Source organism: Miscanthus floridulus, chromosome 10 (genome assembly GCF_019320115.1).
Source record: "Miscanthus floridulus cultivar M001 chromosome 10, ASM1932011v1, whole genome shotgun sequence".
Lineage (NCBI taxonomy): Eukaryota > Viridiplantae > Streptophyta > Magnoliopsida > Poales > Poaceae > Miscanthus > Miscanthus floridulus.
In genome coordinates, this window is record NC_089589.1 from 17,062,497 (window position 1) to 17,134,585 (window position 72,089).

Below are 72,089 nucleotides of genomic sequence, written 5' to 3' on the forward strand. Positions count from 1 at the left end.
GCCAGGGTGGCGGCGGCGGATACCCGCTCTACGACTCTAGGGACTACCTGTTCCTCGATGTCGGCTTCTGCTGCGTCCGAGAACGGCCGCCCCGACGTGTCCTACACCAAGTGGCGCTAGCAGCCAGTCGCGCTGCCATCTCCCCAGGTTCGTTTTCATTGCTTCGATTTGCTACTATCTTCTTCCTTGCTTCAGTCGTTCCATGTCCGCCATCTCTAGATTCTAGAGATTGGTTTGCTAAGCTTGTCAGAGCAGGAAGAAGCGTGTGTGGGCATACTACTATCTCCATGCATTTTCTTTTTGTTGAATCTTGAACCAGTCTAAATTTGGTGCTGCTACTTCAAACTTTCAACACTGGGCATTGGTGCAACAATGAGAAACAATTAGGGGGCATGCGCAGTCAGCAGCCGGACGTCCACGATTCAAGCGCTGTGTAAGCCAGTGGCACAAGAGGAACATCAAACTCTTGCATGGTGCTCAGACCTAAGGTCAGTTTGGACTTTTTCATGCAGCAGTTTAACACCGTTAGTGATGAAAATGGACAGAATGGCTCGTGTGATAAAAAAGTTTTAGCAGTGCACTATGCCAGATTTGGACATCACTGCCGGCCTCATCATTGTCGAATTTGTGAGAACCGGCAGTGATGTAGCTTCACTGCCGGTTATGAGCTTGAAAATGAGAAAATAATTGGGGCTAGGCTAAAACCGGCAGTGAAGCACCACATCACTGCTGGTTTGTGGCTTGAACCGGCAGTGTTTTGGTGGCCACTTATCACTGCTGGTTCAAGCCACAAACCGACAGTGATTGGGCTCTATCACTGTCGATTCTAGCTAATAATCGACGGTGATAAGCCTATAGCACAAAAAGGCTACAGCCGTCCTCTTCTTCCTCCTCTCTTCCATCCTGAGAACAGAGGCGCGCGTTTGGGCCCTTCCCTCCATTGTTGCGGCTGCTCTTCACCATGAAGCTAGCGCTTGGATTTTGAAGAATGGCTTGATCTTTTTGCTTTAAGGTTAGTAACAAACATCCACTCCTTTGATTTTGTTGCTTAATTAGCTTCGTTTTGATGGCTACATTGCTTGATTCTCATTCTAGTTCTTTCTCCATTCTAGAGAGCACTTTTCCAATTGGACATTTGTGCAAGGCTCAAATTATGGTGAATCCATCATCCGAAAAGGTTGGTGTCTATGAACACATTTAAATTCCTAGCTAATTATTCCATGGTGGTCCAAGATCATCATTGTTAGTATGTGATGCTATAATTAGTTTTTAGAAGTAGAGTAGAATAATTGTTCTTTAATATTGTGCAATAATTATTTTTTACTACGATTTTCAATTTACAGGGCCTGGGGCTACCAATTTCAATTTTCCAATAATTAGTGTACAATAATGTTTTCAAAAATGGTACTTTCGAGCTACAATTGTTGTTCATGAAGCTCGATTTCTTATTAATTCTTTGTAATTACTGTCTTAGTATTTTTTTGAATTACTGTCTTAGTATTTTTTTGTGCAGAGATGGATCGAGAGTGGATGCATCTGTCCTGAACGGACAAGCGGTACATGCATGGCGTCAGCCACTTTATCACCGATGCCAAAGCCCATGCGGGGAATGGGAACCCTGTCTTCTGCCCATGCAAAGATTGCAAGAATCAAAGGAACTTTCGTCAAATTTAGTCTATACGATCGCACTTGATTACCAGGGAGTTCATGCCAAACTATACGATATGGATTATGCATGGCGATGTTGGTGTGAATGTTCTACAGGAAAACGATGATGATGTGGACATGCCTAATGTAGCCAACCACGATGCTGACGAGAAACCCAGGTGTCAACACAGAACCTATGGCCACAGTTAATAATGTGTTTAGAAACACGCTAGCTGACAACACCGAGGATAACGATGGCATTTCTCAGCTGCTACGTAATGTAGAGACCGGATATCTTAGTGAAAGACAGCTGAGAAAGCCTAGAGAAAATGAGACAAGATGGCAAAACACCATTGTATAGGAATTGTCCAATGAGCAAACTGGAAGCCAACATCATGCTGCTAGAGTTCAAATCGATAAATGGATTGAGCGATAAAGGCTTCGATCAGTTGTTAGGTATAATAAGGAAAATGCTCCTAGAAAAAAATGAGTTGCCCTGAAAAGACATACTTGGCCAAGCAAATGAATCTACCCCATCGGCCTCGAGGTTGAAAAAAATCCACATGTGTTCTAATGATTACATATTGTACCGTGGAGAAAAATACAAAGACTTGGACAAGTGCCCCAAGTGTGAAGATCCACAGTACAAGGAAGGGCCATTAGATGAGGGTACCAAGACCAGAGGAGGTTCCCATAAAGGTCATTTGGTATTTCCCTATAGCTCCCCGGGTGCATAGGCTATTTGCATGTGCAAAGTCAGCCAATCTATTGCGCTGGTATGGCGAAGAGCGTAAGAAAGATACAATGATGAGGCACCCCGCCGATGGACATGACTAGGAGGACTATCAATACTATGTTCTATAAGGACATCGGATGGAGAGGTAAGGCACCTTTGGTTTGCTTTGAGCACAGATGGGATGAATCCTTTCGACTAGGTTAGAAGCAATCATAGCACCTGACCAGTGACGCTCTGTATATACAACCTTCCACCTTGGGTCTGTATGAAGTGGTCGTACATCTAGATGCCACTACTGATCCAAAGGCCAAGACAACCTAGGAATGACATCGATGTGTTTCTGGAACCAGTGATCGATAAACTAGTGGAGATGTTTGAAAAGGGCGTGCTAGGATGTTTGGGACGAGTACAAAAAGGAACATGTCACGATCAAGGGAGTACTTATCGCTACAATCACTGACCTGTCAGGTCGAGGTTCATTGTCCGGAGAGAAGACAAAAGGCTATACTGGATGTGTCAAGTGCTTGGATGACACCGATGCGGTAAATCTACCAAATAACTCTAAGATAGTTTATATGGGACACCAGTAGGTTCCTATCTAAGGATCACCCTTATTGCAGGAACAGAAAAGATTTCAATGGTACTATTGAGAAACTCTTAGCTCTAAAATATTGAGACTGGGCCTGCGATACTTCGAGAACTCAACAAACTAGAGGTTGTCCTTGGGAAGGGGGACAATGTAGTAGCAGCGCCTGATGGGAGCGTTTGGAAGAAAAAATCAGTTTTCTAGAAACTACCTTACTGGCCATTTCTGAGTGTACAGCCACTGTCTTGATCCCATGCACATCACTAAAAACGTGTGCGCTAACACTCTTAACACCTTGATGGACACTGAGGGGACATCAAAGGATTCACTAGCCACACGCCTTGGACATGCAACACTTGGGAATCAGGAAGGAGCTGTATCTCGTGGAGCTAGAGAATGGCTAGTTCGAACTTTTGGAGACATCAAAGGATTCACTAGCCACACGCCTGGACATTGAAAAGGAAGAAAAGCGTGCGCTTATTTCTTTCTTCAATGAACTCGAAGTCCCGATGGGCTACTATGTGAACCCAAAGAGGCTTGTGAACATGAGAGAACTCAAGTTCAACTATGGCCCTATGAAGGGCCCATGACTGTCATGTCATTATGACTTAGCTGCTCCCTGTTGCCTTGCGTGGTATCCTCCCCCCAAAGATCCGTGCCCCAATCACTAAAACTTTGCTTGTTCTTCAACGCGATCTCAAAAAAGGTCATTGATGTGTCCATGCTAGAGCAACTATAGCGGGACATAGCCGAAACTCTCAGTTAGGCATGAGATGCATTTCCTGCTGACTTACTTTGATATCTCATTGCATTTGCTCATTCATCTTGTTGACCAAATTAGAGCCCTTGGCCCAATGTACCTGCATCAGATATTCCCTTTCGAAAGATTGGTGAAAGTTTTCAGGAGGTATGTTAGGAACAAATTCAGGCCAGAAGGGGGCATGGTTGAAGGATGGTCAATGGAGGAGGCCATTGAGTTCTGCACATATTATCTAGACATCAAAAGGGTCGGAGTTCCTAGAATCTCATCACGTGGGAAGACTACGTGGCAAAGGAACGATCGGGGAGAAATCTATTATAGTAGACGACCCTGCTTTTTTAGACAGGACATAGTTCGCTTGTTCTCTAGCAAGCTGAGGGTGTGATGCCATACATTGACGAGCATAGGGCAATCGTAGCAAACTCTATATCCTGAGCAGGTCACTAGGCTTGGCTGGATAAAAAACATAAGGAGGAATTTGTCAACTGGTTGTGACGTTCGCTTGCTTGGAATAAAGTTAGGTAATCAACTGGATGCCTTAGCCAAGGGACCTTCGAGTACATATCTTAAGTACCAAGGGTATGAGATCAATGGATTCATATTTTACACAAAAAAGCAAGATGGAAAGAGCACATACCAAAATTATGGTGTTCATTTTGATGCTCACGACAAAAATGGACAACGTGCAGGCGACATACTATGGTTTCATAGGAGGAGATATGGGAGCTAGCCTACGGTCCATTGAAGGTAGCTCTTTTTCACTACTAGTAGGTCCGGCTCGAGGAAATCAACACTGACAGCGAAGGGTTCACTACCGTTGATCTCACTAAGACCGCATACGGAGACTGACTCCCTTCGTCCTTGCAAGAGATGTTATGCAAGTCTTTCATGTAAGGGACAACAAGACAAAAGGAAGGCTAAAAGTAGTCCTAGAAGAGAAAAGGAAGATTGTCGGTGTCGATGGAGTGACTGGACTGAAGAAGACTACAGGGGCTATCAGGAAATCCCTCCATTCAGGAGCGAACGTACCCCTACCTATCCTTCAAGAGGGTGATAAACCTGCTTACGTATGGCTTGATCATAATGAGGCCCTCATTGTTGATGCACCTAAAGATAGTTAGATTATTGTTAACTATGTAATTATTATGTAGACGTTGTATCAGTAATTCGCACTGAATATCTAATTTATATTTTGTGCGCATCTCTATAATTTAATTATTGACTATGTAATCAAATATTAAGATGATGTTCATAAATACTATTATTTGATAATTATAGACCATTAATTAATTATCATAGAATTAAATAATCAAGACATAAATTTTTGTGTTATTTTAGAATATAAACTAACTGCATTATTTCTATTAATAAATAAATAAAGAAAAGCAAACTAACCGAACTTCCTATCCTAGCTCAGTAGTTAAGGCCGTGCACTCTGTACTCCGAGACCCGCGCTCGAATCCTAGGTAGGCCAAACTTTTTTGATTTTGCATTTATTATTTAGTAGTGCATTACGACGGGATAAAAAAAGAACAACTAATTTTAACGTAATCCCTATTCTAGCGTAGTGGTTAAGGCTCCAAACTAAGAACCTCGAGACCTGGGTTCGAATCCTTGGGTTCGAATCTAAGCCTCGGGAAATTTTTTAAAATTTTTATAAAAAGGCTACGAGACAATGATTTTTTTATATTTTTTTACTAAAAGGCTGCGATGGCGACAGGGCCCTTCACTACCGATTTTGGTTTTAAGACCGGCAGTGATAGCGCTGCGATGGCAGGCTCCAAACCGATAGTCATTTTTTTATATTTTTTAACTAAAAGGCTGCGATGGCGACAGGGCCCTTCACTGCCTGGTTTTGATTTCAAAACCGGCAGTGATAGGTTCTATCACAGTCGGTTGCTCGAACCGACACAGAAGGCCCCATTCACTATTGATTTTTAAACTAAAATTGATAGTGATATGTAGATGCTCCTCACATGCCAACTGTGCTCCCATGACCACAATAGTTAGGAACACTGCTCCCACCTTCTCCGACAACTTTAGTTCAGAAATAAAAATATACCACGACTGCTAGCCCCTATAAAATGGTCCTCGGTCAGGAGCTAGCCTCTTCATGCATGTTGGTTTCAGCCAGGCCTTATCAGCCATGATACAATGTTTTCCTCTTACAACAAAGCACATATATCGTTATGCAGTCGTAGTCCACCAAAATGGTGCACACATGAGGTACTAGAAAAATGCTACTGAAAGATAGAGCAACGCCGAAGATTGGAGATGCCACGAGGTTTACAGAGCCATCCGCTACGGTGCGCTCTGGACTGTATGTCCAAAGAGACCTGGTGTGCTCTGGGCAATTTCTTGTCCCGGAAGCGGCATTAGTTCATCGGTGCGGTGTCCGAGCTAAATCCGATGTGCTCTGGACTGTACCGAGAAAAAGGCCATGTACAGCAGAGGCATGGATTCATTCGATGCCACCTTGTCATCTCCAACCGATATAGCTCATAGACCACCTCCGGTGCAGTTGTTTGACCCTAGTTGGTGCTAGAAGAATGCTACTGAGGTGGTTACATTATAATGTGTTGATACACATTGATGGTAGCATTGACCTGTACGCAAATAGGTCTTTGTTATCGTATATGGAAATTTTAGTGTAAGGTCCTTATTATCGTATATGTAACTTATTTCTAATATTTTTAGTAATTTTTTGATGTATTTCATTACTATCTAAATAAATATATCATTGTTGTTAAAACTTTCCCACTATAGTATCTAAATAAATATATTCTTTACATATAGTGCACCTTCACTAGTCGGTTCTATTTAGAAACCGGCAGTGATAGTCACCTTCACTGTCGGTTCTATTTAAAAACTGACAGTAATAGTAACTTTCACTGTCGGTTCTATTTAAAAACCGGTAGTGATGTCCATACCCCCTATATAAAACAAACCACCTGGCCACATACATCGATCCCACCCACCCACGAACTCTCACAGTCTCATTTCTCGTGTTTCACTCTCACTTCTCAAGACATCCACTCTCTCTCTATACGTGATTTGGTCATGGCTCCTGCATTTTTCAAGGGTATTGATATGTTGTCTTCTCCAATATTCTATCTATATTCATTTGATCTATATTTATATTCATGTTTCTTTGCATTCTACATTTATATATATTCTTATTCCATGCATTTGATCTATATTTAATTATGTTGCCACATTTTACTTGGAAGAATTTTTTGTGCATATATTTTATGTTCATATTTTTTTGCATTTTATCGATCAGGTGGTATGAACAACAGACCTCTCCCCACCATAAGAACCAGGTTTCCACCCTGGCGATGAGTCATTCGCTCCTAACGTGGCCATTCCACGGTTCCCTGTTCTAGCTATTGTATGAAATATTTTCCAATATCTTTTATTTTTTGATGCTAACAAATAAGTGTAATTAGTTTAATATCATTGTTGCATGCATATATGTCATAGACTATATCCCTAATAGATTGGCTGCGAATAACACTTAGCTGGTTCTTTATCTCGGACATCGTTGAGAATACGACATCTAATGCAAGTGGTCAGCTATGGACGTGTGAACTTAGTTTTTCCATCCCTGTGAGGGGTTCAAATCATCAGAACCATATCCACGGGACGGGAAGACAGAGCCCGGACGTGATAAGCGCCCAATTAAGTGTCATGCGCATATGTTTAGATGCACTTCGACATATTTGCTATGATGTGCCTGATTTCTCACACTTCAAGGCACTTGCTTTGAATGCTGGTGATATCCCCATCCTGCAAGCAAGCGAATGGTTTGCGAGCTACAACCATACGGATGTGGTAAAATGGTCACTTATACCTGAGTCGTGGTTATTTGTTGTTTATTATTGTAATAACATTCTCTAATTTTTTTTCTTTTTCTTCCGTATGCAGATTGCGCTCCAGGACCTTACCTATGCTGCAAGTGGCTTGTTGGCCGTTCTAGACCAAGCTAGGGAGCAACTTGGGTACGATTCAGTGTAACATTTGTTGGGCAACTAGAAATATACATTCCGGTGTCATATTGGCCTCAAAATTATTCTCAGGCTTGCATGTGCCACGTGTGAAGGAAAACACCAAGTTTGGGATTTTTCAGGAGATGGTTTTGCTACTTTCTGAGGTTTAATTGAATTTCCGCGCGACGACACCTATTAATTATAGGTTGAACTGAGTCTACCCACGAAAAGATCTAGAATGGTGCCAAAATTTTATACAGGCTCTAATGTGCCCTAGGGATAAGAATTTTGTGGAGGTAGATGAAAAAAATCTATTGGGTCCAAGATGAAATTCACCCTCTTTTGTCTCATTCAGCATAGAGAAAAATATAATAAATAAAAAATGATTAGAAAAACCTTAGATCCTGTGTGGGGTCTTAATTTGGGTGTACATGCTTGCCAAAAAAAGTTCAAGTCATTTCGACATAGGCGGAGTATACATGCTTCACAGAGGTACATATGCCTTTTCATCGAACTATGACTATACACATAGGTTATCAAGGTTTTCTGTAGTTCATAGGCATTCCAGGTGTCGTATTGGTCTCAAAATTATTCTCAGGCTTGCACGTGCCATGTGTGAAGGAAACACCTAAGTTTGGAATTTTTCGGAGATGATTTGCTACTTTCTGAGGTTTAATTGAATTTCTGCGCGACGACACCTATTAATTATAGGTTGAACTGAGTCTACCCACAAAAAGATCCGGAATGGTGCCAAACTTTTACACAGGCTCTAATGTGCCCTAGGGATAAGAATTTTATGGAGGTGGATAAAAAATTTATTGGGTCCAAGATGAAATTCACCCTCTTTTGTCTCATTCGTCACTGAGAAAAATATAATAAATAAATAAAAATGATCAGAAAAACCTCAGATCCTGTGTGGTGTCTTAATTTAGGTGTACATGCTTGCCAAAAAATTCAAGCCATTTTGACATAGGCGGAGTATACATGCTTCACAGAGGTACATGTGCCCTTTCATCGAACCATGGCTATACACATAGGTTATTAAGGTTTCTGTGGTTCATACGCATTCCGGTGTCGTATTAGTCTCAAACTTTTTCTTAGGCTTGCACGTGCCACGTGTGAAGGAAACACCTAGTTTGGGATTTTTCGGAGATGGTTTGCTACTTTATGAGGTTTAATTGAATTTCCGCCCGACGAACACCGATTAATTATAGGTTGAACTGAGTCTACCCACGAAAAGATCCGGAATGGTGCCAAACTTTTACATAGGCTCTAATATGCCCTAGGGATAAGAATTTTATGGAGGTGGATGAAAAAATCTATTGGGTCCAAGATGAAATTCACCCTATTTTGTCTCATTCAGCACATAAAAAATATAATAAATAAAAAAATAATTAGAAAAACCTAAGATCCTGTGTGGGGTCTTAATTTGGGTGTACAAGCTTGCCAAAAAAATTCAAGTCATTTCGACATAGGAATACATATGCTTCTATTTATTCAGTATATAAAAAAATTTAATATATATAAACATCACTGTCGGTTTCAAAAAACTGGCAGCGATGAGAAGAAACCAACAGTGATGCTAGTTATCACTGTCGGTTTATTTTGAAAACTGTCAGTGATATATAAAAAATTAAAAAAAATTATGCCAGCCCTCGTTTTCGAGCTCGGGTCTCAGGCTACAGAGTTCAGAGACTTAACCGCTGCGCTAGTATAGGATGTGTGCCAAGGTTTATTTATTTTTCTTTTTGACCTTTAGGCCGCTTAATAAATTATAAAATTAAACCAAAAAAATTGGGCCGCCTAGGATTCGAACAAGGGTCTCGGGGGCTAAGTTGCGGGGTCTTAACCGTTGAGCCAGTAGGAGGTATTCGAAAGAATTGGAAAATATAACTTACTTATGCCGCAACTGCTACACGGCTATCACTGCTGGTTTAAAGAATAGCACGGAAGTGATATTTCTTCATTACTGTCGGTTTAGACTTACAACCGGCAGTGATGCGCCATTTCTCGAACACGGGTCTCGGGACTAAGTTGAGGGGTCTTAACCGTTGAGCCAGTCGGAGGAATTCGAAAGAAAATGAAAAGTTGTCCTACTTAACACCTAACTGCTACACCCCATCACTGCCGGTTTGGGGAATGACCCGGCAGTGATGTACCCCCATCACTGTCGGTTTATAATTAGAACCGGCAGTGATGAGCTACTGGTATAAAAGCTAGGCACGGGTTGAAATTATCCAAATTAATTTCAACCCCGCGCCAACCGTTCCTAGCCCCGCGCTCTTCTTCATCGACTGTCGACGTCCGTGCATCGCCCCACACCGGAGCACCCATCCACCGCCCCCGCGCCGCCATTCCTAGCCCCACGCTCCTCTTCTTCGACACCTAACGCTCGTGCACTGCCCCACGCCGGAGCACTCCCCACGCCGTCCACTGCCCCACGCCGGAGCACCGCGCCATCTGTACCCTCATTCCTCGTCCACGATGCCTGCCATGCCCCTCCTCCTCCACGCCTGCACTCCCACTACCGAGGCCTTCAGAAGTGCATGGACAGCTGCTTTCCCACCCCCACGGTGAGTGCGTGGCTCACTGCCCGCTATGTGTTTGATGAAATGCCCCACGGTGTTGTTGCTTACTTGAATCAGTAGAGGTGTTACTGTGAATCAGTAGAGGTGTTGCTACTTGAATTAGTATGTATGGTTTATATGGAGATGTGGTTATATCAGAATCCATGGTTCAAAGTTTTTTAGGGAACAAAAGGACCATTGTCAAAGGAAAAGTTATTTTTTGTCCAATAGTTTTTAGCAAGTAAGCAGCCGGCCTAATTCTGGTGCATGTACATTTATGATTTATGATTCATTAGGTTGTTGTTTTCCCAGTAGCAGACGATTCTAATTCGATTGAGTTACATGCTAGTTACTCCTTGGTTTAGCTATCCTTATATGTACATGATGTTACATAAACCAGTTAGTTTTCCTTAAAGAGATTATGCTACCTACTGATTTGTTGAGGACCTAGTAATCATGGCCCTAAACTATTTAAGAACCATTGGTGTTATTTGCATGTTGTCGCAACAAGTTACTCCCTCGAGTCACAGATAAGTGACCTTTTGCACTGTGTGCAGTCTAAGTATTTAAACATTGATCATCAACACCTCTTGACATAATTAGATTGAATATGTGACAATGATATGAGCATATCTATCTCGAATAGTAGTTGCATAATGTTATGATATTTCTGTACTTTGTAATTATTGCAAGCAATGGAAACTAGCAGTCAAAGGTACACGTTAATGACTGTGGATGTCTTATTTGTGACGGTAGGGAGTGTTCTGTTTGTGCAAGAGTTAGATAAGAATTTCTGCTCTTGCTTAAGCAATGATGGATTCTTGTCAAATGTGTATAGGTATAATTGCTATAGGTAGAGTGTCATTTGATTTTGATGGAATGTATAGCATGCTTAAAAAAAGGCATCTATAGATGTTTGTTCCAGAAAAAAAGTTAAAAACAACTTTTAAAATTGGCTCAGCAGCATCAGCAAGTATGATTACTAAACCACATTGATCTCCGAATAATAAACAATCCCATTATTGAGGTAATTTTTTATCATATCAAGGATAAAGAACATTAAATAGATTTAGTTTGGCCATATAACTTGAATAATAACTCTTGTTTAGCGAGTTACCATTACCACTTACCATATGCCTAATTTAATTAAATGTATAGGCAACCATGGCATGGTATGTAGTGCATGTTGGTCGCATGCCTGGGATTTATCGAACCTAGGGAAGATTGATATGCTCAAGTCAATCGCTACCCTGGTAATTTGCACAAAAAATACAACACAGAAGCTGAAGCTTTGAGGGCCTACTATAGTCATCTGGCCTACCTTGCAAACCATGGGCAACCGGCCTACTATGGTCCAATGAATGCAAACCATGGCCATCCGCTGGCACCGGAGATTGAAGAGAAGCCACCCACCGGAGATGTGAAGATTAGGAGAATTGCTCCTTGGTCTTGGAAAGATGTCATTCTTTTATTTATGGCTATGGTCATTGCTTTTCTTATTTGAAAGTTGATGTAGGCTTAGTTTCGTAGAACAGTAGGTGGACTTTGTTGTATGTGGTCAATCAAACAATGAATTTGTTCTAGGTGAACATATACTATTATTTGACTTTGTTGTATGTGGACTTATTATTAGACTTTGCATTAAACATATTATATATATAATATGAACATATGCTATTAGTAGTTGTTCGCAGCCAAAACTAACCACGATCGTGTCACAGCCATGACTCGTCGTCGCCTGTTACCCCGTCGTCGAAGAACAGATCGGCAACAAGAAGCGGCTGATATCGCTGGGACAGAAGAGCCGCATGATCCGACAAACGGTGACGGTGTCAATCTGGACGGTGAGAATGAGTAGCCATGGACCCCATCCGGCCTGCTCGATCTGGGTCAAAATGACCAAGATGGCCAGGTAACTTTGGTATCATGTGACTATGTAGCCACACATGCTAATCAATTGAGAGGGTCATAGCTTACTTGGTGTCTCCAGCAGGCGCCTCCACCGGCCGAGGAGCTAGAGGGTTCGGGTAGCAGGAAGGCCAGATCCAAGCCAGGCGTGTCAAAGATTCCTGTTGGTAGGAATGCACACTGGCATATCACTGAGTTCGATGAATTCGAGGATCCACTCTCACCGTCTATAGCTTTGACCAAATACAAGACTATCCTCGGGTTACTTGTAAGGGACTTCATCCCAATTAGGTACAGGAAGTGGATTAGGAAAGATGATGACCCATGGAGGGTTCCCAAAAGTGAGAAGGATTACATATGGGATATCAAGATCCTAGAGTATTTCACTTTCCCAATGGAGTATGACAAGGAATTAGTCAAAAAAAAGCAAAAGAAATCATGGGGACATGCTTCAAGAATTTCAAGGGGACATTGTACAAGAATTTTAGTCCTCCAAAATAAAGAGCCAGATTTCGATGGTGGATAGTTTAGCAAGTAGAAGGACTTCTGGTAGGATTTCAAGGAATATAGGTTATCCGAGGAGTACTTAGCACTGAGCAGGAAGAATAAGGAGAACTCACAGAAAGCGACGAATCCTCAACATCTCGGCTCTCGTGGCTATGCCAAAAAGATGCCAGAATTTGAAGCAAAACTTCAAAAGATGGATCGCCTTGCTGAGGAAGGTGTTCAGGTTGAGACCGCCGATTGGGAGTCCAGATCGGTAATATACTGTATGGGGAGGAATGTACGGCACGCCGAGGATGGGAGCTTTAGCTCTACAAATCAACCCATGAGCGAACTCATCTAGTGGATCTCCCAAGTAACTGAGGAGGTGAGGCAAGGGACTCACACTTCTAATAGGGAGAAAGACGTGCTCACCCAAGCGCTCGGAACCAAGGAGCACCCTGGTCGCACTAGAGGAACCGGTGTTGTTCCTTGGAAACTAGCATTCCTCCAAGAATCTAACACTTTCCGGAAGCCGCTCGAGGGGTAGAGCGGATCAGGAGGCAGAGTATTTGAGGCAACTAAAAGAGATGGAAGATAGAATGGAAGCATGGATTGAGGTGACTGTTGAAGCGGGAGTCGAGTAAATTTTGTTGTCCAAGAGGTCAGGAGTACCACAAAACCCTACTCCTACTGCCTTTAGCCCATAGTTTAGGGGTCACAGCAGCTGCGGATCGACCCCACTCGACGAAGAAGAGGCAAATGTGCCTCATCCGGTGGACGGCATCACTGAACCCGTCAATGTCAAGTTGTACACCCGTCAGGAATGGATAAAGGACAAGGTGGCGCTCGGCCAGGCCTGGCCTAGCAGGAGATGGGACACTTAATGGCCACCCAATTCCACAGGGGTACGCTCAGCATCACCATTGATAGAATACTTGATAAGAAGTATAACAAGATACCCATTAAGTACCCCGCAATGGAAGACAGGCCAAAACTTGGTCAAAACAAGGGCTCTCAAGTGGCCTGGGCACAAGCGCTTCATTAAGCTTGACCATCAATTGTCCTCTGATGATGAGGACGACTGCGAGTCTTCGCCCACCCGCGATGATCACTCACCATCTCCAAACAGAGATCACTCCCCTCCTCATCTGGAGCCATCACCCCCGAGAAGACAGAGGTCTCCTTCTATTCCTCCTCGTCCGACTCCATCTTCATCAGCCTTGAGAAAAGAGAAGACTCCTCCTCCTCCATCTTCATCAGCACCGGGAAAACAGAATTCTCGTCGTCATCCTCCTCCTCCTCCTCCACCTCAGCCCAAAACAAGATCAAGGACATCCTCGCAGTCGCAGAAAAGGTCCTTGGATTCGGTCACTAATGCTCCCAAAGTGGACCAACAAAAAAGAAAAAGGCCGTTCAGTGGCAGCGTTACCACCTTGATGAAAGAAAAATTTACAGCACACATCTCGAAGGAAGATTGTGTTAGTTTCTTCAATCTCTGTGCCTCACTACCTCCGTTTTCAGTTGAAGTCCGAATTCGAAAGGCAAACACAGAATCAATACACTACAACAAGAGCCGAAGAAATACACAATAAAGATTTATGGAACATACAGAGGTTAGCCGAAGACAACCCTGATTTAACCATGGAAGAGGCCGCGAATATCTATTATGATGTACAAGGGATGGCAACACCGGCAATGAAGTATGAAAGGGGAAATCTTTTGGTTCCCGATCATGAGTATAAAAATTTGACAACATATATGCGCCAGTTACATGAATATTACATGGCTCAAGCAACAGAGACGGACGACTTTGGTTTTGAGGTTATTATCCTGTTCGCCACATATTTTCCATTATCCTGAAGAAGAGAAGTTCGATGTCGAGTGGGAGTGCTTGTTCCAGCTGTACCAGAAATGCTCTCTCGATACACAAATGTTGACTGCTGTAGACTATGTAAGTACCCTACATGTATGATATTACAATTAACTACTCTCTCGAGGCACAAATTGTTAACTTTTGAGCACTTCCCATGATTTTATATAGGTGTATAGCAAAATTTTGCATTATAAAAAGCAAATGGGATAACATAGGCTTCTTGGACCCCTTACTGAGTCAATGAGAGGACATGTCTAGGCCTCCATGGATGTGACGTGGAAGACCTGAAACAAAGATTGATTGCTATTTTTGATGAATTCATGATGAAGAACAAAACACACATACTTCTAGCCTACAACTGCAAGTATGTGTTCTCGGCTTTTAATTTTATGCTTCTTTTTTTGTTAAGATTATTCGATAATTAGGATTCTGTGATTACAGCAACCATTTCGTCTTCATTTGTGTTAATCTTGCCAAAAATCTAATCGAGGTGTGGGACTCAAAGAAAAAACCATTTCATCATCTGGATGCACTGGTGGCAGTGCTGAATTAGTAAGCGATCCTAATAACAATATTATTTTCTAATCGCACATACCGCTTTCTAATGTTTCTCCTTTTAATGTTGCTCAGTGTCCGAAGAACACATATCGGTGGGTCAGTCGGTCCCATTCAAGATTGTCGAAATGGAGGGGAAGTATCTAAAATAGCCGGTGGGAAACAATGAATGCGGGTTTTATGTAATGAGGGCAATGCTTCGCTATATCGGCGGGAAATCAGAAGAAGCCGATAAGTTGGTGTGTATAATCCCCATTTCATTTATGTCTAGTTAATAATTCAACAAAATGATTTATTGATTCCTCTTTGGATATCATCTTTTTTGAATGACAGCTGCAAGAAATATAACCACGAAAAGCTGTTAGACATGGAGATCGTCGCACTGTAATCAGAGCTGGACAAAATTCATCTTAGCTGAGGTATTAGAAAAAGATGGAGTATTTTCCATTGCACAATCCATAAAGTACAAGGGCCAGTATGGCCTAGAGCGGCTCGCTAGATTATTGTAAGAAGTCCGAGAAGCATTACACAATCTGTGAAGTCCGAGAATATTTCTTTTTTGTTTTGAGTTATCGAGATCTTGATAATAACATTTGAATTATAACCGTAACATTTATAATGTTTAATATTGATGGACCTATCGTCTACATAGCGTATATAAAGTGAAACCTGATTCCACAAAAAAATATAAATTAAAATAAATTACAAAACAATAAAATTCGAATGTGACATCACTGCCGGTTAACAACAAACCGGTAGTGTTGTCGCAAACATCACTGCCGGTTAGCAACAAACTGGCAGTGATGGCACTGCCGGTTGGAGCCACAAACCAGCAGCGTCGGCTTAGCCATCACTGCCGGTTCTTGTCACAAACCGACAGTGATTCTTACGACAACATTGCCGGTTGAAACACAAACCGACAGTGTTTGTGGAACTCATCACTGCCGGTTCTTGGCATAAACTGGCAGTGATTCTTACGATAACACTATCGGTTGAAAGACAAACCGACAGTGTTTATGGAAACTGAACTCTACCGGGTAGGTCTTATGAACTAGCAGTGTTAGTGGAACTAAACTCTGCCGGTTGTGTAAAGAACCGGCAGTGAAGTTGAAGAACACTGCCAGGTTTGTAGGAACCGACAGTGATAGCTAACCCTCATCACTACCGGTATGGTTGTGCTGGTTCAAAATCCTGGCAGTGATGGGGTGTTTTGAATCCGGCAGTGAAGTGCTTATTCTAACGTAGTGGTGGCATCTGGGTGTGCTCGAACTTTTTAGTGTCATGTAGGCAAGGGCCATCTTTTGTAATGGCACACGAACAAAACTGTTGGATATATTATGGGCTTGGCTCGTATAATATTTAATAAATCAAATAAAACTCTATGGTCCATAACATTAAGCGTTATATGGTTTAATACCATACGTGATTTTGACTGAACGTTGACACAGCTTATTTGTTTGAAAATGATCCATCTTAATTGAGAAGCTGAGAAAAGGACACGGGAGTGCCACACGCGCGCGTGCGCCGCTGGCCGGGCCTGGGTAGGGCCGGGCCGTGGGCAGCGGGCCGAGGCCGAGAGTGTGGGGTAGGCAGGTAGGCGAGCGGCGAGCGGACGGGCTGGCGTGGCTAGGTTTTGCCACTTATTCCACATAATTACAGGAGTTTCTCTTCTTTATGGTGGAGGCGAGTTGATTGCACCCGACACCAGTCTCTTCGTGTCTCCATCTCCTGAGTTCCTTCGCTGGCCTTCTCCCTCCCCACCACAGGCATAAGTTAGAAGTTCTCCAGTCAGTCCATATCTCTTCTCTTCGCTTCCAAGAGACCACATCTCAGCCGCTCTTTGGCTTTCCCCGTCCTGTACCTCTACGCGCACAGAGCAACGGGAGAGCAGGTGCCTCCAGAACCCTCGTTCGGCACGGGGTGTGCGGCGATTAGGTTTTTGGGGAGAGATTCTGCGACTGACTCATCCACATCGCAGATGTCTTCTTCCTAGGTGATCGCTCATGGAACAGCAATGGTGTCTTCTTCCTAGTGACCGTTCAGTGGGACTACACTGCGAACACCTTCCTATATCGACTGTGGTCCACTGACTTCGAGCAACGCACTATGTCTGGTGCGAATGGAGCCTCTGATGCCCTCGGCATGGGACTCTCCACTGGGTAAACTCTTAACTTTCTGATTACTTGTACTGTGTGTACTTACTGTATCGATCGGTATGTCATACTTGCATGCTGTAGCATTTGATAGTGTTATACACATGCACATATATGTTGTCACGAACCTGCTGATGTTTTATTTCTGGATTAAATTGACCATGAAAATGCCTAATTTTCTAACAATCCAAAAACCTAATGTTAGGCAATTTTCTATCAGTGGTTTTGCTACTGCTTTGAAGCTGAATAATTTTGATGGCAAGAGTTTCATGATATGGCGTGCCAAGATGGTGTTGTGGTTGACTGCTATGAACTGCTAATCACGCCAACAGGGGAAGCCTGAATAATTTACTCCTGAGGAGGAGCAAAAGTTCTAGGCTACCGATAACCTGTTTTGAGGTACCTGTGATTAGTGCACTTCATAGTAAGTATGAGAAAAACTACATATCTTGCACATCAGGCAAAGAGTTATGGATGCTCTTGAGGCAAAGTTTGGAGTTTCTGATGCTAGTAGTGAGGTGTACCTTATGGAGTAGCTGTATGACTACAAAATGGTTGAAAACCATTCTGTAGTGGAATAGGCTCATGAGATACAGGCGCTAGCAAGGGAACTAGAACATTTTCCATGTCTGTTGCCCAACAATGTTTGTGGCTGACGGTATAATCGCTAAGCTGCCACCTTCTTAGAGGGATTTTGCTACTTCTTTAAAACATAAGAGACAAGAGTTTAGTGTGGCTGAGCTTATTTGATCTCTTGATGTTGAGGAGAGGGTGAGATCAAAAGACAACCGTAGAAAAGGAGTTGAGTCTTCCGCTGCCAATATGGTGCAGAAGAAAAACTCATTTGCATCCATATTAAAAAGAAGAAGAACATGCAAGAGAACAACAATACAAAGCCTAAGCAAACTGACTCAGTTTAATAAGAAAAACAATAAGAAAGGTGGATGTTGCTTTGTTTGCAGGAGTGATGAGCATTGGGCAAGTGCGTGTCCCAGACCGCAAATATAAGCAAAAAAAGAAATCAACAAATGTGGTGATTAGCGAGACTAGAGGAGGAACATCTGGGTATGGTAATTCTTTACCTTTTGTTCTTTTAGTTTGTCTTTCACCTGAATGGTGGATGGATAGCGGTGCTAATATTCATGTGTGTGCTGATGTTTCTTTGTTTACTTCCTATCAGGCCGGCGGGACTAGAGCCTTGCTGATGAGAAACTGGTTCGCATGCGCGTGTTCTTGGTGTTAGTACGGTTCGTTCTGAAGTTTACTTCGGGAAAGACTGTGCTATTAAAGAACGTGCAAGCATGTCTCCTCCATCAAGAAGAATCTTGTTAGCGGTTCTCAAATGTGTCGCGATGGCTTTAAAATTGTGCTTGAGTCCAATAAGTGTGTTGTGTCGAGACATGGACCATTTGTTGGAAAATGTTATGATTGTGGAGGCTTGTTCCGCTTATCTTTGCTTGATGATGTGTGTAATAAAGTAGTGAACAATATTAATGTTTTGGATAAGTCGAATATATGGCATTCATGACTTTTGTCACATTAATTTTGGCTGTCTCACGTGGCTTGCAAATCTGAATTTAATCCCAAAATTTAACTTAGTCAAAGATTCTAAGTGTCAGATGTGTGTGCAATCGAAGCAACCAGCGCAAGCCTCACAAGGCTGCTGAGGCGAGGAACTTGGCACCATTAGAACTCGTTCATTCTGATTTATGCGAAATGAATGGTGAATTGACTAAAGGCGGTAAACGATACTTCATGACATTTATAGATGATTGTACTAGATTTGCTACGTGTATTTATTGAAAACTAAAGATCAAGCATTGCATTGTTTTAAAGTCTATAAAGCTAAGGTAGAAAATCAACTTGAGAAGAAAATCAAACGTTTGTGGTCCGATCGTGGGGGAGAATATCTCTCAAATAAATTTTCTGAGTTTTGCGCGGTGCATGGAATTATTCATGAGAGGATGCCACCATACTCACCTACAGTCCAATGGGATTGTAAAGAGAAAGAACCGCACTCTAACTGATTTGGTTAATGCCATGTTAGAGACTACGGGACTATCTAAGGAATGGTGGGGTGAGGCTATATTGACAGCGTGTCATATCCTGAATAGGGTGCCCACAAAGAACAAAGAAATTACACCATTCGAGGAATGGGAGAAGAAGAGATTAAATCTCTCTTATCTGCGAACTTGGGGTTGTTTGGCAAAGGTGAATGTGCCAATAAACAAAAAGCTGAAAGCTTGGACCAAAGACTGTTGATTGTGTTTTTCTTGGTTATGCTATTCACAGCATGGGTTATAGATTTTTAATTATAAATTCTAGTATTCCTGAGATGGTTGTTGATACAATCATGGAATCTAGAGACGCCACATTTTTTGAGAATAAATTTCCCATGAAAAATACACCTAGCATGACTGGTCATGAATTTATAATTCCCCAAGAGCATGAAAATTTTACTCCAATAGAACAAATTGAGAAACCCTATATGCAACATCCTGAGGAGGATGACACTATAGTCACTAGGAAAAGTAAGAGACAGAGGACTGTAAAGTCTTTTGGTGATGACTATATTGTGTACCTTGTGGATGACACACCAACGACCATTGAAGAGGCATATTCCTCTCCTGATGCTGACTTATGAAAGGAAGCAGTACGGAGTGAGATAGATTCTATTATGTCAAATGGAACATAGGAAATAGTTGATCGTGCTTATGGGTGCAAGCCCATAGGGTGCAAATGGGTGTTCAAGAAAAAACTTAGGCCTGATGGTACTATCGAGAGGTACAAGGCAAGACTTGTGGCCAAGGGTTATACTCAAAAGGAAGGTGATGATTTCTTTGATACTTATTCACCGGTTGCCCGATTGACTACAATTTGAGTTTTGCTTTCTCTAGGCAGCCTCTTATGGTCTTATCGTTCATCAAATGGACGTTAAGACAGCTTTCATAAACAGAGAGTTAGAGGAGGAAGATCTATATGGATCAGCCAGATGGGTTTGTAGCAAATGGTCAAAAAGGCAAGGTGTGTAAATTATTAAAGTCATTATATAGCCTAAAGCAAGCTCCTAAGCAGTCGGCATGAGAAGTTCGATAGAACTCTAACATCTGCTGGCTTTTGTTGTGAATGAAGCTGACAAATGTGTGTACTATCGGTATGGTGGGGGTGAAGGAGTTATTTTGTGCTTATATGTTGATGACATACTGATCTTTGGATCCAGCCTCAAAGTGATTGAGGAGGTGAAGAAATTTTTATCTAATAATTTTGAAATGAAAGATTTGGGAGAGGTTGATGTTATTCTTAATATTCAAGCTTCATAGAGAAGGTGATGGTGGGGTAACTCTGTTACAATCCCACTATGTGGAAAAGGTGCTGAGTCGCTTTGGGTTTAGTGATTGTGAACCTGCTCCTACACCTTATGACCCTAGTGTGATATTGAGGAAAAATCGAAGAATAGCAAGGGATCAATTGAGATATTCCCTAGATCATTGGTTCGCTCATGTATCTTGCTAGTGCAACAAGGCCTGACATCTCATTTGTTGTGTGCAAGCTGAGCCAGTTTGTGTCAAACCCGAGAGTTGATCACTGACATGCTCTTGAGAGAGTGATGCGCTATCTAAAAGACACTATGAGCTATGGTATTCATTATACCGGACATCCGAAGGTGCTGGAAGGCTGTTGTGATGCCAACTGGATCTCTGATGCTGATGAGCTTTATGCCACTAGTGGATATGTGTTTTCGCTTCGAGGATGGTGCTGTTTCCTAGAAGTCTTGCAAGCAGATTATCTTAACGAAGTCTACAATGGAAGCATAACTCACAGCATTAGACACCGCTGGCTCTGAGGCCGAGTGGCTTCGTGATCTCCTTATGGATTCATTGGTTGTTGAAAAACCCATACCGGCTATTTCTATGAACTGCGATAACCAGACTGTGATTATGAAGGTTAACAGTTCTAAGGATAATATGAAGTCCACAAGGACATGTTAAGAGACGACTAAAATCTGTCAGAAAATTGAAAAACTCCGGAGTAATAACGTTGGACTATGTTCATACAGTCTAATAATCTGGTAGATCAATTCACTAAGGGTCTGTCACTGCAATATGATAGAAAGTGCATCGAGAGAGATGGGTTTGAGACCCACATAAATTTACTATAGTGATAACCTATTCTATGTGATCGGAGATCCCATGAAGTAGGATGGTGAAACAAGCTAGTAGTAAATTATGAGGAAAGATTCCTTAGTAAGACTCATTTCTGATGCATATCTTTCCTTTTTGTAAGGCAGGTTGGTTTTTACCTTAATATGTTCCAAGTGGCTTGCTAAAGCAAAGATGTGTCCTACAGAACATCTTTTGAGAAACACACCTATATGAGTCAGACTGCTGGTCACAGTCTATGAGATTTAGGGTGATCTCTAATACTCATGAAAGGCACTAGAGTATGACTTATATGCTTCAAATAGAGAGGATGCCTTTTGCAGCCTAGTATCGGCTAAGGACTTTAGTGACATTCACCTCACACAAAACTATCAATTCAAGGCTTAGTCCATAATTCATTTGTGACTGCGTGAAACTATTGCTCAAGATGGATGTTCAACTTAACAGTCTCCATCGAAACACTAGTATATAAAAGAAATGTGATTCTGAGACTACTTTGTTACAAACCCTAGAGTTTGGTGGGGATTGATTGGATATATTATGGGCTTGGCCCGTATAATATTTAATAAATCAAATAAAACTCTATGGTCCGTAACATTAAGTGTTGTATGGTTTATATCGTATGAGATTTTGATTGAACGTTGACTCAAGCTTATTTGTTTGGAAATTATCCATCTTAATTGAGAAGCTGAGAAAAGGACACAAGAGTGCCACACGTGCGTGCGCGCCGCCACCGCCACCGCCAGCCGAGCCGGGCCATGGGCTGTGGGCCGTGGCCGTGGCAGGCGGGCGGCGAGCGAGCGGACGGGCGGGCGTGGCCAGGTTTTGCCACTTATTTCACATAATTACAGGAGTTTCTCTTCTTTATGGTGGAGGCGAGTTGATTGCGCCCGTTACCGTCTCTTCGTGTCTCCATCTCCTGAGTTCCTCCGCTGGCCTTCTTTCTCCCCGTCGCAGACATAAGTTAGAAGTTCTTCGTCAGTCCATCTCTCTTTTCTTTGCTTCCGAGAGACCACATCTCAGCCGCCCTTTGGCTTTTCCCGTCCCATACCTTTGCGCGCACGGAGCAACGGGAGAGCAGGTGCCTCCGGAACCCTCGTCCGCCTGCGAACCTTGCACAGGGTGTGCGGCGATTAGGTTTTTGGGGAGCCATTCCGCAACTGCTCATCCACATCGCAGACGTCTTCTTCCTGGTGATCGCTCGCGGAACAGCAAGGTGTCTTCTTCCTAGTGACCGTTCGTGGGACTGCACTACGAACACCTTTTCTGCATCGACTGTGGTCCACGACTTCGAGCAACGCACTATGTCTGGTGCGAATGGAGCCTCTGATACCCTCGGCATGGGACCCTCCGCTGGGTACACTCTTAACTTTCTGATTACTGTACTGTGTGTACTTACTGTATCGATCGGTTGTCATAATGCATGCTGTAGCATTTGTTAGTGTTATACACATACACATATATGTTGTCACGAACCTGCTGATGTTTTATTTCTGGATTTAATTGACCATGAAAATGCCTAATTTTCTAATAAAAACCCTCAACCTCGACTATAACTTTTTCATGGAACTACTAGCACTGTAGTGGTTGTATTGGTCGTGCTCTCAATGTGACGATATTTTTCTATGTGAGGCTGTGGTTGTATTGGTCGTGCTCTCAATGTGACGATATTTTTTCAATGTGAAAACGAAAGGTAGATGACCCAGCTTGGTGTGTCACCATCTTATAGCAGATAACAGTTGGCAGGCTGTGGTTGTATTAGTCGTGCTCTCAATGTGACGATATTTTTCTATGTGAAAACGAAAGGTAGATGACCTAGCTTGGTGTGTCACCATCTTATAGCAGCAGTTGGCAGGCTGTGGTTGTATTGGTCGTGCTCTCAATGTGACGATATTTTTCAATGTGAAAACGAAAGGTAAATGACCCAGCTTTGTGTGTCACCATCTTATAGCAGATAGCAGTTGGTAGGCTGTGGTTGTATTGGTCCTGCTCTTAATGTGATGATATTTTTCTACGTGAAAACGAAAGGTAGATGACTCAGCTTGGCTTATAGCAGATAGCAGTTGGCAGGCTGGTAGCGCTTCTGTCTTGCTACACAGTGTTGGCCGTCATCCACCTTCTTCCTCCGTCACCGAGTTTCCCTGTTTTTTTTTCTTATTTTTTTTCTTCTGACTGCAACAGAGATTTTTTGGTTTATTTGCCCCTGGCCCTTGCAGTGCTAGAGATGGCACAATAAAATTCCTGCATCTTCCCTAAATTTCTTACTTGGGGAAATGGAGGCTGCAGTAAGTTCCACCATGGGGGCCATGGGCCCTGTTCTCAGGAAGCTCGATCTGCTGCTAGCTTCCGAATCTCGGCTGCGGAAGACGGTGAAGGACGGAATCGGACTCCTCAAGCAAGATCTAGAGGAAGTATGCTCCGCCCTCGTGGATCTATCGATGCTGGAAACTCCCAGCCTCAGGGCCAAGTGCTGGATGGAGGAGGCGCGAGAACTGTCTTACCATATAGAAGACTTTGTCGACGACTTGATGCTGATCCGCACAGACGCCGGTGCCAAGATAAGCAGCCATAGGGTTGGTCGCGTGAAGATTGCTCTGCTTCCCGCGCCGCCGAGGCGCAGCACAAGGGTCGCCAAGATTGCCCAATTGAGGGATCTACTGTGGCAGGCTAGCGAGCGGCTCGAAAGGTACCAGCTTGACGCTTGTTGCTCGAGCCCGAAGCATATGAATATGATCACACAGCACTGCCGGGCTCCGGCGTTGAATGGAGATGCGGCCAATCTTGTGGGAATCGACGACTCCAGGACCAAACTGATTGAAATGCTTACTGGGGAAGCAGAGCAGCAGCTGAAAGTGGTATCCATTGTCGGACCTGCAGGTGTTGGCAAGACCACTCTTGCGAAAGAAATTTTCCGTGAACTTAGAGGCCAATTTGAGTTGCGGGCATTTGTACATGCTTCGCGAAAGATTGACATGAGAAGGCTTCTTGGGAGCATTCTCTCCCAAGTTCAGCCGCACCACCAACTACCCTCTGTTGCTAGTTCTGTGCAGAGCCTCATTGACATTATTCAGGAACAACTCCAATGATAAGAGGTATTTTGTCTGCCCCTTTTTTTTAACCTTTCTTAGGCGTCAAAGTTATTATAATAGCTTAGTGGACTTATTACTTGATAGTAATATAGTATTATAAGTAGGTTAACAGTTTTGCAAGAGGAAGCCTCTTGTATTGTATCTCAGATCGTACAATCCCAAATACTTGTGGTTTGACTCTACCAGAAGCATGTTGATCAATTTAAAATGGTGTTACTAACTACCTTATTTACAACTGCAACGACTATTATGTGAAATTTTACAGCGGTTACTAGTTTTACTACCTACAGTCTAAGATGCAGAACTACCTTTTCGGGAACACATACCCACACCCTACACTATGTGTAATCTAAGGTGTAGAGCTTAATTTTTTTATTCCTACTAGTCCAACTTGTGCCTCTGTAGTCTGCATGGGTTATTAGTTGTAAGATATAAGTCTTATAGATTCATGGATGAATGTGAGTTGACATAGCAAACTTGTATAGCTCTCTCTCGTTTATTCAAATTCTAACACCATACTTAGAGCATCTCCATGAGTTTCAAAAAAAAAAAAAACAATTGGTAATCAATGAGTTTTCCAAGTGGAAAAAAAAGTTAGGAGCACATTTTGTTGGGTTCCTCCAACCGTTTCCAAAAAGTCGCGCAGAAGGCAATTTTGCATCAGAAATCCCGGACTATTTTCAAATCATTCCAACCCCTTTTATACTTTCCTTCTCTCCTGTACATATGCATTGGAACCCTATTCTTACTCTTATTCTTCCCCTCATCCTTCCACCTCCATATTGGCCGATCGATACGTGCACGTATATTTCCGCACGATTGGATTGATTTTCCCAAGTGCGGAAAGATTGGGAGTTGAGATAGGGAGTTGTTGGAGAGTGTTTTTATCCAATCTTGCCAAAAAAAAAAAGATTGGGAGTAGGTTTTAGAAACTCTTGGAGATGCTCTTATATAGATACTTTATTATCTTCGTCTGGTTGTTATAGACTTTTACCTGATAAAGCGTACTTGTTATATTAATTTTTTCACAGGTACTTCATTGTAATTGATGATTTATGGGAAGAAACAGCATGGGACATTGTAAGAGGTGCTTTTCCGGAGGGCAATAATTGCAGTAGAATTGTAGCAACTACAGAAAACATGAATGTAGCTCTTAAGTGTTGCAGTTATATGGCAGATAATATTTTGAAGATGAAACCTCTTGGCATTCAAGACTCTGGATACTTATTCTTCAATCGAGTTTTTGGCTCTGAACAACAATGCCCTGATGAACTGAAAGAAGTTTCATATGGTATCATTAGAAAATGTTGTGGTCTTCCACTGTCCCTCATCCATGTAGCTGGTCTTTTAGCAAGCATAGACTACTCAGAGCTGTGGTACCATATACATGGTCGTTTATGCTCCATTCTTAATAGAAGTAATACAGTTGAAGCGATCCAGAAAAAAATACTAAACCTTAGTTACAATAGTCTTCCTTGTTGTTTGAAGACATGCCTGCTGTATTTCAATATGTACCCAGAGGGTTACATAATGTGGAAGGTTCATCTGGTGAAGCAATGGATAGCTGAAGGTTTTATTAATCCAGCAGAAGGAAAAGACAGAGAGGAAATTGCAGAGGGCTATTTTGAGGAGCTTGTCAATAGGGGAATGGTCCAACCTATGAAAATTGACTACAATGATGAGGTGTTGTCATGTACAGTACACCATATTATATTTGATCTCATTAATCATAATTCCAAGGAAGAGGAGTTTGTTGCTGCAATAGATTACTCTCAACCCATAACAGGATTTTCTACAAAGGCCCATCGACTGTCCTTCCGATTCAGTAGTGCCAAATATGCAAAGCAACCAGAAGGAATAGTAATGTCACAATTGCGATCAATTGGCTTCTTTGGATTGCTTAAGTGTATGCCTCCAATTGTGGAATTTAAGCATCTCCGAGTTCTAATCCTTGAATTTTGGGGCAGTCATGACAGACACATGAGTTTGGACCTCTCAAGGATTTGCATATCATTTCAACTGAGATATTTGAAGATTTCAGGTGATATCATGGTTGAACTACCAGCCCAGATGCAAGGGCTACATTATTTGGAAACACTAGAAATAGATGCAAGACTATCTGCAGTTCCATTGGATATTGTCCATCTTCCGGGTTTGTTGCATCTTGGTCTCCGAGCTGCAACAGAGTTACCAGATGGGATTGGCCACATCAAATCTCTAAGTACACTATTGTATTTTGACCTCAGATGTAACTCTGAAGACAATATATGGAGCCTAAGCAAGCTGACAAACCTTCAGCATCTTCATCTAACCTGTTCTGCAGCTTTATCTAGTGACCATCTGAAGAGAAAGCTGATACCCCTAGTTTTTTCTCTTGGGAAATTTTGCAATCTCAAATCTCTCACCCTGACTCCTGATGGGTTAACAACATCTATTTTCTTTGATATCTGGAGCGGTATCTCCTCTCCTCCCATGTTTCTTCAGAAACTTGAGTTGTTGCCACCAATTTGCTTGTTTTACAGACTGCCCACTCAGATTGGTGAACTGCACAAACTCTGCATTTTGAAAATAGTGGTTAAAGAACTGCAGGGAAATGATATTAGTAACATCTCTGGATTACCTTCCCTCTCAGTTTTCTCACTGTATGTGCGGACAGCTCTGACTGGAACTGTCGTCTTCAGCACCATGTCATTCCCAGCTCTCAAGTATTTCAAATTCACATGTGGTGTGATGAGTTTGGCTTTTCAGGCAGGAGCCATGCCCAATCTTCAAAGGGTCAAGCTTTGTTTCAATGCCCATAGAGGCAAGAACCATAACCGAGTGCTCGATGGCATTGAGCACCTGTTAAACCTTCAGGAGGTCGTTGGACGAATTGGGGTCCTCCCAGGTGTTGATGAATCCGACTGGAGGGTTGTCAAGTTATCGTTTGAGGATATCATTAGAAAGCATCCAAGATGTCCTAGATTTAACTCACAGCTGGTAGATTTCATAGAGGAAGAATATCCTCAATTAGATAAGTTTCATCTGAGGCTACATGGAGGTTCATCAAGTGAACATGAGATTGTAGAGAGAGCTTGCGCAGAAGATATGGACAAACACATTGATAGCAGGTATGGGTTCTTATTTGGTAATTTGTCTCTCATGGACCATCTTTACTATTACTAAGTGGAGGTTCCCAACAGAGCCTCCACGTCTCATAAGACACGCTAGAAAATAAGATAAATTTTAGAAAAATCTCAAAAAAACAAGATTGTAGTAGTTAGCAGTGGTCGTGGTTGCACGTGCGGCAGATTGGATCAGGAGTGATGGTGGTGGAGGCTGAGGAGTGTGGAGAGGAAGGAGAGGGAACTCCTTGCTGACATCTCTGCACCAATTAGCAATGCTGGCGGATCCGCCGTCAGATCAAGTGGGGACGGTGGTGGAGGCAGGCGGGGGAGCATGGAGGGGAAATGAGGTGGAATATCTCACTGGCCTTGCTATGGTGGTTCCAGGCGGCGGCTGTGGCATAATCAGTTCTGGCGGAAGGCAGAAGCGCTTTGCTTGAGGAAGCCGGTGTCGTGGTCGAGAGCGAGAGGAATTGGAGACACGTGTGGGAGGTAGACCAAGATGATAAACTGATCTTCTTTTGATCGCTGTGGGGCCAACATTTTAGATTGAGATGGAGGCCTGATGTAGCTGGACGGGTTTCAATTTAAATCTAAACAGAGAGTGCCCTCTATGTAGTCACTTATCTATATCTATACCTAATATTAAATAATGAAGGGATCCTTCCAACTGTCTTTTTTACTTCCCAAAATGCCCTTACGCCCTTCATGACTCATGACTCGTACTCATACAAGTTAGAACAACTCACGTTCAACAATAATATGGATTCCGATTCTAAGATGTATTAGGGGCTGCTGCAACACCCAGGCACATTAACAACCTACCTTGAGCCTGGCAGGAACTGAACAGTAGGTACTATTTGTGCGAATAGTGTGATGATGACCTTCCTCCCATCACATAGGCCCTAATTTGTTCGTATCCAATATTCCTGTATCTATCTATTATATTATGGGTTCAAAAATGTAAAGTAGCTCATTTATGACCAATCAGATTTCTATCTATGCTCCAGTGATGGCATTAGCTTTCCAGCCAAACTCCAATTACCAAGTTTAGGTTTTAGGGTTCATGATGATTTCATTGTAGATTTGTAGGTTACTGGATCAGAATAGGAGGACGGTAGTTGGTAGGGGGCTGTGTTAGTTTTTTTTATCTGTTTTTAGGGGTTTGCAGATCTGATAGTGCAGTGAGTCAATAAAATACTGGCAACAAGAGGTGGCCACATTACTAACTGGTGCAGATTAATCTTCAATTAAGGGTCACAAAATTTGACCACACACGTCTCAAAAAAACATTGACCACACACCTTTTTGGAAAACATAGGCATGATCCATGGTAAACATGGCCAATTTTCTTGTCATGTCTCAAAATGTCTTAAAGGACTAAGACTCTTTTTTCCAGGTTATCTAGAGAATTCGATCTTCCACCAGCTTCTGGGACTTCATATCACCATAAATCAGGTAGCTTTGTCAGAGGAGTGGCACATTAGGGAGCACATAAATATCAGTTTCAGTATATCCATTTTTTTTTTGCTCGAATCTGATTATTATTTAAAATCTGCTATAAATTTGACAGAACAGTCACATGTTCTTAGGTTGAACAACATTTACTTGTGCTGTGGTTAGTGAAGGTCTATTTTAGGGCATGTCAGATAAGGATTTCAAAAGTCACTGTTCAATCCGGCACTCCTGTTCCACTATGTGGTTCTATATCGAAGTTTTTTTTTTTTGAAATTGGTTCTATATCGAAGTTGGCCCTATGGCTTGTGACTTTTGTGTATCAAAAATTTCCTTTGATGGTATTCCAAATATAAGCGTACATAGTTGTCTTATTTTACAGAATAACTATTGTTTCCTATAATTGACAGATGAATATATTAAACATCATATGTTGGTAAGCATATTATGGGATGAAAGTGCAGAGCCAACAACTCTTGACTTATCACTTTTGGAAGACATCACAAATAATTTCTCTACCGAGCAAGAGATTGGTCAAGGTGGATTTGGGATGGTTTACAAGGTGTTTCTAGTTCTCAATTACAAGTTGATAAAAATTATGTATCAAGGCTTCGCCCAAATACTTGTCCTTATACTAACACAAGTGTCGATAAACAGGGAATCCTTGGAGATGGATTAATTGTTGCCGTGAAAAGACTATGTGGGCCGCGTGGAACTGTTGATGGAGAATTGGCTCGTGTGGTTGATTGTTTAATGACAGTTAAGCACAGCAATATAGTACGGTTTTTGGGCTACTGGGCACACACGCAACCTATAGAACAGGAGGGGGAAAACTTGCGTATAGAACAGCAAGATATATTGCTGTGCTTTGAGTATCTGCACAATGGAAGCCTCAGTAGGCACATTACTGGTATGCATATTAGTTCAGAATTATTATTGGTATTGATAATAATGAGATGTAGTTGATTTCGGTCTTACCTATTAAACAAAAGGTTTAGTTCAGCAGGATTACAGAACTCATTTCGTCTGTGAAATAAGCATAATGCGATCAAAAACTAAAATTTAAAGATCAACTATTGTTAGATGGTGTTTGTGGGTATTAGGACTTGCTTTTGCTGATGGCAAAGAAGACTTCACGTTCTAAGAATTATCTTTACTTATGCAGAAGAATCCTGTGGGTTTGAATGGCACACACGCTATCAAATAATGAAAGGAATATGTCAGGGCTTGGATTATCTTCATGCAAATCGTATTGTCCATTTGCACCTCAAACCAGAGAATATACTACTTGATGCTAACATGGTGCCAAAAATAACGGACTATGCTTATTCAAGATTGTTGGGTGAAGATAGGCGAACTGCAACTAAAGAAATTGTTACATTGCTGTAAGCTAATTATATGTTGAATAAATACTCCATTGTTTTCCTAAAGATCATCTGAGTTTATTCTCTAGATCCCTATTTATTCATTGTTAATTTTCGTGTAGGGACTATATGGCACCAGAATATCATGAAGAAGGAGCAGTCAGCTTAAAATGTGACATATACAGTTTGGGTGTTATAATCATGCAGATGGTGACAGGACACAAGGACCACCCTAACATAAAAAGTGTAAGAACAATTTTATCAAATCACTTAAGATTTATCCATGTCCAAAATCTCACTTTCATTTTCATTTTGGATGTTATCCTTCTTGAGGGCATATTTGACACTTTACAAATTTAGGGGAAACTTGGTTACTCAAAAACACTATATACGGGCATATGGTTGAACTTATTTAGGCAAGTCCTCTTTTAGGAGTTCCATATTTAGTAGTTTTACTTACTTAAGCATCTCTTTTGAGTCTCAGTCATTAATGTGGGGACTTTTGCTTAGTAGCATATTTCTAACAACATTTAACCAACCTATGAACTGATTTGGCAACAAAAGAATGATTGAAACACATATGTGGCTTGAAGTTACCATTTGTATCCTTACACACCCCCTCCCCAACACCGTCTTTAGAGGCGACAATGGAGGCGCTATTGCTGGCACCACTTATGCCCCCTCCACAGCACAGGCAATGCAGAGGCTGCCACAACGCCTAGCCAATGATGGCAAAGGTGGTGGCAGTGATCATCATCCGCGTTTCCTCTCCTCTCCTTCTCTCCCCTAACTTGCAATTGGATCAAGGCATATTGCCATTGGTTGGATCCATGTGGGTCTAAAGACAAACAATGTTTCTTCAGTGCAAAGCAGGCGGAGTCCCATGGTGTTAGGTTTGGTAGCAGCCACCGAGTTGCCGCTCGTGGTGGTGACCACTGAAACGCAATATTCATGGTTGGGGGGTGTGACGATGGATGGAACCAGGGCTCTTGGCTATGGCCTCCTCTTCCCAGCCTTCGCATCCTAGCGCTATGGGGCGCAGGGAGGTGTGTAGCATTGGTGGATGGCTATCCCTCCTCATCTTCCTTTGACACCACAGACATGACAACAGTGACTCATGACATGGTCAGATTCCTTGGTTAGTGCTTGGCGAGCCATGTTTTCACTGGCATCGCCTCATGGGCTGGTCTGGTGCTCATATAGTGTATCTTATCTTGGGTAGGTCGTAGTGGTCCATTTCCATGCTGTTTGGTCATCTAGTTGCGCTCTCTTGGTAGTGGTGGTAGCCTTGTGCTGATTAAGAGAGGTGATGGGTGGTGTATCTGTTGACATTATTACATGGGATGACATCTTCTGGCAATTCGTTCGCCTCGCCTTGCCAAGGATGGAGAGTAGATTTGGCTTGCTTGACTTGGTGGAGAAAAGGAAAAAGTTAGGTGGATATTAGTATGCACGGGGCGTGCTGTTGGATCACGAGGTTTGTTGTATAGTGATTCAGATCTTACTTGTAATAGGACTCGAGTGGTGTGCTATTAGGACTTCTAATCCTATTAGGACTTAAGTGTAGAATCCTACTAACAGTAGGACTCCTACTTGTATGTATGGGGGCTTTGAAGTGGACTTGAGTGTAGAATCCTATACAAACAAGGTATATAAACAAGGGGTGGAGGCCATAGGTATCATCGTCCAAGGTTTGGAAGAAGCAATTAGGAGCGCTCAAGAAAATTAGGCTAGATAGTTCTATTACACTAGATTCTTGTATATGGCAAGAATCAATGAACCCTAGAGGGTTAAGTAGGGTTGTGAGAGAATGACAATCATTTGTACTCTTTTGGAGTTGTGTTTATAGAATTTACCAAAATCCTAATATCTTGTTGTGATTGCTTCAACATCGTCATCTACGGTGCAAGCTTGTGTCATACCCGCAATATGTTTCAAAGATTTGCGGACTGTTATGCATAACTAGGGTATTAGATTCTAATAAGTGGTATCAAGGTAAGGTTAGATTGATTTGATTTTATGAGAAGGTTGACAGGGCTAGGAAGCATAAAATTAAGACGATGTCAAGAATGTGGAATCAAGTTGAGAAAATTTGATGACAAAAAAAATTTAGTGTGTGGTATTGTGTGGTTACAAATGTGCACACAGCGAGATCTGCTCGAATGTGCCAAAACCGGGTCGACATGCCACTGCTAGCCTGTGGCCTGTGGGACAGTCCACGTCAACTGCACGCGGCCACTATCGACCCGACACGCACAGATCCAGCAGCCCCTATGCTAGGGTAAAACCCCCGCCACGTGGATCTGACGTGCCACCATGAACTGGCCACGGCAGCCTGCTGAGCGTGCGTAGCCACCATGACCATCGGGAGATGAAGATATACCTCTGGCATAGTGCAATTTTCTTTAATGTCACCCAATCACGCTGCTGTATGATTTCGAATTATTTGTCTACTACACTGCGTACTTCTTGCTTTTACATGTATAGTATCAGTTTTATGGTATTCCCGCTGTATCAGCTGAGTATTTGGTATATTATATGAAATTCAATGCACCCCTGACGTTAATCACATCTCTGTTATACAAATTGATAGGTGCTTGAAGGCTGGAGGAGTAGGTTGGAATCTGATACATCAGGGAGACACACAGCGTTGGAAACAGCTTATAGTCAAGTAATACTATGCATTGAAATGGGGAAAAGCTGCATGCATCGTGACCCAAGTAAGAGGCCCTGTATACGCGACATCATTGATAGGCTTGCTGACATCGAAACCAGTGAAGGATCATCAGCCACAAGCAGTGTAATTACTTTATTTTTCTCCAGTGTTTTTCTTTATTTTTTTCACATCTCCCACGAATGTAATAAGGATTCTAGGATATATAGAAATATACTCCATCCGTTCTTTTTACATATCATATTAGCTTTATCCTAAATCAAATATTATTATCTTTCACCAACTGTTTTAAAAAATCCTCTCACAACATATGAATTATATATTATGGAAGTATTTGTTATAGTGAATCTAAACATAAATCTTATGACATGAATCTGTATAATTTTTTTGAAATCAGTGGTTAAATATACAAATGTTTGATTTAGGACAAAACTAATTCGACATCTAATAAAAAACGGAGGGAGTAATGACAAGTTAAGCCAGATACGAAACACTTAAACTATTTCACGTTAAAGCTAGGACACCAGCTTTTGATTGGTGCAAGTAAAGGACGGTCTAGGTTCTGAGTGGGACAATTAAATGATGAATAGCTCTTGATTGATGCAATTAAAAGGCTGAACCTAGTGAGTACTTAGATGTGTACTCGGTCCATAAAAGAATGCAATTCTCATTTTTGAGGAGTCAAACGACTTAAAGTTTCATCAAAATTCTAGAAAAATCTACTAACAATTATAATACAAAATAAGTAAATCGATTAAGAAATATATTTTCATAATAAACTTAGTTGGAGACATAAATATTAATATTATCCACTATAAACTCGGTCAAAGTTAAACTAGTTCGACTCACACGTATCTTATAGTTGTATTTTTTTTTTGGATGGAGGGAGTATTTTTTAACCCTAAAAATGCTAGAAGTCTTTATACTGGAGTATTTTTTAGATGGAGTGAGTATACTTTTTTTATTGAATACTGTACCTAAGAACAAAGTGTGGATTCTGACATATTTACTTTTGGACTGCAGACAAGCTCTGTTCCAAAGTTCAACGATTTTTCAATGCCATTTCCTCCTAAAGTATTACGACCGTCAGGTGAGGAGTCCGAAGCATCACTAATAACACCATCGCCTACATCGGAAAAGGACAGCTTAAAGCATCACCAGAAAATAAAAAAGTCATCAACTGGGGTGAGTTCCTTCCTCAATTCTAAATTATAAGATGTTTTGACTTTTTTTGATATATTGTTTTTACTACATATCTAGACATAGTATATATCTAAGTACATATATCTAGACATTATGCATATGTAAGTATATAGAAAAATTATGCATCTTGAAAAACCAAAGCGTCTTATAATTTGGAATGAAGGGAGTACGACATGAATGTGCTATTATGATTTTTGAAGTGATAAGTACCTCTTGAAGCATAGAGCTCCGCCGTGTGGAAGACAATTATTTGCAAAAGAAAACATAAATCCTAAAGTACGCTAGGCAAGATCTCATAGTGAGACGATGCACATGATTTGCCCATTCAATGTGTGCACATGATGTTCGTGCGAAATCACGTTGGATGTCATGATGAAATTCCAACTCCACGTTTCCACTCACAAGGGTTAGTGCACACAATTGAAATCACACTAAAATAGTTGGGTCCATAATCTCACGAATAGTTTTGGTTAGCTTCTCACTCTTTATTTTGGTCCACATCAAATCGTTGAATAGAACCCATTCTGTGTGATATAATGTTTTTGTTTGCAGTACAGATTTAAACGCTCATGTAAACACACACAGACTGAACACAATAAAGGCATGCATGCACACCTGACCCTAAAATAGGCTGTGCCAACATAGAACGTCGACTATTATTTAAAGAATAATTAGCCGTACCTGCTAGCATCCAGCTGAGTAGGAGGCTTGAACCTAATTAAGTGGCTAGGTTTCACCACAAGGAACTAAATTAATGGACCTATGTCGTGCCACACAATCTTACCCAATGTGTTATGTGATGCTTTGTGAATTGACCATTTCATGTGTAGTGATTATATGTGACTTAGTGGCGGGTACTAAACCATTTTGGAGAGAATGAGATCCGGCCTAGATTGTGGATGTGATGCCTGATGAATAGTGTCGTTTTCCAAAATCCTTGAGGGAGGTCAATTTTAGCAATATTGGTAACCGTTACGGTTCTTTTTTAATGAAAAGTAACCGTTATGGTTACTCCTAGTAACCTGGGGAGTGACTCTATTTCCAGACTCCCATTGCTGCTCCATTGTCTTGCTTCTCCCGTCCTCCGCTTTTTGCGCCTGACTTTGCAATGTATGTGTTTTACTTGTTGCAGAAAAAGGTAGTTATAAAGATGAGCTTGCAAAGAGACGAAGACTGGCCCAAAATCATAAACATAGCTGCTAGCAAAGAAGGTAAACGTATTGTAGAGTACCAGACTGTAGAGTGTAGATGCATACACACTCAGCGCGTAATTGGGGCGTGCCTAATCAATATTAACGTATTACGTATATTTTTCCTCTTTGTACCCTTCTTGTGTTTGGCTGCAGGGGTATCATCTGTGTTGAGAAAAGGGGACAACCTGGTGGTGTGCGGCACCTGCGACCCCGTCGACCTGCTCAGCAGTCTGCGCAAGCACTGCCTTGGCTACGTGCAATCAGTGTCGGATGGTCCTGGGAACTCAAATAAGGTGAGTAAATTGAAGTCTCCCGCTCGAGATACAAGCGGGTTTGTCTGCGAACCTGCATATAAGCTTTAATTTTACGGGTAATCCGCACCAACCCGTCAAATTAAGCTTATATAAAGATTTGTAGACAAACCCATTTACATCCCAAACTCTAGGGTAGGATATAAAGTAGGCTAAAGAAAGGAGAAAGACTCAATAACTCCCCCGTATTAATAATGTTCGTCCTTATAAAACATATTTTAAAATAAGCATAATATTTTTATAAATTACTCAACGGCTGCTATTAGGAAAGATAATGCAAAGAGACCTTCTAAGCTTGCATTCAAATTACCAAATGTGCCATTATGAAAGATAATATAAGTAACATCTCTTAATTTGTATCTGAATTATGCACCTCAACCATTGTTAAAAATAATAAAAATCTTTGCTAAGCTTGCTTCTCCCGTTCTCCGCTTTTTTGTGCCTAACTTTGTATCTAAGCTTGCTTCTCCCGTTCTCCGCATTTTTGCGCCTAACTTTGCGATGATGGTGTTTCATTACTTGTTGCAGGAAACGGTACAAATAGTTATAAAGATGGGCCTGCAGAGAGATAAAGCTTGGTCCAAAATATGGTCCAAAATAAGAGAGATAGAACCTACGACCCATGGAGGTAAATGTATTGTAGACTACAAGACTGAAGACTGTAGACTGTAGACGCATACACACTCAATATTAACGTATATTTTTCCTCTTTGTATCTTCCTGCGTTTGGCTGCAGTGTCATCCTTTTCGAGGGATGGCGACAAACTAGTGGTGTGCGGCACCTGCGACCCCGTCGACCTGCTCAGCAATCTTCGCAAGCACAACCTTGGCGACGTGCGATTAGTGTCGGTTGGTCCTGCGAACTCAGAGTCAAAGGCGGGTGAAGCGAAGGCTATTGATGCGGCAGGATAAAAAGCAGGCCGCCGGAAAAGAAGAAAAACTGGACAACCCTATGCCTGGGCTACAGCACCCGACCCCAGCCTACATATATCCCTACTCATTGAACCGCATACATAGGTCGGAATAGAATCATTTTATCAAAAAAAAAAAAGTAATCCGGAAGGCTGGTTCAATCGTTTTGCAAAACCTCAGAAATCCTCCAAAACATTGCTGGGCTGAATCTTCTCAATCCCTCTTTTTTCTGCTCTATTGGTCAGTGACAACCACTACATCAAATATCATTTCCAGGGGCGGTTACAGTTCATTTGTAGGGGCGGTTCGGCCAGCCGTCCCTACCATACCGTCTCTACAAACCATGTATTTGTAGGGGCGGTTCCCAGACCGTCCCTATAAATCGATTTGTAGAGGCGGCTGGTGTTATCAGCCGCCCCTACAAATTGATTTATAGGGGCGGCTAGTAACACCAGCCGCCTCTACAAATCGATTTGTAGGGGCGGCTACAGTACCAGCCGCCCCTACAAATCGATTTGTAGGTGCGGCTATAGTACCAACCGCTCCTACAGTGCATTTTTCCGTAAAAAAAATCAAATTACCAACACGTGCTCCCCCAAATCAGATCAGAACCTTTCGTATTTTTATACACAAAATTTCAGATCAGAACAGACAGAGCTCGTTACATTTTTAAAATACAATGACAATGTACATAGTGAATGACAAGCTGCACATTGAGTGTTGGAACCCATTGCGTTTTAGAATACAGAGAGAAGTCACTGTAAGGCTTCATCAGACATTCATCTGTGAACTTCTTTTACAATTGTGTCTTCACCAACAGAAGACGTCGGAAGCAGGTGTTTGTCTTCCAAGTCTTCTTCATCAAAGTTATCGTTGATGGTGGTGTTGGAACCATCTAAATTCACAGACAACAATATGACATGGGACTGGATAACAATAGGGCATAAACACACAAAAAAAACCCTAAGGAACACTCTATTCAAGAAGTAGTTTTTTTTCAATGAATTGCAATTAGTCATTATCCTAGGAGCACTGTTTGAACACTGGTTCAGCTCTTAACCTTCTTAATTAAAAATTGTCGCACTGTCATTCGCTACTAATAAACAGCATTGAAGTCTGCATTTTGATCTTAATAAAAAGATAGAACAAATACAGCAGGACTAGTGTTATGCCCATGCAGGCACCAAACTTTAACTCCTGACAAGGAAAACATACACAATAGATTTAAATAAGGAACGTACACACCTCCAATTGCATTATCTCACAAACAAGGCTTAGATCTGCGATTGATGGCTGGGGACTACCCAGTAAAAACTTGGCGTCACCTTTCAGCCATACGGATTCAATCCTTGCCAGGGATTGCATCAGCACTTTTTCTGCATGTTTTGTAGCATCTGGACGTGGCCTAAGGCCAAGAAAAGGTGCCAATGCAGTGTAGTATACAAAGGTTCCTGCACAGGCAATATGATAAAGGGGGTATTTTTTTGAGACACAAAACTACATTACTAGGTGGATGAAAAAAGTATGATCCAGCACAGTTTTGGAGGATCGCCTATTTCCATTGAAAGATAATTGATGTCTGACTACACTGCACAATCTCAAGTGAATACATAAAAGGTGTTGGGTTAAAACAAACCAGATGATCAGTGGAGCCTTCAACACTAAATCCAAACATAACCTATTTGTTCAGTTTGAGGAGTAGAATGGATTATTCCATCACTACGACATGCACCATAAGCTCAAGGCTGGAACACAAATAAGTACTGGTGCCATCCCGCCAAATTCACAGGATTATAAGATGGATAGGATGCAAACCAAATACCGAAATAATTCATGGTAAATGATTACTCCACAATAGCCTAGAGGTACCTTCCATGAGTAACTTTGGTTCTCACCTGCACCAAGACGCAAATTTGAGTGATGCCAATCCAAGATTGATTCAATTTTGGCTCTGGTAAACAAGTCAGCTGGATACCTGTATCATACAAAATGTCAAAAACAGTGGCTCCAAGATTACCATGGAAGATATATGACTCGCAACAATCATCAAGATAGAACACACATTATCCTGTTCAAGTAAGGCTACTTATTAATTTTCTGATATAGACCCATTCTGCATTAAGAAATCTGCTTACTTTGAGCACTTGTTATAGAAAAATTAATCAATTCAAGCAATCCAGCTCTAGCAACTAAGCAACATGATCCTGCCTTTTGAATCATGATCCAGCTTCAATATAACTACTTCAACAAATCAATCATTGCCGGAAAGTTGACTAGGTTTCTGGAAAAGTTTGGTATAGCTTCTGCCAGCCTTGCTACTTAAATGGTAAAACAAAACATCTTCATAGTGGCGAAAAAACTCAAATTCTCTGCACAAACTCATCAGCTCTGAAGTTACTGAAATAATTCAATTTTAATGAAGAGACAGATCTCCTCTTTGACATACTAATACAAAACAAAACTGAAAAAATGAGTTTATAACTTGATCAGACTACATCAAACTCATTACTTTGAATCTTACAGGGAAATATTTTATAACTTGATCAGACTACATCAAACTCAGTAAGCCTCTGAAGGGCTTGTTTATCCTTCAGAAGATCAATACTGTTATGGTCGGCAAGACGTATGAACGTCGAGCCAGGGACCATCGTGAGGGCGCCAGTACGTGAGGCGCCATAGGGCTCGCGACGTCTGTCGCGCAGCAGAGCGCGCTGCCCGCGCGGGAGTCGGGCCGGGCGACGCTGGTACCCAGGCTGCGGCCTCTGGTTGAGCAGAGGAGTCTGCAAGGACGACGCGTGACTAGGAATAGAAAGATTGAGTCGGTTATGGTTAAAATAGGAAGAGTCCAAGTTGGTTAGGAATTGTAGCTCTAGTCGGTTAGCATCCAAGGTTATTTAAGCATGTACGTGAACTCAGGAAAGGATAAGCAATATCAGATTTCTCAAATATATCTCTCTCCTAAAATCTCTCAAGCCTGCGGCAGGGAACTCACCCTCGCCGGAGAAGACGGCCGACGGCTACGAACTCCGTAGCCGAGGTCCTGCTACCCTAGGGCCTGACACCCTTGACAACCTGGTATCACGGTCACGATCCTCCTCTTCCCGCTCCGCTGATCCACCTACAGCCGCACCAGCCCTAGCCGTTGCGCCTGCGCCATCTGCACCCGCAACCTCATCTCCAGCCGCTGCGCCGCCAACCCTCATGGCGGAACCATCCAACGCCGACCTCGCCAAGCTGATCGCAGGCCTCCCCAGCACGATCACCTCCCTGCAGGATGACGTCGCGACGCTGAAGAAGGACAAGGAGAAGTCCGCCTCGTCGTCGGGTACGGGACCGGGCGGTGATGGACAGCACCACAACGACCGGCCGCCGCGATTTCAAAAGCTGGATTTTCCACGCTACGATGGCAAGACCGATCCGCTGATCTTCGTCAATCGATGCGAGTCGTACTTCCATCAGCAACGCATCATGGAGGAGGAGAAAGTCTGGATGGCTTCATATAATCTGGAGGACGTCGCCCAATTGTGGTACATCCAAGTCCAGGAGGACGAGGGCACTCCCCGGTGGAGCCGCTTCAAGGACCTCCTCCACCTGCGCTTTGGGCCGCCCCTGCGCTCAGCGCCGCTGTTCGAGCTCTCTGAGTGCAGGCGCACGGGCTCCGTTGAAGAGTACCAGAATCGCTTCTAGGCCCTTCTTCCACGCGCCGGGCCACTGGAGGAAGTCCAGCGGGTACAGCTCTTCACGGGAGGACTCCTACCGCCGTTGAGCCACGCGGTGCGGATTCATAACCCGCAGTCGCTCGCGGCCGCCATGAGCCTGGCACGCCAAGTGGAGTTGATGGAGCTCGACCGGCCGGCACCGGCCCCTGCCCGGGCTGCTCCGCGTGGCCTGCTGCCAGCACCAGCCCCACGCCCAGCCTTGCCCGCCCCTGCTGACAAGACGGCGCAACCACCAGGCCGTACAGAAGGGGCCCCAGTGAAATGACTCTCGGTGGCGGAACAGGATGAACGACGCCGCCTTGGGCTGTGTTTCAACTGCGACAAGAAGTACTTCCGGGGTCACAACCGCATCTGCCGGCGCCTCTTCTTCATCAGGGGAGTCGAGTTATCCGACGCCGGCAAGGAGGACGCCGATTCGGCACTGGAGGCCCCGGTTTTCTCCCTGCATGCGGTGGCAGGTTTACCGGGTTGCGACACGATGCAAGTCCATGACGCGGTAGGCGCCACTACTCTCGTCGCGTTGCTCGACATAGGCTCCACCCACAACTTCATCGGCGAAGATGCAGCACGCCGCTCCGGGCTGTCCGTTCGGTCTCAGCCCCGGCTCACGGCTCGGGTGGCTAACAGCGAACGGATCGCCTGCCCAGGGGTCCTCCGCGACGCCTCCATCACCATCGATGGTGTGACGTTCCACGTCGACCTTTACGTCATGCCGTTGGCGGGCTTCGACCTCGTCCTCGGGACACAGTGGCTCGCCACCTTGGGCCCCGTCGTTTGGGACGTCGCGGCACGCACCCTGCAGTTCCAGCACCAGGGGCGTTCCGTCTGCTGGTCTGGCGTCCCGGCAACCGCGCCTCCGTCCTTAGGCGCCACGACGGCGAGTCCCATGATCACCAACGACGCCACGGCCGCTGGGGAGCCCCTGCTGGACGCGCTCCTAGGGGCTTTTGGGGTAGCCTTCACCGAGCCCCAGGGCCTCCCTCCGAAGCGCGCCCACGACCACCGCATCACCCTCAAGCCGGGCGCGACACCAGTGGCGGTCCGGCCCTATCGGTACCCTGCGGCGCACAAAGACGAGTTGGAGCGTCAATGTGCGTCGATGCTGGAGCAGGGCATCGTCCGCCGCAGCGATTCAGCGTTCTCCTCACCGGTCCTCCTCGTCAAGAAGCCGGATGGATCATGGCGCTTCTGCGTCGACTACCGTGCCTTGAACGCGCTCACCGTCAAGGACGCGTTCCCGATCCCCGTCGTCGACGAGCTCCTCGACGAGCTGCACGGCGCCCACTTCTTCTCCAAACTCGACTTGCGGTCGGGGTACCATCAGGTGCGGATGCGGGCTGAAGACGTGCACATGACGGCGTTCCGCACCCATGATGGCCTGTACGAGTTTCTGGTGATGCCATTTGGGCTTTGCAACGCCCCGGCAACGTTTCAGGCATTGATGAATGACGTCCTGCGGCCGTTTCTTCGCCGTTTCATCCTTGTGTTTTTTGACGATATTTTGATATACAGTGCGACATGGGCAGACCACCTGTGGCACCTCCGCGCCGTTCTCTCTGAGCTTCGTCGCCACCAGCTCTTTCTCAACCGCAAAAAGTGTGTGTTCGGCGCGGCGTCGGTCTCCTACCTCGGCCACACCATCTCCAAGGACGGCGTCGCCATGGATCCGGCCAAGGTGCAGGCCATCCGCGACTGGCCCACTCCGCGCTCGGTGCGTGCGGTGCGTGGGTTCTTTGGCTTGGCGGGTTATTACCGCAAGTTCGTCCACAACTACGGCACTGTGGCCGCCCCGCTCACCGCCCTCCTCAAAAAGGATGGTTTCGCCTGGACCGACGCAGCGACCGCGGCGTTCGAAGCTCTCAAAGGCGCGGTCACCTCGGCTCCTATTCTCGCCATGCCAGACTTCTCCAAGCTGTTTGTCGTCGAGTGCGACGCCTCGTCCCATGGTTTTGGGGCGGTGCTGGTCCAGGCCGGACACCCAATCGCATTCTTCAGCCGAGCCATCGCTCCTCGCCACCGTACACTGGCCGCCTACGAGCGTGAGCTCATCGGCCTTGTCCATGCGGTCCGGCACTGGCGACCATACCTGTGGGGGCGCTCCTTCATCGTCAAGACGGATCATTACAGCCTCAAGTATCTGCTTGATCAGCGGTTGGCGATGATTCCGCAGCATCATTGGGTGGGCAAGCTCTTGGGCTTCGACTTTACCGTCTAATATAAGCTCGGGACGACGAACGTGGTGGCAGACGCTCTCTCCCGCCGCGACACTCTGGAAGAGAGCGCTATTCTGGCTCTCTCAGCGCCCCGGTTCGACTTCGTCGACCGTCTTCGCCATGCCCAGCTCGCGGAACCGGCCATCGTCGCCATCCGGGATGACGTGCTGGCAGGCATCCGCACAGCCCCTTGGGCTATCGTCGACGGCATGCTGCAGTACGCGGGACGCTTGTACATTCCACCGGCCTCCCCGTTGCTACATGAGATCTTGGAGGCCGTCCATGCTGAGGGCCATGAGGGAGTACAGCGCACGCTGCATCGACTACGCCAGGATTTCCATTTTCCTAATATGAAACAAGTTGTGCAGGAGTTTGTCAGGAGGTGCGCCACTTGTCAGTGCTATAAGTCTGAGCATTTGCATCCGGCGGGGCTGCTGCTTCCTCTGCCTGTGCCGTAGGGCGTCTGGACGGATGTGTCGCTTGATTTCATTGAAGCACTTCCTCGAGTTCGTGGCAAGTCGGTCATCCTGACCGTGGTGGATCGATTCAGCAAGTACGGCCATTTCATCGCACTGTCCCACCCCTACTCGGCTGAGTCCGTGGCACAGGCCTTCTTCGCCGACATCGTTCGTCTACATGGAGTGCCGCAGTCTTTGGTGTCTGACCGCGACCCAGTCTTCACTTCCAAGTTCTGGCGCGAGCTGATGCGGTTGATGGGCACCAAGCTGCACATGACATCGGCGTTCCACCCACAGTCCGACGGGCAGTCCGAAGCGCCCAACCGCGTCATCACCATGTACCTGCGCTGCCTCACGGGCGATCGGCCGCGCCAATGGCTTCAGTGGCTTCCATGGGCGGAGTACGTCTTCAACACCGCCTACCAAAGCTCTCTCCAGGACACACCGTTCCGGGTTGTGTACGGGCGTGACCCTCCGTCGATCCGGTCCTATGAGCCGGGGGACACCAGGGTGGTGGCTGTTGCCCGCACCATCACTGACCGTGATGAGTTCTTGGCGGATGTGTGTCATCGCCTCGAACAGGCGCAGCAGGTCCAGAAGCACCACTACGACCGGACGCACCGCGACGTCACATACGCGGTGGGCGATTGGGTCCTTCTTCGCCTCAGACACCGACCGGTAGCCTCCCTGCCCGACTCTAGCACCGGCAAGCTGAAGCCCAGATACTACGGACCGTATTGCATCACCGAGATCATCAACAACGTCGCCGTCCGCCTTGACTTGCCGGCCGGCGCTCGCATTCACGATGTGTTCCATGTCGGTGTCCTCAAGAAGTTTCACGGACCTCTTCCAACGGCTCCTCCACCACTACCAGTCCTCCACCATGGTGCCGTGATCCCAGAGCCTACGCGTGCTGTCCGGACCCGCTTGGACCGTGGTGTACGCCAAGTCTTGATCCAGTGGAAAGGCGAGACGGCTGCCTCCACGACTTGGGAAGATGTTGATGCGTTCCTCGCCAAGTTTCCAACATTCCAGCTCGAGTTTCCAACATTCCACGTCATCGTCGCGAATGGCGACCACGTCGACTGCCAGGGCCTCGCGCGCGGCGTTCAGCTGCGGATCGGCACCGAGCGGTTCACGGTGGACTGTTTCTCCATTCCCTTGGCGCCGTACGACATGGTCCTCGGCCTCACATGGTTGAGATCGTTGGGGCCCATCCTCTGGGACTTCGCCACACTGCGCATGGCGCTCTCCATCCGTGGTCGCCGGGTGGTGTGGACCGGCGTCGGCGCGCCGGCCGCGGCGTCCCCGACGGCCCTGTTCACCACAGACCTCTGCATCGACAAGGGCTCCGAGCGCGCCCTCCTCGACCTGCTGCTAGACGCCTACCAGGACGTGTTCGCCGAACCCGAGGGGCTTCCACCGGCCTGGGCGTGCGACCACCACATCCATCTGAAGCCCAACACCGAGCCAGTGGCGGTCCGGCCATACCGCTACCCCCAACTCCAAAAAGACGAGCTCGAGCGGCAATGCGAGGCGATGCTCCGGCAAGGGACCATCCGGGCCAGCACCTCACCCTTCTCCGCGCCCGTGCTGTTGGTGAAGAAGTAGGACGGCTCGTGGCATTTCTGTGTCGATTACCGGGCCCTCAATGCGGTCACGGTGAAAGACAGGTTTCCAATCCCGGTCGTTGAGGAGCTACTCGATGAACTACACGGCGCCAAGTTCTTTACTAAGCTGGATTTGCACTCTGGCTATCATCAGGTGCGGGTTGCTGCTGCAGATGTCCACAAGACGGCGTTCCGGACACACCACGGACACTTTGAGTTCCTGGTGATGCCTTTCGGCTTGTCCAATGCACCGTCCACGTTCCAGGCGTTGATGAACTACGTCCTCAAGCCGTTTCTCCGCCGCTGTGTCCTCGTCTTCTTCGACGACATCCTGATCTATAGCTCCTCATGGACGGAGCATCTCCGACACCTGCGCGCGGTCCTCGATGTTCTCCGCGCGCACCGGCTCCACCTCAAACGGTCCAAGTGCGCGTTCGCCACCTCGGCGGTCCACTACCTCGGCCATGTCATCACTGGGGAGGGGTGGCTATGGACACGGCCAAGGTGGCAGCTGTGCAGTCCTGGCCGCGCCCTCGCGCCGCGCGCGGCCTACGTGGTTTCCTCGGGCTGGCCGGGTATTACCGGCGGTTCATCAAGGACTATGGGATCATCGCCGCGCCACTGACGCAGCTGCTTCGCAAGGACGCGTTCCAGTGGTCCGACGCGGCTGACACCGCTTTCTCCACCCTCAAAGCTGCCCTCACCGCCGCACCAGTCCTGCACCTGCCGGATTTCGCCGCCACATTCGTCGTGGACTGCGACGCCTCCGGATCGGGCTTCGGCGCCGTGCTGCATCAAGATGGCGCGCCCATAGCCTTCTTCAGCCGGCCGTTCGCCGCACGCCACCTCAAAGTGGCGGCGTATGAGCGCGAGTTGATCGGGCTTGTTCAGGCGGTGCGCCATTGGAGGCCCTACCTTTGGGGGCGGGCGTTCGTCGTAAGGACGGACCACTACGCCCTCAAGTTCATGCTGGACCAGCGCCTATCTACAATTCCGCAACACCAATGGATTAGCAAGTTGTTTGGATATGATTTCAGGGTGGAGTTTCGGCCCGGCCGCTCCAACGTCGTCGCGGACGCTCTCTCCAGGCGGGACGGCGAGGCTCCGCTGTTGTCCGTCCTTTCCAGGGCGCACACGGCCTATTTTTCAGCCGTCTCGGTGCCTACCTTCCGACTCTTCGACGATTTGCGACGAGAGGTGGACACCGACCCCGCCCTACGCGCGCGTCGTGACGCCGTGGCCGCCGGCGACCACGGTGACTCCTGGTGCGTCCGCGAAGGGCTGCTGCTGCACAAGGGGCGCGTCTTCGTGCCCAGCTCATCGCCGATCCTCGACGACGTCCTCCAGCTAGCCCACACGGGGGGCCACAAGGGCATCCAGAAGACGCTACTCCGCCTCCGCACGGAGTTCTTCGTGGAGCATGACCGCCGCGTCGTTGGCGACTTCGTGCGGTCCTGCGCGGTGTGCCAGCGGAACAAGACGGAGACGCTACACCCGGCCGGGTTACTGCAGCCCCTGCCGGTGCCATCGCGTGTATGGGCGGACATCTCCCTCGACTTCATAGAAGCCCTGCCCAAGGTCCATGGCAAGAGCGTTCTGCTCACGGTGGTGGACAGGTGCACGTATCCACGATGTCTTCCATGTCGGCGTCCTGAAGCCATTCAGGGGTACACCGCCCTCCAGTGCACCGGCCCTGCCTCCTCTTCGCCACGGTCGACCGCTGCAGAGGCCACAACGCGTTCTCCGCTCAAAACTTCGCCGCGGCGTGTGGCACGTCCTCGTCGAATGGGCGGGCATGCCGGTGTCAGAAGCAACTTGGGAGCTGGTACCAGCGTTTCGCGAAGCCCATCCCTCCTTCCAGCTCGAGGACGAGCTGTTTCCCGAGGGGGGGAGAGATGTTATGGTCGGCAAGACGTATGAACGTCAAGCCAGGGACCATCGTGCCTGAGCACGGGCACCATCGGCCAGGGGCCAAGGGTCTATCAGTTTGTTTAGATTTAATTTGGTTACAAGTTTCCTTAATTCTAGCGTCCGGTTGTTGGGTCAGATTGTATAAGAGTCAAACGTTGCAACTTAATAAGATTAGCCTGGGATTGTGTCACCTTGACACCCTTGGGCGCCTGGCACCCTAACCCTATCTCTCTCTATTCCCCTCGCTTCCTCCAGCGCAGCCACGGCGTCTCGCCGCCGCCAGCGCCAGAGTCAGCCCCTCCACTCTCCTCCGTACGCATTGCGTAGCAAGACCAGGCGCCATACCAAATACCTTCATCTTTCTTGAAGTTGCTAGCAAGCCAATCTACTATTCTCTGCACAAGTCAAGGATAATATAATCAATATACTTGAGAGCTATCTCCCTTAAAATTGCATAATGTATGAAGTTAGTTAGATACTCAGATCGATTTTGACATTCCATAAGATCAATGTTTCAAAAGAAATGCTAGGCACTAGGCAGGAGGTCAAAACCTGCCTAGCAAAGGCCAGAGTAATGGTATGCAAAATAGATAAAACAAGAAGCAACTCCGCACGTTGTTGGCTTTCACCACTGTCTCATCATATGCTTCACGGTGATAATTAGGGTGGATTTCATTGTTGGACCGCAAGCCGAGTCAGTGGTGAGGTCAGTTTTGACTACCGGCACGAAAGGGGCCACGCACATCATGGTATTTGACCAGCAATGAAAAACATTTTCAACACAGCATCACAGTTGGTTGTTCTATTGATGGCAGTTAACATTATTTTACCACGAAATCTCTTGATGGGCCAGTGGTGAAAAGAAAGCTAGCTGCAGCAAAATGAGATAAGTAAAGCCCTACAGAAAGCTAATAATAACTAGGACTACATAATACAACATGTCAGTCTCTATCCCAAAGGCAATTTGGTTAAGTTGCCTTAGGCTGTTAAACATACAAATTGACAACATTTTAAATGGTTTCAGGGCACTCAGATCCACCAAATGTATAGGCAAAATCAACAACAATTACGCTGCATAACTTCTAGATCCAATGGATCGTGGAAAATAATGTGCAATTCTCCATCCAAAATTTAATCAAATTTCTCCATCCAAAATTCTAGATAAAAAGCAATCGCATCCTCAATCAGACACCATTTTACCAGATATACGGATCAGACCTAGCAAACGCGGATCTGGGAAGCCACCATTGCATACAGCCAGATCCCTACAGATCTACCGATTTGAAATGTCATTTCCTCCCCCGATTCAGTCGCACCAAATCCAGCACACATCAGCGGCGAAACTCACATACCGATTACACAACTTCCTCAGCAGTGGGAGTGGGAGAACGGAAGAGGAATTGGACGGATCGTTACCTGAATGCCATGCTAGAGGCAGTAGAGCTCCCAGCACGCGTTTCCGACCTAGATACCGGCCTGGCCGATGTGGATCGAGATGCACTCCCTCATGGTGTCGTCGGAAGGGTGGAGCAGCGGCGGCTGTGGGAAATGAGAGAAGGGGGGGAGCTTTGAGTCGCGGAGAGAGGCGAGTACGAAGACGCCTCTATGCGGTGCTCGGCTAGGGTTCCGGCTCCTCCCACTCGGCTTGCTTTATAGAACAGGATGACAGCCTGGGCCACGATGGAGTGCTGGCTTCTCCCACTCTGCCAGATCCGGGACCCTCCCGTCTCTTCCCCGCTCCCGCCCTCGCTCTCTCTCTCCGCCGGCGGAAGATGGTTGACCTCGCTCGGCTGCTGTGGAAGCGGAGGTGGAGGAAGCGGTCCACGGCGAGGACGGGAGGAGGCGGGTCAGGGAGGAGGCTAGCGACTCGGGCAAAGGGGGGAGGAGCCGAGAAAGGAAATGGTGCGATGGGGGGAGGGGAGCGCCGCCGCCGCCCTGTCCGCGTCAAGGGAGAGAGGGAGCGAAGAGGAGAGAGACTGAGAGAGAGGGGGGGGGGGGGGGATGGCCGCTATATATACAACGATCATTTGTAGGGGCGGTTGGTTATTTAGCCGCCCCTACAAATAGACATAGCACGCATTTGTAGGGGCGGCTCGTATTACCAGCCGCCCCTACTGTGCTATTTGTAGGGGCGGTTGCTGTGCTGGAGATCCAGCACGTCACTATAAGGATGGCTCCAATGTCAGCCGTCCCTAAAGAAAAAAAGCCCCGTTGCTAAAAATTGTTTTTCATGTAGCGAACTTTCGACCTGAGCCGACTTCAGTTCATTCCCCAGCGCCGGCCTATCAATCCACCGGTACCGGGGTACGTATGTATGAGCGTGTGATTTGATCAATACGTACATGAATCACTTGCTGAGCCAGCTGCAACATCTTACTCTCGGCGGAACATGTGCCAATCGTAGAAATGGCAGGAGGATTTCTGCATAGACGACTATTGTTATTGGGCTTGGGAAGTTCCGTGCCGAGCCTCTCAACAAAAGGCGTTGGCACCTGGAATCGTCGACCGCACCTCTCCGACCACGCCTCAGCCGACATTCACCTCCACCCAACACTGCAGGTACGGTACCTCAGACCGCGCCACCCGCCGGCGACTCTTCTCACGTTGTCGTTGCTATCCGGCCATCCTTGAGGCGGGTCCTCCCGTCACCCGTGGGCCGTCGATCTTCCGGGCTGGCATACCTACCGGCATATATACGGGTTGGTACTTGGCAGATCCCGATCAATGCGCAAAGCGAGCCTCTCGGGGCATCAATGGGACGGTCATGCTGACATGGCGCTGATCGATGACTCTGGACGGATGGGTGAGCGATCGAGCGCCTCCATCAGTGTCGATACTCGATACGCGTTGCAACGATGCGAGACTGGAGGCGGAGAAGAAAAGGGAGCCACGGGAGGCGGGCTATGGCTCGGCGAATAGACGAGGGTTGCTGCGCGCTGAGGCAGGATATGGGCTAGCGTCAGGGGCCAGCGGAAAGGGAGCCGATGGGCTGTTTTGGGATGCTCTAGAAAAGAGTTGGTTCTGAAAATTTTGGGCCGCTCACTGAGCTGCAGCCCACCAGACTTGGGTCTATCTATATTCGGGGGTCCCTAAATCCGAGTAGTAGAAAGAATGAAATTCTAACAAATCAATCAAATCCAAGTTTAGCCAAAACTTTTACAAGAAAGTACTAATATTTATGCTTCAAAACTTTTACAAGAAAGTACTAATATTTATGCTTCTGAATTAATATCATTAGATTAGATTAGATTCTAAAATATATTTTTGTAGTAAATCAAATTTTCTATAAATTTGGTCAAACTTAAGAAAGTTTAATTTCATCAAAACCTATAATTCAATTTTTGATTTTTAGGATGGAGGAACGAAGTATATATGTTTCGTTTGCAATATATGCATGTCGATGCCATCTGCTTTGGTAGTTACAAGGTTCGATATGATTGTCCTAGCTAACGCACGCTGGATGAAGGTACAGTAACTTGTTACGAGTACGAGCAGTAAGAGTCAAGGACACTTACGGTCATGGCCTCATGGGCTCTTTGTACGTAGGGGTAGTATATATAGCAGCTGAGATGTCAGTGTCAGAATGCTCGCTCGCTATCCCTAACCCTAATAACACGAGCTAGGGGCTTTTGTTTCGTGGTTTCTGTAAGACTGTAAGTAAATGCAGCATCTTTAATCCACCTACGCGCAACGCAGAGAGCTAGGCGGCCGCAGGCAGGTGCGTCGCGTTTAAAACGCGCAGCAGCGCCCGGGCAGTGGGCGCGACTAGTGTACATGCATGCATGTCCACACGGGATCGACGTTATGGTGCGATTCGTAATATATATATATATATATGCCAGCTTTGCAGACTCAGGCCGCCCGACGAAGGGACGTGTGGAGTTGACTGGGGTAAAATAAACCTCCACACCCTCCTCGTCCTCTTCCTCCACCTCCAGGCAGCACTACCCTGTTCACTTCACCTACTTTTCAATCATGGAACAATATTTTTCTCTCACAACATTTCAGCATAAGTGAACAGGGCTCTACCGCGCGTGCGTCCCCATCCCCGGCGTGCCTCCCCCATGGTCGGTCGCGTGAGGTCCAACTCCTCCCCTTCCGGTCGCTACTCCCCCATCCCCGGCGGCACGCGCGAGGTCCAGCTCCTCCCCTTCTGGCCGCGCGAGCTCCTAGGTCCGGCGAGGTGCCACCATGTTCGTCGCCGGCGGGGGAAGCTGGCTCGCTGGTACCTGCAGCGACCGCGCACGAAGAGACGCGGAGCAACTCGTCTGTGGCCGGGGATGCGCGTCCTCCACCGGGGATGTCAAACATTTAGTTAAAATATATAGATATATCTAAAGCAACAACCTATATAAATTATTTGTTATGGTGACTAAATATGGTTTTAAACAATTTGTTAGTATCATTAGCATATGATTTGTTAAGGAAATAACTTTTTTTGATGAAACATACTCGGTTCGGTTTCCTAAAGGATGTCGTTTTGATGTTGTCTTAAGTCAAACATTTTAAACTTTAACTACAAATAAATTCTTTTAGGTTGAGTTTGAAAATATGAAAGTGATGTAAGTAGATTCATCTCGAAATGTGTAGTTTCATAAAAGTATATGTTGACTATATTTTATAAATATTTTATAGCGAAAAGTAACGGTCAAAGTTGTTTTTTTTAAGACCATGTCGTTGTCCTAAACGACATCCTTTAGGAAAATGGAGGGAGTAATATATATTTATTTATTTATCGCTCATATATGCTGGCACAACTTGTAGGCTTACTTCAATCAAAACTTAATATATTAATATTGATTGAAGTGAGTAATGTAGAAACATATACATGCTCTATGGTTATTTAAATAATTTTTAAATTGAAGATGCTACTAATTTTTAGATTTGGATTTGAAAGAACATTTATTTTTCAAATAATAAGATAAAAATTGGGTTACATAAATTATCTATTGTAATAAGAGTACGTGGGTGATTAGATACCAATTTAGATATACTTTAGATCATGTTCCTTAATGCCATATGTGGGTAGTTTAAATGTAGAGTCGTGTGTTATTTTTAGGATGTTTTTTACGTAATAGCAAAGGTGGGCTTTAGAAAATAGAATAGATCCAATACCTATTATTATGTTTATAAAGGTGGGTAATAGCAGCTGATGTCAGTGTCAGCATGGTCGCTCTACAAGAACTCCAGGGCTTTAGTTTCGTGATCTGTAAGTAAATGCAGCATCTTTAATAATCCACCTGCGCGCAGCACAAAGAGCTAGGCCGCAGGCAGGTGCGTCGCGTTTAAAACGCGCAGCAGCGCGTCGGCAGTGAGCTCGAGTGGTGTACATGCATGCATGTCCGCCGGATCGGACATTATGGTGCGCTTCGTATATGGAGTATGCAAGCTTTGCAGACGCAGGCCGGCCGGCAGGGCTGTGATGGAGCTTCAAGACGAAGTGACGTGGGTGGAGTTGACTGGGGTCAAATAACCTCACCCGCACGCTCCTCGTCGTCTTCCTCCTCCACCTCCAGGCAATAAATTGGCTTATGCTGATACTTATACTGAAATGTTGTAAGAGAAAAACATTATTCCATGGCTAAAAAGTAGCTCAAGCGAACATGGTTAACTCCAGCTGTGTGCATTCAAGCTCACCGCTTTGGTGGCTCCTCTTGGATTGCTAGCTCGATCGATGCAGCGATCAACGTCTTATAATTGATTAATGATACACGCTTGCTTTCCCCAATCCCCAGTTACGTTCGTGCCCACTGGTGGTCTGCGGTGTGTGCAGCAATTGATTTGGAAGGAACCACATGTATCCTCGTGACCCCTCCTTTTTCAAATTAGTTGTCATTCTAGTTTTTCATAAATCAAACATTTCAATTTTTGGCCAGTATCAATTCAACTCCTATAATTTTGTATAGTATAACAATATGTAAATTGGGTGTCATAAAAGTATTTCTCATTGTGAATCTAAAAACTTTAATCTCATTATTATGTTAAAATATATGAATTTCTAGCTATTGATTGCCAAAGACCGAAATGTTTGACTCTAGACAAAACTAGAATAACAACCTTTTTACAATAGAGGGATACATCATAAGTAGCTCTAGCATAAACAATGAGATCATTAGATGTTTTCATGCCGCTCCCTTTGTTTCGTCGTAGTATGTTTAAGAGGAAAACATGGCGATGTAGGTGCAAACAACTTTGCATGTTGGGTTGGGTGCAACTACATATGGCAAAATGCTCAAATCAGCATCTACATAAGCAAAGTTAGCATTTGTGCAATGAAGGCTTTGTTGTATGAATAGGATATATATATATATATATATATATATATATATATATATATATATATATATATATATATTGTTCTGCAGCTGGCCATAGAATAACTTATTCTGTTGCCACTTTGAGTTACGATAGTTACTATGCTAATTTACGAGACTACTCCTTACTAAGTGATTTACTATAACATTAGGGTAAATATCACCGTGAGTTGTAGTAACACGAGTATCGTAAATGCATATTCATGTTATCGTAAATTAGTACAAACATTATCGTAAATCAAGGTGGTTATAGAATAAGTTATTCTATGGCCAGCTACAAAATAGTCTTTATACTCACACCCCCCCCCCCCCCCCCCCCAACCAATGGTCCACCGGGTGCATTAATAGGACTCCTTAATCACCTGTAATTAGGCCCGAGGAAAGGAAGAGTCACGTTTACTAATTATTATTCCGTTCCGTGAATGTGAATCGACTCGACGACTCCTCCGTCCGCGCGGCTGCTGGCGTGCTGCACTCGTCTCTCATCTCCATCTCCATCTCCATCTCCCATCTCGCCGTGCAAACAGGAGAGGTCAGCAGAGCTGCAGAGGGCATCGCGGCAGTTCCGTAGGCAAAGCGCAAGGCAAGAAAACTGCAAAAGCAAACCTACAACACTGCAAGCCATTGCGGCAAGGTGCCAAGGTACAGTACTGTATAGTTTATTTGTTTATTCCTTAATTCCTTTCACTATTTGTCTGTTTCAGTAATCAGAAACGCCTGTCAATTTTATGGTTGATTTCCTTTTTAATTTTTATCTTCAATTTAGGCATTTAGCATTTGATCTAACAAAGGGACAAGTGAGATTAGATAAAAATTATATTTATCCCATGGTTGATAGATTGCTAAGATTAGTCATAACTCTTCTTATATCGACAGCGACTACTGCTAGAGTCTTTTTAGCCGTGAAACTCACGAAGACATGTATGCTACATTATTTTGTCATATTCGTTATGATTGAATTTATACATGCAGGTCCTAGATGACTGATTTCAACGGCATGATGATCCAGTCGTCCAGACTGGAATATCTTGTGAAAACTGGAGGTCTAGTCTAGAGAGGAAACTCCTATACTTGAACTGATCTACAAATTTGACCAACAAAAATTGAATATACAAGATACCGCAAATGAAGAGTGATGAATCTAGTTTTCTCCAACTATCACCTTGAACTAAAACACACTTGTACAAAGATATTGAGTCTCAATCCTAAACGCCAATCAAGAACAAGCACAAGAACACAAACAAGAATATATACAAGGGCACAAAACTGAACCCGAGGTTCGGCAAAACCACAATAATGCCTAGGTCATTGTTGTTGAGGAGACCATGAAGGTCTTGAGTTTCTTCCAACTCTATCCTCTTCTCAAGTGATCACAAATATCAACCGCGAGGGTTCCTACTAAAGATTGATGTGGTTAATACACGGAGCATACCACAAGAGATTGGGTGCTCCATGGAAAACTCCTTGCTATATAGGATTCCATGAATCAAATATTAACAAACTCAAATTCAAACTTGAAGGAGTATACAAATGCTCTAGAAAACAGGAGATTAAGTTCACCACTTGAATCACTGAACCCAATCTTCTCTGCTCAATCCCAACTGAAGTCTCACAAAAGGTAACACAAGAGAGGAGTGGAGGGTTAAATGAGCTCAAGTCAATTTTGTTTGTATGTTGGTGAAGAGAATATATATACCTCCACAACCAAAAACTAGATGGTACATTAAGTATCAAACATCATGTTCTAGAAAGTTACCACACTCTAGCATCCTCAGAACAACCCACACAGGGACAGACCATCCAGTCCAATCAATCTGAGTGAACTAAATAGACTTTGGACTAGGCATCTAGTCAACGCACCTATCATTGGACCTTCGTTATAAAACAAAAATAGATAAATGCCTAAGGGTTGAGGTTGTGTCTCACAAGGTTCATTTATCATGGAAACCTGCAATATAGCAAATTTCAATGCCCTTTACAGTACAACATTCCATACTTAGTCTCAGAAATAGAAAGAACTTAAACCGCAGTCCTTTATCCAAATGCCATCATTCCAAACTCAAATAAAATTCAGGGTCGACAATCATAAATTGTTTCACTTCATGGTATGTAACCTGTCCAAAACTCAATATGGACATTAGCACTTTGATGTGAAACTCCCCAAAATTAATAATGGGTCTAGATGCACTTACTATACATGTGCACAAAGAAACCCCCATATATCTCTTTGACCAAACGGGAAAACACATGTGTTTGCAGTTAAGAGACGTATGATCAAAATCAAGAAATTGATTCTCACTAAAATGCCTTAGACAAGATCCAAATCAAGAAATTGATTCTCACTAACGGTGATGGGAGGTGGGTGATGTAGCATGATGGTGAGGTCACTTATACGCTACCAGTACCACTGAGCATATTAGATGTTATGAATAGAAAAAGGCTTGACAGCTGGAAAGGAAAGCATTTGTCGATTGAAGGTAGATTTGTGCTCTGTTGACGGTTGTTAATGTCAATTATAAACCGTCAACATAACCTGTATTTATACTTAATTCTATCACCAAACATATGTATAGAGATTTAAACTAATAAATTTCACGAGTTTTGGTGAATCTGTGTTTTCAACAGGATTTATCTAGAAAACCGTCAAGGTGGACCTACATGTCAGGTTTAATCGCGCTTACCCGCAGCGAAACGGACTCTAGAAGACTCTAGAAGACTCAAGAGGACTCCACGCCGAAGCATAGGTGCAGAGGCTGCCAAGTGGGGCCACCCAGCCCCACATGCAGGCCGCTCGGCCCCCTAGGCCCACATGTCAGCCCCTATTTATCCTTAGCCTTGTTGCTACTCCTAGTTAAGTTAAACCTTAACCTAGTGACGACCACTTGTTAAGTTAGACCGTAGTTAGTCTCACACGTTTCCCTGTGGATACGATACTTGGAATACTTCTGGGTGAAAGCTACAGCGGTATCCGTGCGTTTGCGGATTTATTTATGTGCGTTAAATATACCAACAAGCTTTCTGGCGCTGTTGCCGAGGAAACGATTGCTGAATTAACTACGAACCTAGCTTAACTTTGTATCTTTTATCTTTTTCCTTTTATTATTTTCCTTTTCACTATGGATTTCACTCCTATCTATGAATATGCTAAACCCACGAGCGCAAGCCTAAATCCATCGAAATCTTCAGAGCCTATCCAAGCACCTGGCTATGAGCTGCGCCTGTGTTTTATAAAACTGATTCAGGGTCAATCCTTCTCGGGAGAAGGTAATGAAAACCCATACTCACACCTACAAGAGTTTGAACAGACCTGTGCATGCTTGCGTATCGCTGGCATGTCTGACAAGACCTTAAGATGGAAGTTGTTTCAGTTGTCTTTAACGAGAATAGCTAAACAATGGTATAGTCAAACCGTAAGAAGTATGCAAGGAGATTGGGAAACGTTATGCTCTAAATTTTGTTTACGTTTCTTTCCCATCTCTAAAGTAATCAGCCTTCGAAAAGATGTTCTAAATTTTAGACAACTAGAAGAAGAATCTCTTGGCATATCATGGGAACGTATTAATAGTCTCATCATCACTGGCCCAGACCTTGCTATTTCAGACCCGATGCTCCTTCAACATTTTTATATGGGTCTTAGCAAGGATTCTGCGTAAACACTTGATCAAGCCTCTAGAGGAGCTTTCCTTCATTTGTTCTGTTAGTGAAGCAAGATCTATGCTTGATAGAATTAGTGGAAAGACTCCCTGCACTAGCATTCATAATGAACTCACCGAGGAAGATAAGGAATCATCTCCTGAACAAGAAGAGGAAGTTTTGATAGTCAAATCACAACCACTCCAATCCCAAGATTTAGCTATCAATCCTGAACCACCAATACCCCAAAATCCTTCAAGGGAAGAAGAAATTCAACCTTTTAAAATTTCTTGTGAGGATGATCTTTTTGATGCTGATTTTGGGAAAAGCTTAAACTTCCAATTCCACAAGAGACCTTCGAGCGAATATAATTCAAATCCTCTCAAGAAGAGATCTCTTAGAAAGCATCTCTATTCCCATATAGGACATTGGGAAGAACACAAGGGTGGCATGTCTAGTGAAACCATAGAAGGAGAGCCAAGCTATCTAGAAGCCATTCCAATTTTCTCCCTTTCTATGCCCATATTAGATGTCTCATCTGAACACATCTCTAAACCCATCCTTGACCCTGATGATCCCTCTTACGCTCTTTCTTCTAAGACTCATGATGATCCTAGAAATCCACTAAGACACCCAAAGCATAGGAGTCATGAAGGCCACAAGGAAGACCAAGAAGAGCAACAACAATGGCTGGAGGATATTAAGAACTTATGTGTCGTTGCCATTGAATGGATGGATGAGGATTTAGATAAGATCAACCCGAGAGTCACCAATCCAAGGGAAATCTTGGACAACAAAATGACTAACGAATGTCATAGGCATGGAATGATAGAGACAATGTTTCTGCCTATAGACATTCATGAAGAAACAACCTTGGAGCAGGAAGATGACGTCAATGAGCATGGAAGTTACTTCATAAACATCTCATTAAACCCGTGCTCACATGAGAAATTTCCTGAATCAATTGGTCTCTCCAACATTGCCATACACGAGATTTTCAACCCCCTCATACTTCATGTTCATAAAAACTTTAAAAGGGTGGTTGTAGATGCATATGTTTATCATAAATATTGTAGATCTCGTTGTGTGAATCTTGAGATAGGTACCCAGAGGTTGGTATTAGAGGGGAAACCACTTCACCAACTTGAAATACAATTTGAAGGTTTCCCAAGGACGAGCTTTTGTCCTAAAACAAGCACTTTTGGGAGATAACATGAGCCACCTTTTTGCTGTGATGCCCTTGTGAAATGAGCATAGAAATATAATTGTGAAAATATTCCTTCGGGTATCTTTGATCACTAACCATTCCAGGTTTGAAGCAAAAAGAACGAAGGATGATGACCTAAGGTATGTCCAACCATTTGTCATGCAACATTTAAGTACATCCATCCAAACTTGATTTTTCTGTAAAATTCAAGCTGGGGGATAGTGAAAGGACCTATGATGCTGCCTAGAGGGGGGTGAATAGGCGTTTCTGAAAATTAACACCTTTAAATGCGGAAACAATTAGAAAAAGGGAGTTTCCAAAATGAAAACTTCAAATTAAGAGTAATACCACCCCTCACAAGTTAGCCACAGAGTAAACAAGGTATAAAGAATATATCTAGAAGCTACAACCCTGCAACACAAAGTTAGAATAGAGAATAAACATTTTCAACGCAGGCAGCAAATACCGGACGTGTCCGGTATGAATACCAGATGTGTCTGGTATACACGATTTCTGCAGAGCATCCCCAAACTTGCTCCTTTTGATTTCTATCTTCAAGCCAAACTGTAGGTACCTACTAGAGATGACAATATACACAGAGAACCTGCACAAGAGCTGGAGCAACACAAATATCAAATGAAATGCGAATTGAGACATGATATTTGTTTTACCGAAGTTCGGACTCGTTCGAGTCCTACTCTCCGTTGAGGGGGCTACGGGCGACCCAGCGAAGGTCAGCCCTAGAGGATACCACGAAGGTCACTCTAGCCGGAGTCTTTTTCAACTCCTTTTCCTCCTTCCACTAGTTGATTCCGAGGAGGCAGAATCGACCGTTACAAACTTTCCGAGGCACACCACAATTTCTCGGGTGCTCTCCGACGACGCCTAGCCATCTAGGACCGAAAAGTCCAAGAGTAATAAATGCAAATCATGAGATTGACAATATGCACAAGTGTTCAAGTGGTGACTTTCTCTCGTTTTCAAATTCTCTCTTAACCCACAAATGGATTTTGCGATTTGGATCACACACTCACTAAGAGAGGGTTTAGGAGAGTTGGCAAGGCTCAAAAACGTGCTAGAGGATCAGCAGAATCAGTAGCCTCCAAAGGTGGAGGCTTGGGAGTACTTATAGCCCCCTTGAAAAACTAGCCGTTTTATAGCTGTTGCCATACGACTTACACTGCGCCAACGGTAACTGAGTTACAGTGTCAATGTGAGACGTCAGAACTCCCGATGAGTGTCGAAACTTTCGACTGTCAGAACTCCCGACTCACGTTGGAACTCCCGACCCTCAGCATATTTGAAAACTATGGTAACTGAGTTAGAGTATGTGAGGTGTCGGAACTCCCAACGCATGCCGGAACTCCCGACCGTCGGAACTCCTGACCCTCGTTGGAACTCCCGACCATCAAGGCATTTTGAAAACTAGCTGTTGGCCTCTGGCCGTCCATACCGGACACGTCCGGTATGACTAGGACAATGAATATTTCCAAGTCAGTTAAGCGAGAGATGTCGGAACTCCCGACCAGTGCCGGAACTTCTGACCGTCGGAACTCCCGATGAACCAACCCAAGAACAACTTTACCATTACTAGGCAAATACCGGACACGTCCGGTATCGGTATTGCCAGACCAGCAAAAAATCAGTTAGCTCTTTTGTCTCTCAAACACTCAAAGCTCACATGGGTTGGCATGAGCACTTATGAATGATTATCTATCAACATGATGCATCCCTCTTAATAGTACGACATACCTATTAAACTCAAGAGACGCCTAGCCGTCTAGGACCGAAGAGTCCAAGAGTAATAAATGCAAATCTTGAGATTGACAATATGCACAAGTGCTCAAGTGGTGACTTTCTCTCGTTTTCAAATTCTCTCTTAACCCACAAATGGATTTTGCGATTTGGATCACACACTCACTAAGAGAGGGTTTAGGAGAGTTGGCAAGGCTCAAAAACGTGCTAGAGGATCAGCAGAATCAGTAGCCTCCAAAGGTGGAGGCTTGGGAATATTTATAGCCCCCTTGAAAAACTAGCCGTTTTATAGCTGTTGCCATACGACTTACACTGCGCCAACGGTAACTGAGTTACAGTGTCAATGTGAGACGTCAGAACTCCCGATGAGTGTCGAAACTTTCGACTGTCGGAACTCCCGACTCACGTCGGAACTCCCGACCCTCAGCATATTTGAAAACTATGGTAACTGAGTTAAAGTATGTGAGGTGTCAGAACTCCCAACGCATGCCGGAACTCCCAACCGTCGGAACTCCTGACCCTCGTTGGAACTCCCGACCATCAAGGCATTTTGAAAACTAGCTGTTGGCCTCTGGTCGTCCATACCGGACACGTCCGGTATGACTAGGACAATGAATATTAACAAGTCAGTTAAGCGAGACATGTTAGAACTCCCTACCAGTGCCGGAACTTCTGACCGTCAGAACTCCCAACGAACCAACCCGAGAACAACTTTACCATTACTGGGCAAATACCGGACACGTCCGGTATCGGTATTGCCAGACCAGCAAAAAATCAGTTAGCTCTTTTGTCTCTCAAACACTCAAAGCTCACATGGGTTGGCATGAGCACTTATGAATGATTATCTATCAACATGATGCATCCCTCTTAATAGTACGGCATACCTATTAAACTCAAGATCAAAGAAAAAATAGATTTATACCACTTGAGTTGATCTCTTTTGAATTGATGCCGTGTCTTTAAATCTTCATCAAGTGAGGGTGCCAACATGTTGATATTGATGTTTTCACTTGAGCATAGCCATCTTGAGCACGTGACTTGATTCCATTCATCAAATATGAATAATCCCAAATGTATCAAGTCACTTCCATCAAATACTCCAATAGTGATTTGATCCTCCACATCAATATGACCATCATAGCTCGATTAGTACCTCAACTAAATGCAAATACTTCCTTCTTCACCCTAGCTAGGTTCTTCGGCTGCCAAGCCATCGCTTGCCCTTCACCCTTGCTTAGTACTTCGAAGCCTTTCCTTGCTATCTTCACCATCTCAAGCCATCAAGTCACATCTTGTGTTGAATCATCCATTCATTTGTATTGTTATCTTTTTCAATTCAATTTAGCAAGTTTCAAATATGAGACCATTCCATATGCAATCCCTCATGTCTCATCAACTAATTTTTACGAGCTTGCTTTCACATAGTACATGAAAATCCCACAACAAATAAGCATTTGGATAAATTTCATTTGCATTGTTGTCTTGTGCTTGAACTAGATTGTTTATACAACAACACACTATTTTGACTTTCATTAAGTACCTGTGAGATAACCTATTACCTGTCCACACTTAGCAAGCGGGTTAGACCTTTAATCACGTTGTCATTCAACCATCCAAAACACACTAAAGGGCTAGATGCACGTTCAATCTCCCCCTTTTTGATGATTGATGACAACTTGATTAAAACTTACAAAAAGATATAAATATTTAAGCTTTTGGGTTCAATGATTTATGAGAGGCTCCCCCTTAATATGTGCTTATGATTAGAATTCACAAAATGACCTCAAATGTCAATTTCACATACTAAAACATATAAGAGACTCCCCCTAAATCATTGCATCCATGGGGTGCATGTGTGTGTGACAAAGTAAAACCATGATGCATATGACAAGATATATCACACAAGAATGAATATATAAAGGCATCACATCAAATATATTCATTCTAGCATGCATAGTCCTTATGAAAATAAATACAACACATGTATGTCACACATAGCACTCATTACACATTTTCTCAAGTCCACAAGCCACTAATATATAAATAAAGATCATGTTCTCAAGAGATACATAGATAAAGCATAAGTATAAATCTCATCTTTCACATGATACAATCTATCTCAAACTCAAGATACATCAATGAAGCTCAAAAACTACAGCCTGTAGTACATATCTTTAGGTACAAAGATAAGCAAATGAAACAAAAATCCTGAAGCTTTAATCAGTCTCTCTCTCCCCCTTTGTCATCTATCACCATAAAGGTCAAAGGGGGCTACAAGCTGTATCTGATCTCTGACATCACTCATCGCCATCACCATCACCCTCGTTGTCTGAGCGTGAAGCACCGGGTGGGCGAGAAGAACTCTATCCTAGAGCACCAATACCCCCGTAGAGACCCTGGCCACCAAAGCCGTAGTCACTGGTAGAGTACCTGGGGTCACTGTGGAAGATGTCCTACCAGAAGGCAGAACCCATCTCCTCTCCCGCACTAGGGCGTGGCTGCTGTGCCTGCTCCTGCTGAGGCTGCTGCCACTGAAAGAACTCAGCAAACTGTCTGTCATATCTGGCCTACTACTGCTCCTCAGTCTCTGGCTCACTAGCTGCTAAGACTGTGCCATCCGATAATGGAGACCTAGGAGGATCAAGCTCAAGTCTGGTAGCTAACTGCTTTAGAGTCCTAGTGTCCTTCCTTCTAGCCCCCTCTCCTTCCTCTACCTAGACTCAATGCCCCGCTGCCTAACCTGAATGTCTTGGCAGATCCCAAAGATGGAACTAAAGAACTTACGGATAGGCGAGGGAGGACTGCCACATCCTGAGGAAGAACATGAGTGAGAACCACATGGCAGAAGGGAAGCTCCTCCTACTAGTGCACCACCGGTAGGTGCATCTACCATAGCTGCAGCTGCTGCTTCCCCTAGACCTGCTGGAGGTATCCCTGTCTTAGGCAAGTCTACAACAATCTTCAGGGCCTTGTGAATCTTGTCATACTCGAATGTGTGCCCTGTGACCTGCTCAATCATATACATGATATAAGGAGCAAATCCACAGCCCTTGAGGGGCCTCTCACCTACACTTCGGATCTCACACCAGATAAAGTTAAAAACACTGAAAGGTCGAGCATCAGGTGCCATCCTATGGAGCAGGTTCCTGGAGTAATCTGTGATGTTTCCCTTATCTCCACCCTTGCAATCAATGGTCTTCTTGAACATCCTGTCCAGGTATCTATAAGTAGAGTGAAGACCTAGAACCTTGCCCACTGCTCCTCTCTCACCTCCTGGTGGGTACATGTAGGCCAGCTGCTCTGGAGGAAGTACCTATTCTATGTGAATCTTATCCCTCTGGATATCATCCTTTGAGAAGCCAAGCTGGGCGATGAATACATCATAATCAACACTGTACCACTGGCCCTCAAGCATCCAGTGCATCCACCTCTCATCCTCCTCGACGAATAGAGTAGCATAAAACTGAGCTACCACCTCTGTGGTCCAGTCATGCTAGAACTCCATGATCTCATAAACTCCTGTGCACTGGCAAATGGCAATAGCATGATCAACTGAGGCCTTCTGCAACTCTCTGATGTACTGTCAGTCTAACCACTAAGATTTGGCTACCACAGGAGAATCACACTGGAGTAGAAGTCCATGTGAAAGGCTATCTGGAAGCGGTGATCATACTGAACCTTAGGTAAGCCTCTCGGATCTACTCTTCTCTTATCTCTGGCTTTCCTGGTCATGCCCTTTGCCCTGTAGTCAACTCTAGAAACATAAGAGGGCACATTAGGCAGACGTGTCTCAAGAAGACCATAATGCATACCCTGACCAGGCTGGTGCTAAAATGGAGGTACTGGCTCCTCCTCCTCAATCTCCAGCTCCTCATCTAAGCTGTCACCATCTGAGCCTCTGTTAGTGCTCTTCCTCTTTCTATCTTCTCTGGGCTCCACTCTGAACTCATCAGTATCAATGTCAGAAGAAGTGCTCCCTAACCCCTCTGCATACTGAGGTGCTGCACTAGAGGTAGCTCTGGTAGACCTCCTGCTGGTCGACTCGAATCTAGGATGCATTTCCTGTCTTGCCTTCTTGTATTTTTCTAGTGCTGGATCATGCCTATGCTTGGACCTAGGCTCCTATCTTCCACTCATGGTTGTTGTCCTGTATCCAAAGATTTGCAAGAAATTTTAGATACATGCCCAAAACTTAATCTTGAATTGCAATTAGACGTAGAATCTTTTATCCATGGTTTTACAATCACCTTGACATACCACTGTCACTAGGTTTGCAAAACGTAGATACAAAAGAAACTAAGCCTAATATATAACTATTGAATTGGATTCAATCAAAGGGAAGCAGTGGCCTGCTCTGCTGGCTCATATCAGACGTGTCCGGTAGGCATATCGGACACGTCTGGTATGCGCGCTCAGCAACCCTAACTAGGGTCCTTGGATTCAACCCATCACAGATCAATTCCAAACTTTGGGCATTGCTTCTATATCACCAATGCAGCATATTGACTAAAGGAATTTCAAAACCATGCTCTAACCACGTAGATCGGATGAGATCCAGGATTAGGGTACCTTGAGAGAAGAGATGAGAAAGTGATGTGAAATCCAAATCCCCGGGCCTTCAACCTTGATGCAAGCCTTCTCCAATGCAATCTCCCTCTCTCCCTTTTCTTGGTGAAGGCCTCGGTCGCCCTAGGTGAGAAGGAGGGCGTCGGCTAGGTTGGTTGGAAAGAGATAAAACTGGCCAAAGGGGTACGCTTTGTCTTATAGCCCCTCTCATACCGGACACGTCCGGTAGCATACCGGACACGTCCGGTATACGCGGGCTGGCCCAAGTTGTTCCAAAAAGGTGTTTTCTCTCTTCCAAACCCCTTCTATGTTATTTCTGAGTCCAAAAAGGTATATAATCTTGATCCAAACTCAATATCATCACTTTTCTTATCCAATCCCATGAAATGATTTTCTCTTTTCCAAATATTTAGCATAAACATGATTTTGCTTACTTGAGAGAGATATAGAGAGACATAGTAGAATGTAGACTTAAGAAATCCATGTCATGTGTAATTAGCCAATCAAACAATCAAGGAGAGCTATAATTATCACATGACAAGGCTGGGTCACAAAGACCAAGATCCAAATAGATTTTCCAAAATCACACTTCCTATGCATACTTGTTAGGGATTTTTGAAAAACTTCTAACCTATGTCACACAAATGCACATTCTAACATATAAAGGGCCTTAGATGCACTTACAATGCATGTATGTAAATACATACCTTTGCCTTGAGCCCACAAGAATACCACTAAGAAGATACATAGCATGATAATCTTTATGTTGACCTTAATTGCCAAATAATCATGCTAGATACATTTTCATCCAAAGGACTACAAAGAATGCTAGATAAATTTGTTAGTCCACAAAGTGCAAAATAGAAACTGTGCTCCCCCTAAATAAGTGCTTTAAGTAATTTGAATAACTTTCAACTAGCACTTTATTCTTTTAAGAATTTGAGAGTCAATTTTCTATTTTTGAACCATACCCAAATAATTTGCCATATTTAAATTTAAGTACAAGAGATGCTCACAATCCACTTAGATTTGGTAAATCACAAGCTTCTGAGTAAATTAATGATATATGAAAATATATGGATCAAAGACTCAGTTGTAATCCAATTAGTGTTCTGGTTCCTGCAATACCGGACATGTCCGGTAGGTATACCGGACACGTCCGGAATACGCAAGACAGAAACATTGTCTTTCTGTCCCTAGCCATACCGGACACGTCCGACTGTAATACCGGACACGTCCGATAGGTGTAGGTTAGAAACAGATAACCTGCTGCTTGTGATTCTTCGTTTTAGCTATAGTATTTATTTTATGCCCTGCATCTCACCAAATTAATTGCTTTACTAGAGAGCCATTAAAAGCATCATATGGCAAAATAAAATACTTTTCAATTGAATCTAACTTACCACTTTCAATATTTCACAAATATGCCTATTAGTGAACTATTGAGCACAAAACGAACAAAGTGGCTATCCTATAAGGTTTAGGTACTTGTTACCAATGGTGAGGATGAAATAGATGATTTATTCAATAAATTATCTTCGGGTCAACTATATAAGAGACTATGATAAGAATTGGTTGATAGATTGAGTGAATATTATCAATTTGCTTGCTCAACCACCCCGAAGCCTTCATCTCATCACCAAGTACATACATCATTAACATAAGCACACTTTGGTACCCAACTCTTGTTGGGTCCTTTTGAGTTAGTCAACAAGTGCTTAGGCACCCAAATGGCTTTAGCACTGGTTTGTGGTGAACACATCACCTTGCTAGTGCTAGCTCCATTTGTGGTCTTCCTAAGCATATCATTATAAACAAATGTGTTCGACTTAGGAGTGTTACCATTTGGGCATTCATAGCTTAGATGCCCCTTTCTTCTACAAGCATAGCATATGCGACCTTTGTTTGCTCTATGCTTGTTTTGCTTGTATGGACATCTATCAACCTTGTGGCCCATCTCATTGCATCCATAGCATCTTCTTGTTGCAACTTGGGCTTCCTTTCTTGCCTCTTTGTACATTGGGCATTTCTTGGTAGGATGCCCCAATTTCTTGCTCATGGGACAAGCACTTTGTCCATCACTTTTCTTTTGGTTGGCCAACTTGTTTGAGGCCTTTTGTTTGGCCGCTTCACACTTGTCGGCCCAACTCTTGTGTGGACACATAGCCCACTCATGTCCATATAATCCACAACCATAGCATAATCTTTTTCCATGTTTCTTGCTCTTGGTTGTGTTGGCCTTGCTTGAAATGTGATTCTTTTGTTGGGCTTTGGAGGAAGCAAGGGTTGAACCCTTCTCAAGCTTCTTCACCATGTTATCACGGTTATCTTGAGAAGGTTGTGCTTTCTCCTTATCCTTCAACCGAATCACATCTTTCTTTAACCCTTTCACATCTTCTTTGAGCTCTATGTTTTCTATAAGATTTTGCTCAATCGAAGATTGGCTTGCTTGAGGAGCACACTCATTAATACAAGAAATATTTAATTGAGATGGTGTACTAGTGAGTGAATGTGTAAGAGGTTGAGAAAATTTTACCGACGTGATCACAACCTCATGAGCGACCTAAAGCATGATGCTTGATTCTACAACTTCCTCATCAGAGCACTTTAGATGAACATAGTTTGCTTGTAGCACATTATACTTGCTTGATAGTTCATCTAGCCTTGCCTTGAGCTCAAAGTTTTCCTTTTCTAGTTGTGAAACACTAGAAGAGGAGTTAGTAACTAAAGCATGCTCAATTGATAATTTTTTATACCTTTCACTTAGAGCCTTTAGTTCTTCCATCTTGGAGATGAGAAACAATTCTTGCTTTTGAAGTGATTGCTCTTGCTTCTCAATCTCTAGTTAGTAACTAAAGCATGCTCAATTGATAATTTTTTTATACCTTTCACTTAGAGCCTTTAGTTCTTCCATCTTGGAGATGAGAAACAATTCTTGCTTTTGAAGTGATTGCTCTTGCTTCTCAATCTCTTCTTCAGGCTCATCATTCTTTTCAACTATCTTCATGATGATCATCTTGTCTTTGCGGTTGAGATGATCAAGGTTGTAGTTGTCTTCAACTTCAACATCACTCTCATCTTGATCATCTACTTGTGCTTTCTCCTTTTCTTGATCTTTCTTGTTACTCTTCTTCTTGCTCTTCTTGGCCATGAGACACAAGTGATGAGTGTCATGTGATACTGATGTTGACTCATCACTTGGTCGCCACTGGGCTTGAGCATCGTTGCAAACAGCTGCTTGCTGCTCTGCTGCCTCGGCCATACCGAACACGTCCGGTAGGCAGGTATGTGCAGGCAGACAGTAGGTCATGCGCTGCTTGCACTTCTTGCTCTGGCTCGGCGCTCTTGAGGTCTTGTGAGGCTTCTTCGTTGTATGAAGAAATAATGGACATACTTTCCATTGACTCGATCTCAAGTGCATCATCACATTTGGATTTTCCATATAAATCAAAAAGTCTAGTCCAAATGAGATGAGCACTCTCCGGAGGTGGTTGTCCATTGAAGATTGCCTCATCTTGAACCTCTACACTCAATGTACTCAAAATGATATTAATAGCTTGAGCATTGAGTTGCATGCATATCTCTTCCTCTTTTGACAAATTTTTGTAGTTGCTCCAATAAACTATAGGAAGAGGTATGCTTGCATCCACAATATGCTCAACAAGAGGACTAATATATCTAAAAGCATTGAGTACATGAATTGACCAAGGTAGAAAGTTTGAACCATCATTTTGGAGAAGCACTGGCTCCAACTCGATAGGCGTCGACATCCTTTTCTCACGATGGTAAAGCTTTAGGTGAGAACCTCGCTCTGATACCAATTGAAAGGACCTAGGATGCCGCCTAGAGGGGGGGGGGTAAATAAGCGTTTCTGAAAATTAACACCTTTTAATGCGGAAACAATTAGAAAAGAGTGTTTCCAAAATGGAAACTCCAAATTAAGAGTAATATCACCCCTCACAAGTTAGCCACAGAGTAAACAAGGTATAAAGAATATATCTAGAAGCTACAACCCTACAACATAAAGTTAGAACAGAGAATAAATATTTTCAGCACAGGCAGGGAATACCGGACGTGTCCGATATGAATACTAGACGTGTCCGGTATACACGATTTCTGCAGAGCATCCCCAAACTTGCTTCTTTCGATTTCTATCTTCAAGCCAAACTGCAGGTACCTACTAGAGATGACAATATACACAGAAAACTTGCACAAGAGCTAGAGCAACACAAATATCAAATGAAATGTGAATTGAGACACGATTTTTGTTTTACCGAAGTTCGGACTTGTTCGAGTCCTACTCTCCGTTGAGGGGGCTGCGGGCGACCCAGTGAAGGTCAGCCCTAGAGGATACCACAAAGGTCACTCTATTCGGAATCTTTTCCAACTCCTTTTCCTCCTTCCACTAGTTGATTCCGAGGCGGCGGAATCGACCGTTACAAACTTTTCGAGGCACACCACAATCTCTTGGGTGCTCTCTAGCGACACCTAGCCATCTAGGACCAAAGAGTCTAAGAGTAACAAATGCAAATCACGAGATTGACAATATGCACAAGTGCTCAAGTGGTGGCTTTCTCTCTTTTTCAAATTCTCTCTTAACCCACAAATGGATTTTGCGATTTGGATCACACACTCACTAAGAGAGGGTTTAGGAGAGTTGGCAAGACTCAAAAAGGTGCTAGAGGATCAGCAGAATCAGCAGCCTCCAAAGGTGGAGGCTTGGGGGTATTTATAGCCCTCTTGAAAAACTAGCCGTTTTATAGCCGTTACCATACCGGACACGTCCGGTATGCATAGTATGACTTACACTGCGCCAACGGTAACTGAGTTACAATGTCAATGTGAGACGTCAGAACTCTCGATGAGTGTCGGAACTTCCGACCGTCGAAACTCCCGACTCACGTCGGAACTCCCGACCCTAAGCATATTTGAAAACTATGGTAACTGAGTTAAAGTATGTGAGGTGTCGGAACTCCCAACGCATGCCAGAACTCCCAACTATCGTCGGAATTCCCGACCATCAAGGCATTTTGAAAACTAGCCGTTGGCCTCTGGCCGTCCATACCGGGCACATCCGGTATGACCAGGACAGTGAATATTTCCAAGTCAGTTAAGCGAGAGATGTCGGAACTCCCGACCAGTGTCGGAACTTCTGACCGTCGGAACTCCCGATGAACCAACATGAGAACAACAACTTTATCATTGCTGGGCAAATACCGGACACGTCCGGTATCAATACCGGACACGTCCGGTATTGCTAGACCAGTAAAAAATCAGTTAGCTCTTTTGTCTCTCAAACACTCAAAACTCACATGGGTTGGCATGAGCACTTATGAATGATTATCTATCAACATGATGCATCCCTCTTAATAGTACGGTATACATATTAAACTCAAGATCAAAGGAAAAATGGATTTATACCACTTGAGTTAATCTCTTTTGAATTGATGCCGTGTCTTTAAATCTTCATCAAGTGAGGGTGTCAACATGTTGATATTGATCTTTTCAGTTGAGCATAGCCATCTTGAGCACGTGACTTGATTCCATTCATCAAATATGAAAAATCCCAAATGTATCAAGTCACTTCCATCAAATACTCCAATAGTGATTTGATCCTCCACATCAATATGACCATCATAGCTCGATTAGTACCTCAACTAAATGCAAGTACTTCCTTCTTCACCCTAGCTAGGTTCTTCGGCTGCCAAGTCGTCGCTTGCCCTTCACCCTTGCTTAGTACTTTGAAGCCTTTCCTTGCTATCTTCACCATCTCAAGCCATCAAGTCACATCTTGTGTTGAATCATCCATTCATTTGTATTGTTATCTTTTTCAATTCAATTTAGCAAGTTTCAAATATGAGACTGTTCCATATGCAATCCCTCATGTCTCATCAACTAATTTTTTGAGCTTGCTTTCACATAGTACATGGAAATCCCACAACAAATAAGTCTTTGGATAAATTCCATTTGCATTATTGTCTTGTGCTTGAACTAGATTGTTTATACAACAACACATCATTTTGGCTTTCATTAAGTACCTGTGAGATAACCTATTACCTGTCCACACTTAGCAAGCAGGTTAGACCTTTAATCACATTGTTATTCAATCATCCAAAACCCACTAAAGGGCTAGATGCACTTTCAGATAGACTTCCCTAAAAAACATCTCTTGCCATGTTGCTAAATTATTTTGGTTGTCTCTACCTTTAAGACATGCTCAATTTGCTAAATAACAATCATGTTCTTTCATCTCTGTTTGAGTAAATCTTTATAGTGCTTTCATGTTACCTTTGTCTGCCATAGTAAGTTTTGGTTTGGAAGTACTCGACATACTTTCAAAGGTTTTTTAAATTAAGCGAGGTGCTTAGGTTAAAATGCCTTACTTAATCAGACTAGACATGGAGTCCAGTTTGGTTATTGAACTAAAAAATTGCTTTAGCAGATACTAGATATTTTGTTGGACTAACCCCATGCAGGAAACTCTCAATTTAATTTGGGTAAGTCACAAGATGAATTCAAATCGGAGATGTAGTAAGGCACATGTCGAACTCCAATAACATGGTGCAAGGAAGACACACCTCATTCATCATGGATGAAAGAACTGTAAGTACCAAAGATCATTCACTTTGTCTTTAGCTGCAAGTTACCTTTGCCTTGAAGCCATGCTTGTATAGAACACGATAAACAAAAACTATGCTAAAATAATTCTAACACTATATTTTGATTAGCATAGAGGAAAATTACAAAATTCTGGACAAACAACCCATGTTTTAAAATTGTATTTTCCTTCGAGTATGTGTTGTCCACTAATCCTTTGCAGGCATAAAATAATGAGTGAGGCGGAAGGTCCAACAAAGTGGCGAGATCGGAGAGTATAAAGATGGCATGATAAAAGGATGAGAAAGGAAGGGTGCAATCTAGGCGACAAGAAGCTCATAACTGTGAGGCCAGACGAACAAGGAAAACTTCAAGTAAAAGGGAAGGACCATCACGAGCCATCTACCCTTTGCCATATGGTGTCATCATGCTCCAATGACAAAAGTAACATCCAAAGGTAAATGGTCATTACTTAAAAAGTTTTTTCTTGATTCTGGTATGCATATAATTAAGAGACAAACACGATTGAGTTGCACTTCCTTGATCCAACCTGATTAACTCAACACGTTTAGTTTTTTAAACTTGTTCCTAGCACCACTTTCTGGATCTCATAGTCTTAACCAAATAAGCTGAAAAGTGCACATCCTATCTCTGGAAGATGATAGTCATAATCATGTAAAGTTTGATATATTATGTAAAGATAGGCAATCCTTTCATAGGTTAAGCAACTCAATCTTTTTTGCCAAATGTACTTAAATGCTACATTCATGCACAATCTTCTGATCCTTTCACCCATGATATAAATGAACACATCACATAACATCAACTTCATCTTGTTCAGCGTGCCTAAGGATAGAGAAGAATAAATAAAGTTTTGGTTCTGTTGGTGTTTTTTCACCAGCAGAGCCCATACACTTGATCTCTACCTTGTCTTTATGAGTAGGACACACTTCAAGCAAAGTGTGGGGGAGTTAGTTGATTCTCCAAATTTCTACAAAGATTTGAACTTGTCAAACCAAAAGCAAAACTCAAAACCAAGATGGATTTGGTAGAAGGAGGTGACATCACCATTAGAAGCGTCGTCACAAGAATTCTCATCTTCAGAGCAAACCAAGGTACTTGATCAATGAACTTCACGAGGAGAAGTCCGGTTCGAAGGACTTACAATACTGAACCCTCACCGAAAGAGTTAGCTTGGGGGAGAAGCATCCTCGTGTATCCAGGTAAGTATATTTCCCCTTTTTTTAGTTTTAGTTTCTTTTTATTAGTTAAAAATGATGAATAAAAAACAAAATAAAAATTTATCTTTGCTTTAGTCATAATGTGTGATCTAGTAAAATCAAAAACAAAATAAAAGCTGTGTCTAGTTTGCTTTAATGTG

At 44.0% G+C, this 72,089-nt stretch overlaps 1 protein-coding gene and 1 pseudogene across 2 annotated transcripts; one reads left to right on the top strand and one right to left on the bottom strand.

Annotated features, from left to right (window-relative positions):
• Window positions 1–23,504: 23,504 nt before the first annotated feature.
• On the top strand, window positions 23,505–36,989 carry LOC136486307 (disease resistance protein RGA5-like; annotated as a pseudogene).
• Window positions 36,990–37,325: 336 nt separating this feature from the next.
• On the bottom strand, window positions 37,326–48,611 carry LOC136486306 (glutathione S-transferase T1-like). Of its 2 annotated transcripts, none has more exons than XM_066483179.1 (4): window positions 48,053–48,611; window positions 38,621–38,700; window positions 37,971–38,176; window positions 37,326–37,620 (listed from the first exon to the last, which is right to left on the bottom strand). In XM_066483179.1, exons 1-4 carry the CDS (start codon window positions 48,061–48,063, stop codon window positions 37,522–37,524), a joined length of 396 nt encoding a protein of 131 aa, XP_066339276.1. In that variant the 5' UTR covers window positions 48,064–48,611; the 3' UTR covers window positions 37,326–37,521. The 2 variants fall into 2 exon arrangements, 1 of the variants encoding a protein (XP_066339276.1); XR_010766766.1 differs by lacking the exon at window positions 37,326–37,620 and adding an exon at window positions 46,989–47,031 and having other exon boundaries at window positions 37,627–38,176.
• Between the last annotated feature and the right edge of the window lie 23,478 nt (window positions 48,612–72,089).

What these genes read in the sequence shown, in the direction of transcription:
- LOC136486306 (XM_066483179.1), bottom strand. An exon ending in AAATTTGCGTCTTGGTGCAG is followed by an intron (nt 38,177 to 38,620) that starts GTGAGAACCAAA and finishes TTGCCTGTGCAG; the next exon opens with GAACCTTTGTATACTACACT. An exon ending in GTGAGATAATGCAATTGGAG is followed by an intron (nt 37,621 to 37,970) that starts GTGTGTACGTTC and finishes CTGTGAATTTAG; the next exon opens with ATGGTTCCAACACCACCATC.